Source organism: Hyperoodon ampullatus (assembly GCF_949752795.1).
Source record: "Hyperoodon ampullatus genome assembly, chromosome: 1".
Classification (NCBI taxonomy): Eukaryota; Metazoa; Chordata; class Mammalia; order Artiodactyla; family Ziphiidae; genus Hyperoodon; species Hyperoodon ampullatus.
In genome coordinates this window covers 128,988,722-129,055,949 of record NC_136914.1, presented here as the reverse complement: position 1 = coordinate 129,055,949, position 67,228 = coordinate 128,988,722, and the positions used below count along the sequence as shown (strand labels likewise).

General features: G+C 42.3%; 2 protein-coding genes across 2 annotated transcripts; both read left to right on the top strand.

Moving 5' to 3' along the window:
- Window positions 1-14,318: 14,318 nt before the first annotated feature.
- On the top strand, window positions 14,319-29,921 carry RAB33B (RAB33B, member RAS oncogene family; the record flags this gene model as incomplete). Its single annotated transcript, XM_079699023.1, has 2 exons — window positions 14,319-14,567; window positions 29,481-29,921. 2 exons carry the CDS (start codon window positions 14,319-14,321, stop codon window positions 29,919-29,921), a joined length of 690 nt encoding a protein of 229 aa, XP_079555149.1.
- Window positions 29,922-44,000: 14,079 nt separating this feature from the next.
- LOC307059378 (MORF4 family-associated protein 1) lies at window positions 44,001-46,005 on the top strand. Its single transcript, XM_079713304.1, has 2 exons — window positions 44,001-44,509; window positions 45,006-46,005. Exon 1 carries the CDS (start codon window positions 44,113-44,115, stop codon window positions 44,494-44,496), a length of 384 nt encoding a protein of 127 aa, XP_079569430.1. The 5' UTR covers window positions 44,001-44,112; the 3' UTR covers window positions 44,497-44,509; window positions 45,006-46,005.
- Window positions 46,006-67,228: the final 21,223 nt, after the last annotated feature.

Genomic DNA, 67,228 nt, shown 5'->3' with positions numbered 1-67,228 from the left:
CTTCTTAGATCTATATTATAGTTTTAATCTAATTTGGAAATATTGAGGCTTCCCTGGTGGCACAGTGGTTAAGAATCCACTTGCCAATGCAGGCAACATGGTTTCGAGCCCTGGTCCGGGAAGATTCCCACATGCCACGGAGCAACTAAGCCCGTGCGCCACAACTACTGAGCCTGTGCTCTAAAGCCCGTGAGCCACAACTACTGAGCCCATGTGCCACAACTACTGAAGCCAGCACGCCTAGAGCCCATGTTCGGCAGCAAGAGAAGCCACCGCAATGAGAAGCCTGTGCACTGCAATGAAAAGTAGCCCCCACTCGTTACAACTAGAGAAAGTCTGAGTGCATCAACAAAGACCCAACGCAGGGCTTCCCTGGTGGTGCAGTGGTTAAGAGTCCGCCTGCCAGTGCAGGGGACACGGGTTCATGCCCCGGTCCAGGAGGATCCCACATGCCACGGAGCGGCTAGGCCCGTGAGCCACAACTACTGAGCCTGCGCGTCTGGAGCCTGTGCTCCGCAACGGGAGAGGCCGCGACAGTGAGAGGCCCGTGGACCACAATGAAGAGTGGCCCCCGCTTGCCGCAACTGGAGAAAGCCCAGGCACAGAAACGAAGACCCAACACAGCCAAAAATAAATAAATTTTTAAAAAGACCAAACGCAGCCAAAAATAAATAAATAAATTTATTTTAAAAATAAATTGGGAGATATTTTGGCCATTATTTTTTCAAATACTGCCCTTTCTCAGTGGTATTCCAATTACATGTATATTAGAGCACTTCATATTTATTGTTCCCCAGGAAACTGAAACTATTCTCTTTTTTTCTGTGTGCTATAATTTGAATAGCTTCTATTGCTGCTTTCAAGTTCAGCAATTTTTTAAAAATAGGTCTTTATTGTAATATAATTGCTTCACCAAACCATGTTACTTTCTGTTGCACAGCAAAGGAAATCAGCCATATGCATACACATATCCCCATATCCCTTCCCTCTAGGTCATCGCAAAGCACAGAGCTGATCTCCCTGTGCTATGCTGCTACTTCCCACCAGTCAACTATTTTACATTCAGTAGTGTATGTATGCTGATGCTACTCTCACTTTGCCCCAGCTTCGCTCTTTCACCCCGTGTCATCAAGTCCACTCTCTATGTCTACCTCTTTATTCCTGCCCTGCAACTAGGTTCATTAGTACCTTTTTTTTTTTTAAGATTCCATATATATGCATTAGCATACAGTATCTGTTTTTCTCTTTCTGACTTACTTCACTTGGTATGACAGACTCTAGGTCCATCCACCTCACCACAAATAACTCAGTTTCATTTCTTTTTATGGCTGAGTAATATTCCATTGTATATATGTGCCACATCTTCTTTATCCATTCATCTGTCGATGGACACTTAGGTTGCTTCCATGTCCTGGCTATTGTAAACAGAGCTGCAATGAACATTGTGGTACATGACTCTTATTATTTTTTAAATTTATTTTATTTTATTTATTTTTGGCTGCATTGGGTCTTCGTTGCTGCACATGGGCTTTCTCTAGTTGCAGTGAGTGGGGGCTACTCTTCGTTGTGGTGCATGGACTTCTCATTGCAGTGGCTTCTGTTGTTGCAGAGCATGGGTTCTAGGCATGCAGGCTTCAGTAGTTGTGGGTAATGGGCTCTAGAGCACAGGTTCAGTAGTTGTGGCGCATGGGCTTAGCTGTTCTGTGGCATGTGGGATCTTCACGGACCAGGGCTCGAACCCATGTCCCCTGCACTGGCAGGCGGATTCTTAAACACTGCACCACCAGGGAAGTCCCTACATGTCTCTTTTTGAATTATGGTTTTCTCAGGGTATGCACCCAATAGTGGGATTGCTGGGTCATATGATAGTTCTATTTTTAGTTTAAGGAACCTCCCATTTACCATAGCAATAAAAAGAATAAAATACCTAGGAATAACCTGCCTAAGGAGGCAAAAGACTTAAAAACTAAAACTGGGGCTTCCCTGGCGGCGCAGTGGTTGAGAGTCCACCTGCCGATGCAGGGGACACGGGTTCGTGCCCCGGTCCGGGAAGATCCCACATGCCGTGGAGCAGCTGGGCCCCTGAGCCATGGCCACTGAGCCTGTGCGTCTGGAGTCTGTGCTCCGCAATGGGAGAGGCCACAACAGTGAGAGGCCCGCATACAGCAAAAAAACAAACAAACAAAAAAACTAAAACTTTTCCATAGTGGTTGTATCAATTTACATTCCCACCAACGGTGTAGGAGGGTTCCCTTTTCACCACTTGCTTTCCAGCATTTATTATTTCTAGCTTTTTTGATAATGGCCATTCTAATCGGAGTGAGGTGATACCTCACTGTAGTTTTGATTTGCATTTCTCTAATAATTAGTGATGTTGAGCATCTTTTCATGTGCCTCTTGGCCATCTGTATGTCTTCCTTGGTGAAATGTTTATTTAGGTCTTCCACCCATTTTTTAACTGGATTGTTTATTTCTTTGATATTGAGCTCCATGACCTGTTTGTATATTTTGGAGATTAATCCTTTGTCTGTTGTTTCATTTGCAAATATTTTCCCCCATTCTGAGGGTTGTCTTTTTGTCTTGTTTATGGTTTCCTTTGCTGTGCAAAAGCTTTTAAGTTTAATTAAGTCCCATTTGTTTATTTTTGTTTTTATTTCTGTTACTCTAGAAGGTGGGTCAAAAAAGATCTTGCTGTGGTTTATGTCAAGGAGTGTTTTTCCTATATTTTCCTCTAAAAGTTTTATAGTGTCTGGTCTTACATTTAAGTCTTTAATCATTTTGGAGTTTATTTTTGTGTATGGTGTTAGGAAGTGTTATTTCATTCTTTTACGTCTAGTTGTCCAGTTTTCCCAGCACCACTTATTGAAGAGGCTGACTCTTCTACATTGTATGTTCTTGCCTCCTTTTTTGTAAATTAGGTGCCCATATGTGCATGGGTTTATCTCTGGGCTTTCTGTCCTGTACCACTGATCTATATTTCTGTTTTTGTGCCAGTACCACACTGTCTTGATAACTGTAGCTTTGTGGTATAGTTTGAAGTAAGGGAGCCTGATTCCCCCAACTCAGTTTTTCCTTCTCAAGATTGCTTTGGTTATTCGGGATCTTTTGTGTTTCCATATAAATTGTAAAATTTTTTGTTCTAATTCTGTGAAGAATGCCATTAGTAGTTTGATAGGGATTGCACTGAATCTGTAGATTGCTTTGGGTAGTACAGTCATTTCCACAATATTGCTTCTTCCAATCCAAGAACATAGTATATTTCTCCATTTGTTTATGTCATCTTTGATTTCTTTCATCAGTGTTTTATAGTTTTCTGAGTACAAGTCTTCTGCCTCCTTAGGCAGGTTATTCCTAGGTATTTTATTCTTTTTATTGCTATGGTAAATGGGAGTGTTTCCTTAATTTCTCTGATTTTTTGTTGTTGGTGTATAGAAATGCCAGAGATTTCTCTGCATTAATTTTGTATCCTGAAACCTTGCCAAATTCATTGATTAGTTCTAGTAGTTTTCTGGTGGCATCTTTAGGATTTTCTACGTATACTATCATGTCATCGGCAAACAGTGACAGTTTTACTTCTTTTCCAATTTGTATTTCTTTTATTTCTTTTTCTTTTCTGATTGGACCACTCTGTGGCTAGGACTTCCAAAACTATGTTGAATAAGAGTGGTGAGAGTGGACATTCTTGTCTTATTCCTGATCTTAGTGGAAATGCTTCCAGTTTTTCACCATTGAGAATGATGTTTGCTGTGGGTCTGTCATATATGGCCTTTATTATGTTGAGGTAGGTTCCCTCTATGCCCATTTTCTGGAGACTTTTTATTATAAATGGGTGTTGAATTTTGTCAGAAGCTTTTTCTGCATCTATTGAGATGATCACGTGGGTTTTATTCCTTAATTTGTTAATGTGGTGTATCATATTGATTTGCATATATTGAAGAATCCTTGCATACCTGGGATAAATCCCACTTGATCATGGTGTATGATACTTTTAATGTGCCGTTGGATTCTGTTTGCTAGAATTTTGTTCAGGATTTTTGCATCTATGTTCATCAGTGATATTGGTCTATAATTTTCTTTTTTTGTGATATCTTTTTCTGGTTTTGGTATCAGGGTGATGGTGGCTTCGTAGAATGAATTTGGGAGTGTTTCACCCTCTGCAATTTTTTGGAAGGGTTTGGGAAGGATTGATGTTAGCTCTTCTCTAAATGTTTGATAGAATTCTCCTGTGAAGCCATCTGGTCCTGGCCATTTGTTTGTTGGAAGATTTTAAATTATGGTTTCAATTTCATTACTTGTGATAGGTCTGTTTATATTTTCTAATTCTTCCTGGTTCGGTCTTGGAAAATTGTACCTTTCCAAGAATTTGTCCATTTCTTCATGGTTGTCCATTTTATTGGCACATAGTTGTTTGTAGTAGTCTCTTATAATTCTTTGTATTTCTGCAGTATCAGTTGTGATTTCTCCTTTTTCATTTCTAATTTTATTGATTTGCATCCTCTCCCTTTTTTTCTTGATGAGTCTGGCTAAAGGTTTATCAATTTTGTTTATCTTCTCAAAGAACCAGCTTTCAGTTTTATTGATCTTTGCTATTGTTTTCTTCATTTCTATTTCATTTATTTCTGCTCTGATCTTTATGATTTCTTTCCTTCTACTGACTTTGGGTTTTCTTTGTTCTTCTTTCCTTAGTTGTTTTAAGTGTAGTGTTAGATTGTTTATTTGAGATTGTTTTTGTTTCTTGAGGTGAGATTGAATTGCTATAAACTACCCTCTTAGAACTGCTTTTGCTGCATCCCATAGGTTCTGGGTTGTTGTGTTTTTGTTGTCATTTGTTTCTATGTATTTTTTTATTTCTTCTTGGATTTCTTCAGTGATCTCTTGGTTATTTAGTAGCACACTGGTTAGCCTCCATGTATTTGTTTTTTTTCCTGTAATTGATTTCTAATCTCATAGCGTTGTGGTCAGAAAAGATGCTTGATACAATTTCAACTTCCTTAAATTTTCTGAGGCTTGATTTGTGACCCAAGATGTGATCTATTCTGGAGAATGTTCCATGTGTACTTGAGATGAAAGTGTATTCTGCCACTTTTGGGTGGAATGTTCTATAAATATCAATTAAATCTATCTGCTCTATTGTGTCATTTAAAGCTTGTGTTTCCTTATTTATTTTCTGTTTGGATGATCTGTCCATTGGTGTAAGTGGCATGTTAAAGTCCCCTACTATTATTGTGTTACTGTGGATTTCTCCTTTCATGGTTGTTAGCATTTGCCTTATGTATTGAGGTGTTTCTATGTTGGGTGCATAAACATTTATAATTGTTATATCTTCTGGTTGGATTGATCCTTTGATCATTATGTAGTGTCCCTCCTTATCTCTTGTAACAGTCTTTATTTTAAAGTCTATTTTATCTGATACGAGTATTGCTACTCCAGCTTTCTTTTGATTTCCATTTGCATGAAATATCTTTTTCCATACCTTCACTTTCAGTCTGTATGTGTCCCTAGGTCTGAAGTGGGTCTCTTGTAGACAGCATACATATAGGTCTTGTTTTTGTATCCACTCAGCCAGTCTGTGGCTTTTGGTTGGGGCATTTAATCCATTTACATTCAAGTTCATTATCGATATGTATGTTCCTATTACCATTTTCTTAATTGTCTTGGGTTTGTATTTGTGGGTCTTTTTCTTCTCTCGTGTTTCCTGCCTAGAGAAGTTTCTTTAGCATTTGTTGTAAAGCTGGTTTAGGGGTGCTGAATTCTCTTACCTTTTGCTTGTCTGAAAAGCTTTTGACTTCTCCATCGAATCTGAATGAGATCCTTGCTGGGTAGAGCAATCTTAGTTATAGGTTTTTCTCTTCCATCACTTTAAGTATATCCTGCCACTCCCTTCTGGCCTGCAGTTTCCACTAAAAAATCAGCTGATAACCTTATGGGGATTCCTTTGTATGTTATTTTTTGTTTTTCCCTTGCTGCTTTTAATATTTTTTCTTTGAATTTAATTTTTGTTAGTTTAATATGTGTCTTGGTGTGTTTTTCCTACGGTTTATCCTGTATAGGACTTTCTGTGTTTCCTGGACTTGGGTGACTATTTCTTTTCCCATGTTTGGGAAGTTTCCCACTATAATCTCTTCAAGTATTTTCTCAGACCCTTTGTCTCTTCTTCTTCTGGGACCCTTATAATTCGAATGTTGGTGCATTTAGTGTTGTCCCAGAGCCCTCTGAGATTGTCTTCAATTCTTTTCATTCTTTTTTCTTTATTCTGCTCCTTGGCACTTATTTCCACCATTTTGTCTTCCTACTCATTTATTCATTCTTCTGCCTCAGTTATTGTTATTGATTCCTCCTAGTGTATTTTTCATTTCAGTTATTGTGTTGTTCATCTGTTTGTTCTTCTAGATCTTTGTTAAACATTTCTTGTATTTTCTCAATCCGTGCTTCCATTCTATTTCCGAGATTCTGGATCATCTTTACTATCATTACTCTGAATTCTTTTTCAGGTAGATTGCCTATTTCCTCTTCATTTATTTGGTCTTGTAGGTTTTTACCTTGCTCCTTCATCTGTGACATATTTTTTTGCCATCTCATTTTTTTTTTTTATGAGTGGGATTATGTTCCTGTTTTACTGGTTGTTTGGCCTGAGGCTTCCAACACTGGAGTTTGTAGGCTGTTGGGTAGAGCTGGGTCTTGGTGCTGAGATGAGGACCTCTGTGAGACCTCACTATAATGAATATTCCTTGGGGTCTTAGGTTCTGTTAGTCCAGTGGTTTGGACTCAGAGCTCCCACCCCAGGAGCTTCCACTGACCCTGGGCTTGTGAACCAAGATCCCACAAGCTGCCTGGGGTGGCAAAAAAAAAAAAAAAAAAAGAGAGAACAATAACAAAATAAAAAAGGAAAACCAACAGATATGTTAGAAAGAATGTAAAAATAAAAATATAGATGAATCAATAACCAGGAGGTACATCAGTACCACAGTAGTATAAAAGAGGAGGAAGGAAAAAAAAGGGGGGGGCAGGAGAAAGGCCTTGGCTGTGGGGGGCAGGGCCTAAGCAAGGGTGAGGTTTAGGCAGTGGGCGGAGCCAATGCTCAGGGCCCACAGGGCTGGAAAAGGCCCTGGGGGCTGTAGGGGGTGGGGCTTAGGCTCAAGGAAAAGAAGTGGCCCAGGCATGCCCCACTCACCTGATCTCGACGGCAGGGGACCTCACCTGGGAGCCCAGCAGGCTTCCTGGGCTCGAGTGGGCGGGGCAAATGCCCTCCACACCTGCTCCTCCAGTCTGGGGTCTGGGAGGGCCCCTCCCACCTGCTTCTCCTGATCTCCTCGGTCTCCCTCCTATGCCCCAGGACCAATGCGGCTGGGGGGGAAGGGGGGGCCTTGGAGGGAAGGGGACTAGCCTGGGAGCTCAGCAGGTTCCCAGGGCCTGAGTGGGCGGGGCAAACACCCTCCGCTCCTCTCCTGCTCCTCCTACAGAGCCCCTCACACCTGCCTCTCCTGATCTCCCTGGCCTCCCTTCTATGCCCCCAGGACCCACGCAGCCTGGAGGGGGCTTTGGATTGCAGGGGACCAGACTGGGAGCTCAGCAGGCTCCCTGGGCCCCGTGGGCAAGGCAATCACCCTCCGCTCCTCTCCCACTCTTCCTGGAGGGTCCCTCCCACCTGCCTCTCCTGATCTCCCCAGCCTCAGGGGTGCCGATCTTGTCTGGCTTCCACTTCTCCTCTCCCCTCAGCCCCCCTATGTCCTATCAGTTCACTCTGGGGTTCCTCCCGTCTCCTTGGGCATCAGAGTCCCCCAAAAGCGGCTGGCAGGTGCCCTAGTTGTGGGGAGATGCTAACTCCAAGTCTTCCCACACCGCCATCTTGACTCATTCTCCCACCAATTTTCTAGTGTCTAATTTGCTGTTAAGCTTCTACAGTGATTTTTAAAATTTTCAGATGCTGTATTTTTCATCTCCAGAAGTTGTATTTCATTCATTTACATATCTTCCATTTTTATCATAATGTTCACATTTACTTGTCAGCCCTTTTTAAACGTCCTATTGCTAATTCTGTGATCTCTGTCATCTCTGGTCTGTTAACTGATTTTTCTCCCAGTTATGGATCAAATTTTTCTGAAGTTTCACATATCTAGTAATTTTTTATTGTATATTGGTCATTGTGAACATTATATTGCTGACTGTCTTGATTTTGTGTGTGTGTGTTTAAGTATTGAGTCTTGTTTTGGCAGGAAGTTAAGTTATTGTGGATCAGCTTTATCATTTCAAGGCTTGTTTTTAAATGTTGCTAGGTTAAACCTAGAGTAGCTTTTAATCTAGGGCTAGGGTAGCCCTATTACTAAAGGCATAAGCCTTCAGGTGTCTCTACTGAATTCCTCAGATGTTCAATGAGGTCTTTACTCCAGCTGGTAACTCTGAAGTTGTTCAGTCCGTTATGAGCTCTGGGAATTTTTCAATTTACAGCTCCCAGGTAATTGTTCTTTCCTTGGTAGTTGATCTTTGCTTGGCCTTGTGGAGTATTACTCTACACATGCTCAGATTAGCAGTCAGCCAAAGACTCAAGATTTCTGTAAATCTTCTTGGAGTAAATTCCTTCTTCTCTGGTATTCTGTCAAGCAAATTCCACAAATTGCATCTTTTTGCTAACCACCATACCCTTAGTGACATGTACAGGGCCTGCCTGTTATGTGGTAGGTGCTCAATAAAATATTTTTATGAATACATAGACTTATACATAGTATTCGCTCATATTTAAAATTCCCTTTGTATCTGAATATATCTCCTTTTAAATTTCTAACATCATCTCTCCTGTTTAAAAATCTTTGCTATTTTTATTTTGCCATATTTATTTTATTGATCATTTCAAACAACCAGCTCTTTCCTTTTTTGATCTGTATTTCTGGATTCTAATTCATTGCTTTATTAATTATTTTACCTGCTTTTCCTTAAAACTTTATGTGTTTTTCTCATTTAAGGTAAGAGGCAATATAGTGTAGTGGTTAAAAGATTGGGTTTGATTATTGACTTTATCACTTATTAGCTGAATAAACTTCAGAAAGACACTTAACCTCTCTGAGCTTTGGTTCTTTATCTGTAAAAGAGGGAGAATATTACTTGCTTCATGGGTATATTGTGAAGATTAAATGAGTAAATTTTTTCAGAGCACAACATTGTCTGACATAAGTGATAGGTAGACCATTTGGTATATTTTTATTCATTCTATATTGGTTAATATTAAAATATTGATCTGTGATTTTCCTTTATATACTACTTCAGCTGAATCCTTATGTTTCAATTTTATTGTTCTCATTGTCATTAATTTCTAAATACTTTGTAAATCAGCAACTGTGATTTTCTCCTTGAACGAGAATTATATAAGAGATTTTCCTCTTAGCTTCCATGTACAGTAGATGGATTTTCTTTCATCCTTTTACTTAAAAAAAAAAAAAAAAAGCTTATGTTTTCATTGCTCTGGTATCAGAGAGTATAACTTAAAATTGAGATTCTTCTGTGCATTTATTTTAAAAATAAATTTTTATAAACATGCACATTAAAAAAGTACCTTCTCTACCTGCAAGTTAGAAAGTTTAATATTTAAATCTCCTACTTTAGATCCTCTTCAAAATTACTGTCTGTAGCCTGCCTTTGATATGTCAAATACTGGGAATGCTATATAATCAAACATTCTAAAGGTGAGGAGGGAGAAGGAGAAAGAGAATGAGAAAGGAAACCACAGAGGCCACTGTGACTGCACTTTGCACATATATCAAATATTTGTAAGAAAGGAAACCACAGAGGCCACTGTGACTGCACTCTGCACATATATCAAATATTTGTAAGTCTTGCTTACTCATAATTTGAGTTTATTAATTTAGAATGCCACTACCAGAGGCACACTCATCTTTACTGTCCACTACAAGAAGGCCTTCCATCCTAGCTCCTAGTCTGCCTCCACACTTGAACACATCTAGAATTTTTGAAGTTTCTCCCCTGCCCCAATCACTAGCACAGTGCTATATACAGAATACATAGTTAACTTTCATAAATCCTCAATGACCCTACTTATGAAGATACGACTTGAAGAATTCTGAAACTCAGTAAACTTACCTATAAAATGTTGATGGTAGTTTGCTGTTTAGGTACTAAAATTAAAGTCCTTGTTATTTATAATGTAGTATCTCTCATAAGATATTTGGGGTTACCATTAACCAGTGATATGGTAACCTGGTGGAGGCCAACAAGACCAAAGCTGTTCTTCTCTGGGGAACTCGAGTTCTGTCTTTAAGGGAGAGATGATTCCTGCTGTCAAATGGGATGGACAGGAAACCAGAATTGTCAGAAGAGCCCTTTTATAGGCCAGTGATTCTCAATGAAAGCGGGGAGGGGACATAATTTTACCCCCCAGGGGCATTTGGCAATGTTTAGAGATGGTTTGGGTTGTTACAACTAGGGGTGGAGTACTGCTGGCAGGTTGTGGGTAGAAGCCAAGTATGCTACTAAACATCTTACAATGCACAGCACAGCTGCCCACAACAAAGAATTATGTGTCTGGCTTACAGAAAAAGACAAATACTGTATGATATCACTTATATGTGGAATCTAAAAATTAATACAAATGAATGTATATCCAAAACAGAAAGAGACTCACAGATATAGAAAACAAACCTGTGGATACCAAAAGGGAGAGAGAGAAATTAGAGGTATGGATTAACAAACTACTGTGTATAAAATAGATAAGCAAGAGGGATATACTATATAGCACAGGGAATTATAGCCATCACCTTGTAATAACCTATAATGGAGTTCAATCTGCAAAAATACTGAATCACTATGCTATACACCTGCAACTAACATAATAATGTAAATCAACAATACTTCAATTAAAAAAAAAAGAATTATCTGGCTCAAAATGTTAGTAGTGCCAAGGTTGAGAAACGCTTATATAGGCAAGCAAGTGAACTCTCTTGTCCTCTGTGCTCAGGCCAGAACTTAAAGAGTGAAGTTGTCTAGGAGCTAGTCCTTGGTAAGACCAGTTAAAAAATGGCCTTTGCCACAGGGAGGTGGCATCTCTGTAGTAAATAAAAGTTGAACATGAGTAGTTATATTTTGTACATAAGATTACCCTTATTTTATGTTTTTAATATCCATTGTTTTTTCTATTAGAAAAATACTTTTAAATACCCATCTTACCCTAAACTATGTATAATATTCCAGTTGTACTGCTAAAGGATCCAAATTCAGTCTCTCCTCAGCTTTGAAGTAAGTATTAAGGAAAGAAAGGGTTAACATGCTTATACTTTGAGGCCAAGCAGTAGTGGCAGCAAGCAGTGAAAAACTCCAAGAACAAAGTGAATTCTCAGAAAACAGGGCTGCATAATCTATCCACTCTTCCCAACAGTAGACTCTCCTTCAAGCATCAAACCTGGAGGTTCTGGAGTTATTCAATTAAGAAGAGTGGGGCTTCCCTGGTGGTGCAGTGGTTGAGAGTCTGCCTGGCGATGCAGGGGACTCAGGTTCGTGCCCCGGTCCAGGAAGATCCCACATGCCACGGAGTGGCTGGGCCCGTGAGCCATGGCCGCTGAGCCTGCGCGTCTGGAGTGTGTGCTCCACAACGGGAGAGGCCACAACAGTGAGAGGCCCGCGTACTGCAAAAAAAAAAAAAAAAAAAAAAAAAGAAGAGTGACATACACTTTAGTCACATATGTAGCCTCTCAAACTGCAGATTGAAAATATAAAACTCTTCATAACAATGTCAAGTGTCTACAATGATTTTTCCAACTAAGTGGTGCTGAACTGTGTATAACTGGCAAAGGGTTCAAATTGACAATGCTTACACAAGAAATTTCTCGCTCATTTATTCATCATTTGCTGAGTAACAATGAGCTCTCAGTCAGTAGTCAAGAGTTGACAATCTAGTTGGAAGGCACAGCACATAACCATGAAACTTAAACAGCAAACACAGTATCCCAAAGCCCAATGAGCAATACCCCAAAAAGCGTATTAGATTTAGAATAAATCAAGAACATTCTGAGCTGAAGTAAGCAGGAAAAGCTTCACAGAGATGAGACTTTTGAGCTAGGATGTGAAATATGAAAAGGATCGGATAAATAGACAAGAAAAAGAATTTCTAATGCAGTTTAGCACGAGCTAAACCAAAAAAGCCAGAATACAACAAAGAGAGAGCAAGGGTCTTGGGAGGCAGAGACACTGATGCTTTTATTCACCATCCTTAGAAATTACCTGATTATCCAGCTTGAAATGCTTCAACTGCTTTTTGTTATTAAATCTTCAGATGCTATCCTTTAAATGGGATAGGTAGAATAGGTCAGATGAATATATTCCAAGGCCCTCTAATAGCTTCTGGGATGATTACTCTTCACGGAAATAATGTCACAGGTAAACAATGAGGATTTTCCAGGCCATGTTCTGGTTTTGTAACAGGAAACTGAATAAATATAATTGGCAAACACATTCAACCAGATGTCTAAACTTTTTCCCCCTGGCTAACATAAGTTGGTATATCAGTAACTGTACAAAGTTTTTCTATCGTAGTGGAAATTACTGTATATTAAAGACTTTTGCAAATTCCTGGCAACTCGGCATGCTCAGGTTCTACCACAAATTCTCTCTGACCACATTTTCATTTTATCTATTGAAATAAGCAGCTTAGGGGCTTCCCTCGGGGCACAGTGGTTAAGAATCTGCCTGCCAATGCAGGGGACACGGGTTCGAGCCCTGGTCCGGGAAGATCCCACATGCCGCAGAGCAACTAAGCCCGTGCGCCACAGCTACTGAGCCCACATGCCACAACTACTGAAACCCGCGCGCCTAAAGCCCGTGCTCTGCAACAGAAGCCATCGCAATGAGAAGCCCGCGTACGGCAACGAAGACCCAACAACGAAGACCCAATGCAGCCAAAAATAAATAAATAAATAAATAAATTTAAGAAATAAGCAGTCTATCTCCTTCCCTAGTACTTTCAGTGCTCTACTGTTGCCCTCATTCTATTTAAGGCATGCCTGTCCTCCTCTCCACAGTCCCTGAATTTCCAAACGGCATAACTATGTGCTCAAACAGAAAAAACAAAACACCCCCAAACCCCAGTCTTGGCATTGCAAAACACCACTTCTCACAAAAAGCGATATGGTTGCACATTTTGGACCTTTTCTATGACTTAATGTATGGTACGTTTCCTCAGAAGAGTCTCAGTGATCCAGAGACTCTTTAATGCTGGGTGGTCTCGCCTATTACCATTTTCCTCGGATATATGGATCTAGAGAACTTCTGTGTGCGCTCTGTAATATTTAATGGCTCCGCTACCGTCACCCAGGCACGAAGACACAACTAGGGCACAGTGGGTTTTACTCTCACCAGAGAGGCCGTCTAGTACCAGCTCCCGGGTTCAACGCCACCGAAGGGTCCACCTGCTCTACCTCTTGGGCCGGTGCCCCGCGCCTAACGAAAGCCTCCGCGCGGAGGCGGCGGGCGGCCTCCAACTCCCGCCTGCTCACTGACAGCCATGCTCCTGCCAAGACTCAAGCTCCGCGCGGCCCGGCGCTCGCTTCTAACGGCTTCCCGCGCCCGGCGGGCCTCCGGCGGAGCCTCGCACCCCCCAGCCCTCCACCTCCCCAGCCCCTGTCACTGTCCCAACGCCCGCGGTCCCGAGAGCCCGGAGGAGGCAGGGAGAGAAGCCCGCCCACAGCTGCAAGCCAAGGGAACCCGCCTCCACCTCCAGCTCCGGGGAATCCCCACAGATATACGTCGGTGAGAGCGCCGAACGTGACGCCGAAGCTTCCGGAGACCTTACACGTCCTCAGCAGGCACACGCCCCCGCCGAAACGGCTCTTCGGCCCTCTCGCGAGAGAGTGCCTGGTGGCACCTCCTTCCCTTCAGCAGTCTTTCTCTCCCCGCCCCCAGAGTGCTCGCGCGGCTTCCTCCGGGGGGCGGGAGCCTTGGACGTGGCGGGGCCGGGCCAGCCAGGGTGCCGGGCTTGGGGCGCTCTGCTCGGCCTCTCGGCAGCTGGCCTTCCGCGCCACCGTCAAGCCCCCGACAGGCCCCGTTCCTTCCCAGGTAGACGGCGCAGGCCTGAGTGACGCCGGGGTAGAGCCGCGGGCTGGGCGGTAGGGTCGGCGAGGCTGGTCTGGGGGAACGCCACACCTGCGCGGGGCGGGGTGGGACGGGAAGGTGCGCATGCGCGCTGGCGGCCCGGAGGGCGGTGGCTCCCGGGACGTTGAGCTACGGAGCCCGCGGACTGGGCGAGCTCGCTGACGGTGGCGTAATCTCCCAGCCTCTCTGCGTCTCCTTTCCTCCGCCTCGGTTTGGGGCGGGGCAGGAGAATGGCTTCGGAGATGGAGTCGTCGCTCGAGGCGAGCTTCTCATCCAGCGGTGCGATGTCAGGGGCCTCAGGGTTTCTGCCTCCGGCTCGCTCCCGCATCTTCAAGATCATCGTGATTGGCGACTCCAATGTGGGCAAGACGTGCCTGACCTACCGCTTCTGCGCCGGCCGCTTCCCCGACCGCACCGAGGCTACTATCGGGGTGGATTTCCGAGAACGAGCGGTGGAGATTGATGGGGAGCGTATCAAGGTGAGCGGATGGTGAGTGGATGGCAGACTGTCAAGGAGGAAGGTTGTACCAGGGATGACAAGGGTCCCAACCGCTCCGTGGGTTAATTGCTGGCCCGGTGCGGGGCGTGCGCTCCATCTTTTCAAACGCTGGTGTGGAGATGGGAGTTGGGGATTGGAAGGATTTGTATATAGCAAACTTCTTAAGGCAGTGCTTCTCCAACTTTGATGTGCATGAGATTTGCCTGGGGATTTTTTTTTTAAGTAAATACAAATTCTAATTCGGTCATGTCTCAGGTGATGCAGATGCAGCTAGTCTGTGGACCATACATTGAGTAGCCAGAGTGTAGGGTGTATCCACTGACTCGTGGGCTGTGTCTCACGTGCTGGGAGTTAGTGAAGTAAGACCGAAGGAAAGACAGTGAAATTTCTCAAGCATGGGAATTTCATTTAGGAAATACTATTTGTTAAACATTCATTTTAGCACTGCCCTAGGTACTGTGGAAGTAAAGCCCCTTTGCCTTTGAGGAAGTACTTAGATCTTTTGCATACAGCTTTGTTACAGTAGTTTTGGTATGACACTGAGTTGTTGAGAAGAATCTTTTCCTGCAGAAACATTCTGTAATTTGTACTTGGTTCCTACTTGGGTTGCCAGAGCACATTCTCAGTGCCACCCGCTTTCAAGTCTTCTTCTTATTGGTTCCCGAGACTGGAGACACAGTAACAATGGAGAAGCTGGTAAGCCCAAGACCAAGCCTGGGGTTCTGAGGGGTTGCAATGGGGACATTGGAGAATAAGGATCAGTGACAGGGCTGAGGCCTCCTGATGATGTAATCCTTAGACACACTTCTTGAGTCTGAGCCACCACTAACCCCTCAGCTACCTGCTGATACCGTCGCTTAAAACACGTGGGCCCGAGGACCTGCTCTGCCTTCCTTATACTGCATTTATTTTTTCACTTTAAATTAGGATGTTCATCTTTACCTTAGTCCCCCATGGGGAAAAAATAGCCTCACTTCATTCCCATCCTCACATCCTTGAGGCACAAACAATTTATTTTTTAGTTGCCTAACCACTGCCTCACCTTCCCACCCCCAAAGGGGTTTTACTGCTAATGATAGTAAAGGAGAAATAGGGTTGAAAAGACATCAGTCTTCTGTAGGCCCTTTTGCTTTTTAATCTTCACTTTAATTTTTCATTGTCCCATGCAAGCTGTGAGTGCTGGTCCTTTGGGTGCACCGTGTTAGTGAGTTAAGAAAGATTTCTATACATTGCAAAGAAAGAGTAGAATAAGAGGCTCTTTTCCATCAGAATTAAGTTAGGCCAAGGAACCTTTCGGGGAGGAAAGTAGTGGGACTTCTTTCTGAGGTTTGAGAGGGAGTTTGTTAGAAGAAGGAGTTCTGAGAAAAAGTGCATGGGCTTTGGCGCCCAACTGACCTGGCTCAAATCCGAACCTATGAAAGGGCTGTGTGTCCTTAGTAGATGATCAGCTTTGCCCAAAACTGTCCCAATTTTAAAACTGAAGTCCCACATTCCCAGGAACCCCCTCAGTCTCAGGCAAACTGGGGTGGTTGGTTACTCCAGTCGTTAGGCAGTTTCCTTAATCTTTTGGAGACTATTTTCTCATCTGAAAAATTGGGATAATAGTACCACATCAGGCTAATATGAGGGATAGATGAGAACATATATAAGGCACCTGGCTCCATAGTTGGTAATCTTAAGAAGATTCTTCCTCCCTGGTGGTTTAACATCACTTTTTCTCTTTGGCACCATCAGTTCTCCAGCTGCACAACCAGAGAGTGAAACAGAGATAGAGTAGGGCATAGGCACACAGCTGAAGGGAAGAGAAATTCCCCTCACATGGAAGCAGGATAATAACAAAATAGAGGGGATGGAGGCAGGGGAGGAGTTGGGGTTCAGTGGCCCTTTATCTGCCTCCGGGTTGCCATTTATACTTTAAGATCACAGATGAATCAGGTGCAAATTTAAGAGATACTTACAGCATATTAAATATAAAATATGTCCAGTGCGTAACATCGAAGGCTTGGCTACTGGGATTAGTGCTGGCAGTGATAAGTAAACCAGAACCACAGATGTGATGAAGCTGGGAGCACAGAATTGATCCTTCTGGTTGAGAGGAGCAAGGAGAAAACATTTTTCTCTGGGATTGTTCTTCCTGAGCTTTAGCTTAACCTGATACGTTGATAGGGTCCCTTAGTTGATATCCTAGTTGATAGGGACACTGAGTTTCTTTCTTTCTTTCTTTCTTCCTTTTCTTTTCTTTTCTTTCTCCCTCCCCTCCCCTCCCCTCCCCGCCCCGCCCCGCTTACGGGGTTCCCTGACCAGGGGTTGAACCCGGGCCACAGCAGTGAAAGCACCGAGTCCTTCCTAACCACTGGACCGCCAGGGAACGCCCTCTTTTTATTCTTCCTAAGGCCTTATCCATTGACTTGTATCTCCAACTGTAAGACTTGAGAGAGATTTTTATTGAGGTTGAAAAGATTACAGAAATGTTCAGAGATTTCTGTAGTAGAAAAAGACATGGCTATTTTGGAAAAAAATTTTAAGGTTTTTTTTGGTGTCTTAAAAAAGAAAAAAACAAACCCTGAAGTGATATAGAAGAGCTTTATTCCATGTGTTGCTGCTACTTCTTTTTTGTTAACCTATAATATATCTTAAGTGCTGCTGAAATGTTCATATTATTTATTTGGAAAATTATAAGCTTAACCTGAAATGACATTTCTTCTAATTTTTCATCTTAAAGTGAAAGCCGGAAAGCTCTATGTTACTTTACTAATAAAATGATATTCTAGGCATTATTTTATTTGTTTGATAAAAGTGAGATATTGTGTTAAATGTTTTGTGGCCTGGAAATTTTTCAGAGAGCATGTCTTACAGCATTGCTATTTCAGAATCACTTAAAATGTTTTACGAAATGTAATTAACTCTATATTCGTTAGTCTGTCCTAAGTACTATATATGTATAATTGAAAGAGTAAAATCTTGTTTGTAGAATTTTGGAAGTTAAATAAAAAATTATAAAATTAATTCCTGAAATAAAAATACATTTGATTTTTAAATTGAGACTCTAATCCTTATGCTCCTTCCTTGTATGTGTATCCTCATAGCCATACTCCTTTAGTATCAGCGTGTGACGATGGCAGACACCAACAGAATCATTAAAGCCTAGTGTTGGATTTAATCTCTTTTTCAACTAGGGATCATCAGTTCCTATTTGAACTTTGAGATAGCTTACTTATTATTTGTAGTGATATGAAACTTTCCCATGTTAATATTAACTAAAGGAAAACAACCAGGACTTCTTGCCCCATTGGTCAGTCAAACACTTAATGAGTAATTGTTGGAAAGAAGACATTTTGTTAGGCAAAAAGAATTATGATTCAGTGCAGGAATCAGCAAACCATGCTTGAGGGCTAAACACGGTCTGCTGCCTGTTTTTTTAATTTGTTTTTCTGTTAGTTTTTTTAAGTTGAAATATGGTTGACGTACAATATTATGTTAGTTTCAGGTGTACTACATAGTGATTTGATATTTGCATACATTATGAAATGATCACCACAATAAGTCCAGTAACCATCTATGCACCGCTGCCTGTTTTTATATGGCCTGCAAGCTAAGAATGATTTTTACATTAAAAAAATATTTTTATTTATTTGGCTGCAGCAGGTCTTAGTTGCAGCACGTGGGATCTTCTAGTTGCGGCATGCGGGAGGAGCTTTTAGTTGCGGCCTGAGAACTCTTAGTTGTGGCATTCGGGATCTAGTTCCCTGACCAGGGATCGAACCCAGGCCCCCTGCATTGGGAGCACGGAGTCTTAGCCACTGGACCACCAGGGAAGTCCCGATTTTTACATTTTTTAAATGGTAGGGGGGAAAAAATCGAAGGAATAAGATTTCATGACAAGTGAAAATTTTATGAAACTTAAATTTCAGTGTCCCTAAATAAAGTTGTATTGAAACACAGCTAGGCTCATTTGTTTACATATTGTGCTTGCTTTTGCACAACAATGGCAGAGTTGAGCAGTGGTTGTGATAGAGACTGTTAGGCCTGCAAAGCCTAAGATACACAGAAAAAGTTTGCTGACCCTGATACACTTCGTAGATGATTTGCTGTCCTAGATAGGGTTAAGATTTATATACCTAAAAAGATGACTAGCAGAACCAGGCAGTAGGTGAGTGCCAAGTTATCGGTTTGGATGTTGGTGGAAGGATCGTTCTCACTTGGAGATTTTGATGGGGAACGTCAGCAGGATGCTCCTGCAGGATTAAAGGTTCCCGTGAGAAAGTGGCAAGTGAGAAGACTGCGAAGGTTTTGGTAGCAACGTTTCCGAAGAGTTTGGAAAACAGGATGTAGCTTGATTTTGTATGTGTGGCAAAGAGTCCAAGTGTTCTAGGAAGATAAATGTGGCAGCTATTGAGGATGAATCCTGAGAGAGACTCGATCTGCCCCGTGACCTGTTTTACTATCTACATCCTCTCCTTTAGAAGTCTCTTGACTTCGCCTGTCCCTTCTATGAGGATAACTTCCAAATCTTTGTTTGGCCCAGACCTCTCTCCTCATCTGTCATTCTGCGTTTCCTATTGTTTTGTAGACATGGCTATTTGGATAATCCCTCCCTCCCCTCAAAATTCCGATGTGAGTTCATCGTCCCTGTCAAATCTGCCTCTCCTGGGCTTCCCTGGTGGCGCAGTGGTTGGAAGTCCACCTGCCGATGCAGGGGACACGGGTTCGTGCCCCGGTCCGGGAAGATCCCACATGCCAAGGAGCGGCTGGGCCCGTGAGCCATGGCCGCTGAGCCTGTGCGTCCGGAGCCTGTGCTCCGCATCAGGAGAGGCCACAACAGTGGGAGGCCCGCGTACCACAAAAAAAACAAAAAAAAACTGCCTCTCCTGTTTCTCCTCGACGTGACCTAGGTGGTCCTGATGTTACCCTCATCCCGGAGGCCTCGCCTCTCTCCTTTGCTCCCTAAATCCACTTAGTTTTCTACCTGGATGATTTCTCTCATTCACCCTTCCTTTGGAATCCTAGTTCATCTTTTCTAGGCTCTGCTCTGTTGCAGCAGCTCAACTTCACCCAACCCCAATCCTCAATCTGTTTTGAACATTGTTGCCAAAATGCCAGCTGAGTGTATCACTTTGGGGAGAGTAATCTCCCCTGCCTCAGATGCTCTGAGTAATTCTCCATTATTTTGTAAAGTTCCAACTTTTTAAATTAACATAAGGCCTTCCTTCTCTTGCTCCAGACTTCTTTTCTAACTTAACATTTTTTCCCCATTAATTTCCTTCAAGTAGCCAATTATTTCCTGATCCCTATGTTTTCCTCTTACATTTCCCACTATTTGCCTGGAATATCCCCCCTTCCCATATTTCACCACATGTAATTCTTCCTTATTCAACTCAGTGTGTCTGTATTTGGAATCTCCCTGCCTCTCATTCTCAATTCTATTTCTTCCTTCTATCAGCTTCCTTTAGCACCTTACCTGCGCCTTTAAACTCTCTCTCTTTCCTCATTGTGCTATATATGCATCCACCTCTTTTTTTTGTTTGTTTGTTTTGTTTTGCAATACGCGGGCCTCTCACTGTTGCAGCCTCTCCCATTGCGGAGCACAGGCTCCGGACGCGCAGGCTCAGCGGCCATAGCTCACGGGCCCAGCCGCTCCTTGGCATGTGGGATCTTCCCGGACCGGGGCACAAACCCGTGCCCCCTGCATTGGCAGGTGGACTCTCAACCACTGCGCCACCAGGGAAGCCCCACCCACCTCTTTTATTAGGTCTTACGCAGTCTTGCTCAGGACAGGGCGCGTGTCTGATAACCCCGTAGACGTCTTCCAGTGTCTGGCTCAGTTTCTAAACTATGCAGGACATGGATAAGTGCTGCCTACTTGGTGGCAGCAGATCAGTTGGTAGGCTGCTCTGGAAATCCAACTCGGCGTGATAAGGGAAGCTAATGAAAAAAAGAGGCGGTAAGAGAGGCATTTTGATGATAAAGCCAAAAGGCTTCAGTAACTGGCTTTTGGTGATGAGAAGGAAGAGGACTCAGATGGCTGAGGGTGTGGGTCTGGTTGACTGGAGGTAGGTATGCCTTTAGTAGAGGTGAGAAGTACAATATAGAATATTGAATTTTGAGAGGCTCCGTAAAAAGTTTTTTCATAGTCATTTCTTTGTTGAGATGGTGGTATACTCAAATGGAAATGTCACATTCGCAGCTAGAAGTGTGGAATTGGAGGAGATAATCATGAATATGAAATTGAAGCTGGAGAGCATAGATAGATGAGAACAAAATGCCCGATTTAGTTAACATGCATAGGGAGTGGAGCTTTGTTTCATAGCGTGATGAAGATGATATGCAATGAATGCTGAAGCCAAATATAAATCAGATTATTTACGCTTCTCCATTGTTTTGTCTTGATCTTTATTAAAAGTAATCTAATGTTTATAAGTCAAAGCATATTTTATAAGACATCATCTCATACCTTACCTTACTAGAATTAAATTGATAATTCATCTTAAAACGTGGTGATGGTGGTTAGGGAGATACCAAATTGGTCCTCTTGATTTGATTTGCATTGGAATTCAGAGAATGAGAGTATTAACAGTTGGGGTACCCTAAAAAGAATCTTAATTTGTGACTCCTTAGCTCAGAAAACTTTAGGATATTTGGATCTAGTCTGACAGAGATTCTGTATTGCAGTGGTTTGGTGAGGCCTGTATGGTACAAGCAATATACATTTTCACAGACCCAAGCCATTCTACTACCTGAAGGATCCCTGGAACCAGGCCGGAGTCCCATTCTTCTTCCAGCCTGATTTCAGAAGCCTGTGATTCTTGTACCTCGTCTTTGAAGGTGGCAACATTGGTGTGTGTACTCAGGTGGTGAGATGTGATAGAATTATTTACTTTCCAGGAATCTTTAATCAGTAATCAAGATCTTTTGCTTTAGAGTCTGTGTCAGGACTCTGTACTCAAAGTAACAAAGCAAAATGAAATTTTTTAGTTTCACGTAACTGGAAACCCAGAAGTGAAGTTCTCTTTCTGCCAGTCCCAACACCAGTCCTGAAATGGAGACTCCATGGTTCTGATTGGGGACTGTGACACATGCCCATCCCTAAACTGTGGTGGTGATGTGGAGGTGGCAGTGCTGGAATTTACAACCCAGGGCTCCCAGCTCTTGCTTCCTTTCTCTCCCTGCTTACTCTCTTCCTATCCCTTTCATTAGGCTATAATTAAATTCTTCCTTTCAAGTATTCCTTTCAAATAGTCACACAAAATTTGTTACTTCTCTTTGTTAGGGAAGCTAAAAACCCCTAAAATTTAAAATAAATTAAAAAAAATTTTTTTTTTTTTAATTAAAAAATTTGCCATTTGGATCTATACATCAGATGTACATATTTCTACTCTGTATACCCAAAGCAGAAAGAGTTCTCTTGAAATGTTACTTACACTCCTTATGATGTTGATTTACATCATCAAGTTGTTAATAGAAGCTTTTATGTAATTACCAGATGATCTTTTATATAGGCTGCTTAGAAACAAAAAATAATAAAAACGTGTTCTTTGAAAGAACAGGGGAAGAGGAAATTTGATAGCTGATCAAACAAAGAAAGGTCATCTGGGCTAATACTTTATCCTTTTCAGTCAAGCAGAAAAAGCATTAAATCAGTTTAGCCAGGTCATTTCTCGTTTTGGTCAGAAAACTACTAAAAAGAGCTTTCATGAACAGTAAGAATCTGCTCTTTGGGACTTCCCTGGTGGCGCAGTGGTTAAGAATCTGCCTGCCAATGCAGGGGACACGGGTTCGAGCCCTGGTCTGGGAAGATCCCACATGCCGTGGAGCAACTAAGCCCCCGAGCCACACCTACTGAGACTGTGTGCCACAACTACTGAAGCCCGCACGCCTAGAGCCCGTGCTCCGCAACAAGAGAAGTTGCCGCAGTGAGAAGCCTGCACACTGCAACGAAGAGTAGCCGCCGCTCACCGCAACTAGAGAAAGCTTGCGCACAGCAACAAAGACCCAATGCAGCCAAAAATAAATAAATAAATTTATTTTTTTAAAAAAAGAAAATAAGAGGAAAACCTACAGAATGGGAGCAAATATTTACAAATCATATACCTGACAAGGGTCTATTGTCCAGAATCTATATGTGTACGTGCACACGCACACATATGCACTTTATCAATAATAAAAAGACAAATAATTAAAACTGGGCAAAGCATTGAACAGACATTTAAAAAAAAAAGAATCTGCCCATAGTATTTAGCAATTAGGTTGTCATTTTTGTTGGAACTTGATATTGGAATTTAAAGTAGAGATTCATGAAATATTATTAACGTATATTTTATGTTATCTTTATAATGTTTAAAATGGGAGTAGTATCTTGTAGAAGCACCTATGAGCCATTTTCTTTCTTAAGATATTAAGTTTAAATTGGGAAAAATTGCTTTGAAAATACTTCCTAACTTAACATTTCCTGGGACAAAAGCATGTCACTTCCTTAGGTTCCAGAGTGTCGTTTTTCTTTTTAAGCATTGTGAACCACTCCACTCATAGCTAAAGCTCAAGATTTTTCTAGGTTATCCTGAGGTTTGTTCCCCACTGGGTATCTATATGTGTCTCTCTCTTTCAGTCAAAGTTTTCTCTAGCCTTCTGTGGCTGACAGTTTTTATTAGTTGTCCTGTCCTTTGCCGGGTCTCTCACTGCTCCTTCCGAAGCCTGCTTGCCCTCACCTCAGTGTCCTGTGCAGACCTGAAAGGCAGCAGGCAGCATAACAGTGTGTCTGTGTCCTATGCCTTCACTGGTTCTAGCAATTTGGTGAGTGAAATTTTGAAGCTTCCTTTTAGATACACTCGGCCCTCCATATCCATGGGGAGATATTTGAGGAAAAAAAATTCCGGAAAGTTCCAGAAAGCAAACCTTGAATTTGCCCATTGCTGGCAAGTATTTACATAGCATTTACTTTGCATTAGGTATTATAAGTAATTTAGAGATGACTTAGAGTATACGGATGTGTGTAGGTTAAATGCCAGCACTACACCATTTTATATAAAGGACTTGAGCATCCGTGGATTTTGGTATTTGGGGGGTGCTGGAACCAATCCCCCATGGATACTGAGAGACAGCTGTACTTCTTTGTAAGTGCCTCACTTAACATAGTATTTTCTTTTATGGTTCTCCAATAAAGTGTGCAGAGTTATTATTTACGACTTCTTGTTTCCTGGAAGTCTTGATATGATTAATGTTTTGAGCAGGACTGATGGGAAGAGGGGTATCACTGAGTCAATCCTAGCCTAAAACAAGCAAGTGGTTTTCTTAGGGATAAACATCCTAATCATCACCACTTACATTTATTGAGGACTTCTACGGTTCTTTGAGGCAGGTCTAAATTCTGCATAATTTTTTTTAAAACTTTAGTTTGTTAAAACAAATAGAACAAATGTATGTTTGTTGTGGAAAACAGAAAAGTAGAAATAAAGGGGGAAATTGCCTTAAAGACAACCATTGTTAATGTTTTGGTATATTTCCTTTTTGTGTGCTTTTTATTATTATTTTAACTTAAAAATATACTCTGCTTAAAACATAAATCATTCTTCATTGATGAAATGATTTTTTAAAATTAATTTTTATTGGCGTATGGTTGATTTACAATGTTGTGTTAGTTTCTGCTGTACAGCAAAGTGAATCTATTATACATGTATCCACTCTTTTTTAGATTCTACTCCCATATAGGTCATTCCAGAGCACTGAGTAGAGTTCCCTGTGCTATACAGTAGGTTCTTATTAGTTATATTTTATATATAGTAGTGTGTCTGTTTCAGTCCATATCTCCCAATTTATCCCTCCCCCCTGCCCCCCGCTTTCCTCCTTAGTAACCAAAGTTTGTTTTCTATAATACATCTGTCATCTGTGACTCTATCTCTGTTTTGTATATAGGTTCATTTTGTATCCATCGATGAAATGATTTTTGAATACCTGAGCTGCAAGAATGTTACTAAAAGGGAAAAGATCAGTTCCAGTTTCTTTGGACAGCTTTTATGTAGGTCATCCAAATTATTCCCAAAATCTCCTTCTGAATGTTAAAGATACAGTTTGAAGTGGGTTTTGTTTTTTCATTCTAAAAAACTGAGATATTTAAGATTTGAAAATACACAATTCAGTGGTTTTTAGTATATTCACAAGCCTGTGTAACATCATCACTGTCTAACTCCAGAACGTTTCATCACCCCAGAAAGAAACCCTATACCCATGATCAATCACTCCCCATTCCTCCAGTTCCCTCAGACCCTGGCAACCACTAATCTACTTACTGTCTTGAGGGACTTGCCTTATAGTGGACATTTCATATACATGGAATCTTACAATGTATGGCCTTTTGTGTCCTGGCTTCTTTCGCTTAGCATAATGTTTTCAAGATTCATCCATGTTGTAGCATGTGTCAGTACTTCCTTCCTTATTATGGCTGAATAATGTTCCATTATATGGACATACATTTTATTTATCCATTCATAAGTTGGTGGATATTTGGGTTGTTTCCACCTCTTAACTATTATGAATAATGCTGCTATGAACATTTGTGTGCAAGTTTTTGTGTGAACATATCTTTTCGGTTCTCTTGGATATAGGAGTGGAATTGCTGGGTCATATGGCAACTGTCTCTCTCTCTTTTTTTTCCCTGATTTGTTGAAGTGAAATTCAAATAGCATCAAAGTAACTATTTTAAATTGAGCCATTCAGTGCACTCATAACGTTGTACAACCACCACCTTTATCTAGTTTCAAAATATTGCCATCACTCCAAGTAAGATCCCTCACCCATTAAAGTTTCTCCCCATTCCCCAGCCTCTGGCAACTACCAGTCTATATTTTGTCTTTATGGGTTTGTCTATTTTGGATATTTCATATAAGTGGAACCATAGAAATGTGACCTTTTGTATCTGGTTTCTTCTCAGCACATTTTGGAGGCTCATCCATGTTGTAGCATGTGTCAGTACTTCATTCCCTTTTTTTTTTTAAGGTCTTTATTGAATTTGTTACAATATTGCTTCTGTTTTACGTTTTTTGGTTTTTTGGTCACGAGGCATGTGGGATCTTAGCTCCCCAACCAGGGATCAAACCCGCACCCCCTGCATTGGAAGGCGAAGTCTCAGCCACTGGACCGCCAGGGAAGTCCCTTCATTCCTTTTTATGGCTAAATAAAATTCTGTTTAACTTTCTGAGGAACTGCCAAACTTTTCCAAAGTGGCTGCACTTACATCCCCATCAGCAACGTATGAGAGTTCCACTTTTCCATATTTCTGCAAACACTTGTTATCCATTTGCATTTGTTTGATGGCTAATGATGTTGAGCAGCTTTTCATGTACTTACTGAACATTTGTATATTTTCTTTGGAGAAACATCTATTCACATCCTTTGCCGATTTTTTAGTTGGGTCATGTGTCTTTTTATTATTGAGTTGTAAGAGGTCTTAAATATTTTGAATACTAGACCCCTAACACATGTATTATTTACAGATATTTTCTCCCATTCTTTGAGTTGTCTTTTCACTTTCATGATAATGTCCTTTGAAGCACAAACATTTTTAATTTAGATGAAGTCCAGTTTATCTATTTTTTTGTTGTTGTTGGTTCTGCTTTAGGTGTCATAGCTAAGAAACCGTTGCCTAATCCAAGGTCACAAATATTTACCCCTATGTTTTCTTCTAAGATTGTTATGGTTTTAACTTAAATTTAGATCTTTCATCCATTTTGAATAAATTTTTGTATATGGTGTGAGGTAGGGGGTCCAACTTCATTTTTTGCATATTGTCCCAGCACCATTCATTGAAATGTCTGTGCTTTCCCTCACTGAATTGTCCTGGCACTCTTGTAGAAAATCAATTGACCATAGATAATATGGATTTATTTCTGGACTCTAAGTTCTGTTCCACTGATCTGTATTTCTAATCTTATGCTGATAGTACACAGTGTAGCTTTGTAATAAATTCTGACATCTATAGCTTGAAACAGCTTTAGTTGTATGCTGTTTTTATTCTTAACATGTTAATTGGGATTAAAAAAAAGTATTTTTCTTAAAAAGGAAAGTTGTATTTTTAAAAAATTATAATTTACTTTATTAGTTCTTTGCATAGTTAGTGTAGCTAGACTATGAATGCTTATTTTATAGGGTCTGAAACTAAATTTTACTTTTACTGTTGAGGAAGCAAAGGCCTAGTGGTGTAAGTAACCTACGGGTGGATACACAGTAGGTATTTAATAAATTTTTGTTGATTTAAATAATTTAGTCTTAGATGTTATTAGTTCTTAGTTTGCTGACAACTGTTTGCTTCTACCTCTGATTTATATGATACTGAGTCTTTATGGCCCATCTGTCAACTGTGTTGCTTACATCACAAAGTGGGTATTTTTTAACAAAGTACTTTGTGAAGTGGTCTCTAGGAGCGCATCAAGGCAGAACCTGTACTTTCCTGAGTAAATGTGACTGTAAGCGGTAAAGGTTTTAAACAGTGTACATAGCAAATAATTTTAGGATAGCACTCAGCTACATGTAAGAGAAATTCAACTATGGTGATTTAACCGTGTAAGGTTTTATTTTTCTCATGTAATAAGGAGACCAGGGGCAGCAGTCTGTATGATAGTACGCTGTCAGCTGTATTCTATTTATGCTAGACTTCTGCTCTGTCATTCTTGTGTGTGGCTCTCTTCTTCATGCTTATAAAATGGCTGCTGAGCCTCCCAGCATGATATTCCATTCCAGGCAGAACGGGTGTGGCGAGAGAAGTGCAAAAGGCATGTGCCAAATGCTGTCATTTTTTTAAAAAATCACAAATCAGTTTATTTTTCTAGAAATCCCCACTGAAAAAACTATTTACAAATTATTAGCCAGAACTGTGTCACTTGTCCCCCTAGTTCCTAGGGAGCCTGAGAAATCAAGTTTCTACGGGCATATCTTGTTTTACTACACTTGCAGATGGTGCATTTTTTACAAATTGAAGTTTTGTGGCAACCCTGACTTGTCAGATGATGGTGAGCATTCTTTAGCAATAAATCATTTTTAAATTAAGGTGTGTACTCTGTTTTTTTTAGATAAATACCATTGCACACTTAATAAACTACCATATAGTGTAAACATAACTTTTATATGCAGTGGGAAACCAAAAAATTCATGTGACTCAATTTATTGTGATATTTGCTTTATTTCAATGGTCTGGAACCAAATCTGCAATATCTCCAGGATATGCCTGTATAGTATTTTATATTTCCACCTGGAACAAAGTTAGATTTATGTTAATTTGGAAGAAAGGGAGAATATTTCAAAGATGGAGAAATTTGGACTAAAAAGAGCTACCACCAAAAAAGATGAAAAAAATCAGAACTGCTAAAAACTAAGGTAGCATGAGAGAGTGGTGATCAATATCTCCATCTCTAATCACAGTTTTAAATATATTTATTCATTCATTACATCTTAATTGAGCACGTACCATATGCCGCCGTGTTCTCAGTGCTTCCTGTCTTACATCCTACTTACTCTGGGTGTCATCTACAGTCTCCCCTCAATTTCCCTCTCCTTCGGTATTGCTCTAGAGAAATCACCAGTTTAGGCTATCTAAGCAAATCTGCCTCTAGTCTTTTCCATTATGACCAGTACCCTCATCATTTAACTTTTTTTAGGAACCAAACAAAGGCAGGATAAATTCAGTGTTCTAAGCGAATCATAACACATGACTTGTATTTAGCTTTATTTATTTATCTATTAATAAATTAACTTATTTATTTATTTATTTTTGGCTGCGTTGGGTCTTCGTTGTTGCACGCGGGCTTTCTCTAGTTGCGGCGAGCGCGGGCTACTCTTCGTTGCAGTACACGGGCTTCTCATTGCGGTGGCTTCTCTCGTTGCAGAGCACGAGCTCTAGGCACACGGGCTTCAGTAGTTGTGGCTCCTGGGCTCTAGAGTTCAGGCTCAGTAGTTGTGGCACACGGGCTTAGTTGCTCCGCAGCATGTGGAATCTTCCCGGACAGGGGCTGGAACCCGTGTCCCCTGCATTGGCAGGTGGATTCTTTTTTTTTTTTTTTGCGGTACGCAGGCCTCTCACTGTTGTGGCTTCTCTCGTTGCGGAGCACAGGCTCCGGACGCACAGGCTCAGCGGCCATGGCTCACGGGTCCAGCCGCTCCTTGGCATGTGGGATCTTCCCGGACCGGGGAACGAACCCGTGTCGCCTGCATCGGCAGGCGGACTCTCAACCACTGCACCACCAGGGAAGTCCGGCAGGTGGATTCTTAACCACTTCGCCACCAGGGAAGTCCTGCATTTAGTTTCAGATATCATTTTCCCCAACTCCCCCATATTTCCATTAGGAGGTATTGGAATATTTTTATTGGTAGAGATGTTTAGGATAGATAAGTGATTTCATATATATTTTTTTTCAAAGGGGCCTGGATTTTATGGGATGTGTATATATATATAGATACATAGATAGATAGATTTGGGGGCTAGATCTCATGACTTTTCACATCTATCCTAAGTCTACTATTTTAAATTAGATGGGTGAAATGTAGGGAAGGACATATTGTAACCAAATTTGCAGGAATTAGATACTTTACATGTTTGTTAAAACCTGGTATCTGTTTCTCTTAGTGTTTTAAAATAAATTTTTGAGGTATAATTTTTCTAAACAAACTTGATTTACTGAAATTAAAGTGCTAAATTGAAGTCTTTGTTCTGACACTTGCATTAATGGTGAGGTAACTAGACTAGTATCATGACATTTGGATCACTTAAATAACACTGAAAAGGCATCATGGAAGGGAGCAAAGTAATATAAGTGAAGAAGTAGGAAAGACCATGCAAAGGTGGTTAAAATTTTCTGTATGTATAACTGGAATGCAACTTTCAGTTTTCCTCTTTTTTTCCCCCCACTTTCAGATCCAGTTATGGGACACAGCAGGACAAGAACGATTCAGAAAGAGCATGGTCCAGCACTACTACAGAAATGTACATGCTGTTGTCTTCGTGTATGATATGACCAACATGGCGAGTTTTCATAGCCTGCCGTCTTGGATAGAAGAATGCAAACAGCATTTGCTAGCCAACGATATACCACGGATTCTTGTTGGAAATAAATGTGACTTGAGGAGTGCCATTCAGGTACCCACAGACTTGGCACAAAAATTTGCTGACACGCACAGTATGCCTTTGTTTGAAACCTCTGCTAAAAACCCCAATGATAATGACCATGTGGAAGCTATATTTATGACCTTGGCTCATAAGCTGAAGAGTCATAAACCGTTAATGCTTAGTCAACCCCCTGATAACGGAATTACCCTGAAGCCTGAACCAAAGCCTGCAGTGACGTGCTGGTGCTAAATCACAGTCTTTATTGTACAATCTAATTTTGACTAAAGGAATACTTTTGAAGTATGACAGTGATAAGTCATAGAATTTAATCTCAAATATAATGGAGCATCCTGACACTTTACTGTTTATCATTGTCATGCTTATTTTTGTATTTTGTATCTACTTCATCAAGTTTGTCACTGCGACAACACAAGGAAAAAGTTAGTTTTCAGAGGTTGAAGTGAAGCAGAGTTAGGAAGAATCAGAACATCTTTCCATTGAGAGCCCCATGAGGAGGCTTCAAATAAGAGTATGATGGGACTTTAAGAGTCAGTGATTGTTTAATCCTGTGTTTCCGGGATTGAAAAAATATATTAAGGGTTTAGTATACTTACTCGTATGTGCTTTGAATGGGAAGTGTTCTTAATAGGATAAAAACTGGTATTTGCCTCTCCCTAGAGTTCTTTCTTTGTATTATTAATGTACTTAAATGCATTATTATTGGTACATTTTAGAGCCAAGACTTTAGTTCCAGTGGAAGGAGAGAGCCTGGAATGTTTTCTGGTTCTCAGTCCATAAAGAATGACCTTTCCAACAGTTCTAGATGCTTGATATTTCAAATCACTATCAATCAGGTCTACAAAAAAAAAATCATTGTTATTTTTAAAAGAGTAATTTGAATTGTTTTCTTACTAAATTCTACACAATATGCAAAAGTAAATCAGATAGTAAGGTGCTTTATACTTTATTTTGATACCTTTAAACATTGAAAAACCAATTGAAAGATTTGAGGAGGTGTAATTTGGGGGAAAATAGCTAAACATGGTTCCTGGCTAGACCTATTCCTGGCTTTTTGTCAAGCTGTGTGTCAGACATAGTATCTCTTGCTCTCGCCCAGCCCCCAATCAATTTAATGCCTAAAGGCTGAATAAGCAAATCATCTTCCATTTGGATTGTAACTCTGAGGGCATACCTGTAATTGCTATGAGTCTACATTTTATTTCTGTAATAGTACATTACAGTACTTCTGTTGTTTAAATCTTTAAATTTTTATGGTCACAACAAACTACTCCTCCTCAGTATAAAAAATAAATTAGATATTGAAAAATATCTAGTCTATCCCTTGGTGGTAGAAAGAATATTTCAAAAAGTTTTTTTACCCTAACTACTTTTATTTTGAATTTAAGACTTTGCACATAGGAAATAGTAAGCTTGCATGTGAAGCTATTACATGAATGGAATGTAAGCCATGAACTTTATCTGAAGTGTGCACATTTACTAATTCTGAAAGATTGCTGAACTTAATAATTTTAGAGGAAATTAAGCCAAAAGATGATTATACTTAAAATATTTTCAGAATGTGGGAAACCAATTAAATATGTGATGTAATCTAGTTTAGAATTTTTTTGTTTAATCATGATGGTGGTCCTAACTGGTTAATTTACTTATGAAAACAAGATAATTCTATTAAATGAACTAATGGAAAGTAATAATTACAGGAAATAATTATTCTGTTTTAAACATTAGAGCTTAAGGAAAAACAAATTGGCTTTGTTTGCTTTTAAGAAGATTAATCCATTTTTCTTATCATGGTAGAATTAAAAATGGTTTGACTTTGTCTAAATTAGTGTTGATTTTCACCTATTTTTATAGTAAAACAGTGACAGCTGTTATAATTGTCATGGGCATAACAGTTTTTTAAAGAAGGGAATCTGTTTATTGCTTATCAAAACATTTTCTAAAGTGGGGGAAGAAAGTTTACAGACTTTCCAAGCACATTTTCTTTTTAAGTGCTGTTATTACTCATGTTTTTTAAAAGGTAATTTAACTTTATTTCTTTTTGTAAGAAGTTAGTAGTAAGTATCCTTTAAAGTTCTGTAAAAGGACTTATTTTTTCACTTTAATATTTATTAATTTTAAAATATTTGTATCCCATTTGTAGTGATTTATTGTTTTAATTTTTTCTACATATGTTTTTATGTTTAAAAAGAACATACTTATCAGTTGAATGGGGTAAAGCTTTTAGATATTTTCCAAAATATTTATAAAACACGGACTATTGAGAAATCACTTACAAAATTATTACAAAATTATAATTATTAATTTTTAAAGCACAAATCACACATTTTGTAACTCCTGTATGAATTTATTTTAACTGTGACCTTTAGTTGAAAACCTCAGATATGTTTTGGAAAAGTCATAATTTGAGAACACCAAAGGAAACGAATCCAGATTCTAATGAAGTTAGCTATTAATGACAATGCTTTATTGACAGTATATTGCTAATACATTTCCTCATGAAATCTAAACTAGAGTTAAATAATTTTGTTATGGAATAGCGTCACTGTAACTTTGCCCTCGTGAAGTTCAATAAACCAGCTTTGGCATAAAGAAATTGTGGTTTATTTTCTTTGTTTGGTTACTAGGTTGAGCATAAAATAAAACAAAAAAAAATCTCTTGTTTTCCTCTGGCTTCCAGGTCGTATGTAATACATTAGAATCAAACAGACAAAAACTAACCCATTTGGAAATACATTCAAGGTTAAAGAACTTTTCAGGAAAAAACCCTAAGTATTAAAATTAGCTGATAGGGTAGCTTTTTTATTTGTAAGGCTGAGTAATCCAACTTGTTTAAGAACAAACACTTCAGTGCAAATGGCACATATCACAAGAGTGGTTGGCATCTGTATATTTAAAGGTAGAAGAATTTAGCAGGATGAATAACTATAAAAAGTGAGAGGGCTTCCCTGGTGGCGCAGTGGTTGAGAGTCCGCCTGCCGATGTAGGGGACACGGGTTCGTGCCCCAGTCCGGGAAGATCCCACATGCTGCGGAGCGGCCTGTGAGCTGTGGCCGCTGAGCCTGTGCGTCCGGAGCCTGTGCTCCGCGACGGGAGAGGCCACAGCAGTGAGAGACCTGTGTACCGCAAAAAAAAAAAAAAAAAAATGAGAAAGAAGAGAAGAGTAGGTGACAACTGTAAGACACAATTTCTGCATTCAGATTTCTGATTTAGTTAGACTCTTTCGGAGAATGTTTTGTTTTGTTTTTAGAGACTTTTTTTTTTTGGCTGCTTTGGGTCTTTGTTGCTGTGCGCGGGCGTTCTCTAGTTGCGGCGAGCGGGGGCTACTCTTCATTGCGATACGCAGGCATCTCACTGGGGTGACTTCTTTTGTTGCGGAGCACGGGCTCTAGGCTCGTAGGCTTCAGCAGTTGCAGCACACAGGCTCAGTAGTTGTGGCTCGCGGGCTCTAGAGTGCAGGCTCAGTATTTGTGGCACACGGGCTTAGTTGCTCCGTGGCATGTGGGATCTTCCCGGACCAGGGCTTGAACCCATGTCCCCTGCATTGGATTGGGGTTAGGGACTCTGAAGTTCGTGCTGCTTTCCCCGGTCAGTTTATTTCATATATGTTACTCTTCTGTTCAAACACAAAATTACATTATTCATGAAAGACTGCTTTTTAAATAATAAGACAATAGGTTGGTCAAATCTTTTGGGGGGCAAACTTGCTAGAGCCTGTGTGGCAAATACTAATTCACTTCATTTGTTGGAATAACCTGATTTATCAAACATTTGTGTTAAGCAGTGAGCTACGTAGATGAATGACTGTCCTTGAAGAACTTACAACATAATATATAAACAAATAGGAATTCTACAGTGTACTGTGGTAAATGTAACTAAAGAGGCAAATACAAAGGACGATGAGCACAGAGACTGGCGTGATCGTGTGGCTTCGATGCAGAGGAGGGAGTGTGCAATGAGATGAAGGGGTGGTCAGAACACTGGGTGATGAAGCCAGCAAGGCAGGTTGTGACTGAACCGCCAAGTCGCCATATACAGTGGAATTAGGACTGACTTAGGTGCAGGTATCAGGAACTCAGGTCACATTCGTCTACAAGGGGGGATTTATTGTCAGGAGTCTGACTTGTCTGACGTTAGACTCCAGGACAAGGATGCAACTAGACCCAAAGAAGAGCTGGGATTGAGGACTCGGTCTCCTACCTCTGGGCTCAGCTTTGCTGCCCACCTTCATTCTTTCTCTGTCTTATAATTGGATTTCTCCACTCTTCTGGTTCACTTGGCAGAAAACATGGCCAGTAACTGCTTCTGAGCTTTTGCATGCTGCAGGCATCCAAAGAGAAATTGACTGTCAGTCCCAAGTCAAAATGTCTAGGGTGGCCTGGCTAGAGTCAGGTGCCTGGCCCAAGATCAATAGACAAGAAAAGATCAATTACGGAATTTCCACATTTGGAGGAGAAGGAATTTTGGGGAAGGGAAAGAAAAATGAGAATAGCCACACAAAAACATTTGAGCTTTACTATTTAGGCAATGGGTAACTAATGAAAGCATTTAAGCAAGGTAGTGAGTGAGACCATCAGATTTATGCCTAAAATTCCAGTGGTGAGGGGAAGGCTATGTGGGAATGGAGCCATGGTGGCCGGTTTACTGTTATAGCCTAGAAGAAAGAACTTTCAGTGGGAAGTTGACAGAAGAATATACCATACAGCACTTTTCTTCTTCTGTCTGGCTTATTTCACTTAGTATGATGCCCTCCAGATTCATCCATGTTTTCACAGATGGCAGGATTTCCATCTTTTTAAGACAATAGGGACTTCCCTGGTGGTGCAGTGGATAAGACTCCAAGCTCCCAATGCAGGGGGGCCCGGGTTTGGTCCCTGGTCAGGGATCTAGATCCCACATGCATGCCGAAACGAAGAGTTTGCGTGCCACCACTAAGGAGCCCGCCTGCCACAACTAAGTGCAGCAAAATAATGAATAAATATTTTAAAATGAATGAATATAAAAAAAACAGTAATATTCCTCTGTGTGTGTGTGTGTGTGCATGCACACACATGTGTATCACATTTTCTTTATCCATTTATTTGTCATTGAGCACTTAGGTTGTTTCCATACCTTGGCTATTGTGAATAAAGGCTGCAATGAATATGGTAGTACAGATATCTCTTTGAGATAATGATTTTGTTTCCTTTGTACACCCAGAAGTGGGGTTGTTGGATCATATGATAATTCTATGTTTAATTTCTTGAGGTATCTCCATACTGTTTTCCATGGTAGCTGTACCAGTTTACATTCCCAGCAAGAGTGTACAAGTGTTCCCTTTTCTCCACATCCTTGCCAGCATTTGCTGTCTCTTGCCTTTTTGATAATAGCAATCCTAACAGGTGTGAGGAGATATCTCACTGTGGTTTTGATTTGCATTTCCCTGATGATTAGTGATGTTGAGCACCTTTTCATGTACCTGTTGGCCATTGGTATTTCTTCTTTGGAAAAGTGTCTATTCAGGCCCTTTTCCTATTTTTAAATTATTTATTTATTTACTTTTGCTATTGAGTTGCATGAATTCCCTGTATATTTTGGATATTAACTCCTTATTGGATGTGTGGTTTGCAACTTTTCTGTGATTCCATAGGTTGCCTTTTAATTTTGTTGATGGTTTCCTTTGCTGTGCAGAAGCTTTTTAGTTTCATGTGGTCCCACTTATTTATTTTTGCTTTTGTTGCCTTTGCTTTTGGTGTCATGTAATCATTTTCTTAAAGAAGGTCCACCATGTGAAAAAGATGTCAAGTCTCCCAAAACCCGGATATTCACCTGAAATGAATATATTCATTCTGTGGGATACTTGAGATCCACAAGTGGTTTATTAGTGTTCCCAGCATTTATTTCTGCCAGTCTCTGTGCCATCGCATCTGCTCTAGGTTTGGCTTATTGACAGAGAACATCCAGTTTCTCAAGGCAGCAATTCATAAACTTCTTATGCAAATGTAAGATTAGTAAATGTTGTCTGCTTTGTGGAATCTGTTATCTCATTCTATATCCACAGACGCTGTATAGCACGCATTTAAAAATTCTGAAAACTCTGGGAGCTTAATCACAAATGGTCATGTGTGTCATAAACTAAACAAGGAGGCACTCCCTAAGCCTTTGTCCTTCTTCCTCTTCTCTTCTGGCTGAACACCCTTTCCCTTTATGATCTCATCTTCAGAAGGCACTTGATTCCAGAACGCACTTCCAGGGCCTTGACTTTGCCCCCAAATTCCTGTGGGCCATCTTCCTTTGTAGGTACCAGTGACACACCCAACTAAACAATATCCAAATTCATAATCCTCCTCCCTAAACTTACTTTGTTTCCTGTGTTTCTTCAAAACCTCCAGGCTCTATTTGAGGCTTCCTTTCCTTCACCTCCCATATCTAGTCTTCCACCAGGATCTACTGTTTCCACTGCTTCTGGTCCTTGCATTTGCCCTCTTCTTTCCAAGAGGCCGCAGACACTGCACATAGACTCTGAGGTCCAGCTATGTGGGGACTGAATCCCAGATGTTCTAACAGAGTTGAAACCTCTCAAGGCTTCACTGTCCTCTCATTTTTAAAGGGGGCTGATGATAACTCATGGGGTTATCGTGAGAATTAAATGAATTACTATATGTGTAGTATCTAGTGTTGTGTAACAAATTTCTCCAAAGCTTAGTAGATAAAACCACACTTGTGTTATCTCTCACTGTTGCAGTGGGTCAGCAGTGGAGGTGCTGTCCAGCAAGGCAGTTCTGGCTTGGGTCTCTCATGAGGCTGCAGTCATCTAACAGCTGGGGTTGGAACAGCTGGCACTCCTCCAGATCTCCTGCTGTCTGGTATCTGCACATGGTGGCCTCAGGGTAGCCAGACTTCTCCTACGATGGTTGGAGGTGCCCAGAGCCCAAGATACACCTACAGAAGCCCCAGTGTCTTTTCTCACTTAGCTTATAAGTCCTGCTCTATTGGTCTTGAATGGTGATCACAAAAACCTGCTGGGGTTGAAGAGCAGGAGACAAACTCCAGCTGTGCATGGAGGCCTGTTAAAACATTTGTGGACCTTTTTTAAAACTATCACAGAGAGTGACCATGAAAATGTTTTGTACCATTCAGATGACTCACTGCTTATCTCATGGCAGAGTCGTTAAAAGATTTGAACTGAAAGATGTGCTACACATTTTTCTTTCACAAAAAGATATGATTCAAATTATTGACCATTTCTATAATGACAAGTGTCTAGAATATATTTCATGCTAAGGAATATGCTAACTTAATAGTTATTTTTAGGAAAACAAACACACTTGATCTCTTCCTGGTGGGTGTTGGAAATGTTTCCATGTGGTACGCTATTCTTTCTAAAGTCTGTGTCACCTATAAAAATTCTCCTGTCTGAAGAAATAGAAAACATGAACAGACCGATCACAAGTAATGAAATTGAAACTGTGATTAAAAATCTTCCAACAAACAAAAGTCCAGGACCAGATGTCCTCACGGGTGAATTCTATCAAGCATTTAGGGAAGAGCTAACACCCATCCTTCTCAAACTCTTCCCAAAAACTGCAGAGGAAGGAACACTCCCAAACTCATTCTATGAGCTCACCATCACCCTGATACCAAAACCAGACAAAGATACTACAAAAAAAGAGAATTACAGACCAATATCACTGATGAATATAGATTCAAAAATCCTCAACAAAATACTAGCAAACAGAATCCAACAACACATTAAAAGGATCATACACCATGATCAAGTGGGATTTATCCCAGGGATGCAAGGATTCTTCAATATATGCAAATCAATCAATGTGATACACCATATTAACAAATTGAAGAAGAAAAACCATATGATCATCTCAATAGATGCAGAGAAAGCTTTCGACAAAATTCAACACGCATTTGTGATAAAAACTCTAGAAAGTGGGCATAGAGGGAACCTGCCTCAAAATAATAAAGGCCATATACGACAAACCCACAGCAAACATCATTCTCAATGGTGAAAAACTGAAAACATTTCCTCTAAGATCAGGAACAAGACAAGGATGTCCACTCTCACCGCTCTTATTCAACACAGTTTTGGAAGTCCTAGCCACGGCAATCAGAGAAGAAAAAGAAATAAAAGGAACACAAATTGGAATAGAAGAAGTAAAACTGCCACTGTTTGCAGATGACATGATGCTATACATAGAGAATCCTAAAGATGCCACCAGAAAACTACTAGAGCTAATCAATGAATTTGGTAAAGTTGCAGGATACAAAATTAATGCACAGAAATCTCTTGCATTCCTATACACTAACAAAAAAAGATCAGAAAGAGAAATTAAGGAAACAATCCCATTCACCATTGCAGCAAAAAGAATAAAATACCTAGGAATAAACCTACTAAGGAGGTAAAAGACCTGTACTCAGAAAACTGTAAGACACTGATGAAAGAAATCAAAGATGACAGAAACAGATGGAGAAATATACCATGTTCTTGGATTGGAAGAATCAATATTGTGAAAATGTCTATACAACCCAAAGCAATATACAGATTCAATGCAATCCCTATCAAATTACCAGTGGCATTTTTTACATAACTAGAACAAAATATCTTAAAATTTGTGCGGGGACACAAAAGACCCTGAATAGCCAAAGCAGTCTTGAGAAATAAAAACAGACCTGGAGGAATCAGACTCCCTGAGTTCAGACTATACTACAAAGCTACAGTAATCAAGACAATATGGTACTGGCACAAAATCAGAAATATTGATCAATGGAACAGGATAGGAAGCTCAGAGATAAACCCACGCACCTATGGTCAACTAATCTATGACAAAGGTGACAAGGATATACAATGGAGAAAAGACAGCCTCTTCAATAAGTGGTGCTGGGAAAATTGGACAGCTACATGTAAAAGAATGAAATTAGGACACTCACTAACACCATACACAAAAATAAACTCAAAATGGATTAGAGACCTAAATGTAAGACTGGACAGTATAAAACTCTTAGAGGAAAACATAGGAAGAACACTCTTTGACATAAATCACAGCAAGATCTCTTTTGATCCACCTTCTAGAGTAATGGAAATAAAAACAAAAATAAACAAATGGGACCTAATGAAACTTAAAATCTTTTGCAAAACAAAGGAAAACATAAACAAGACAAGAAGGCAACCCTCAGAATGGGAGAAAATATTTGCAAACGAATCAATGGACAAAGGATTAATCTCCAAAATATATAAACAGCTCATTCAGCTCAATATTAAAAAAACAAACAACCCAATCCAAAAATGGGCAGAAGACCTAAATAGACATTTCTCCAAAGAAGACATACAGATGGCCAAGAAGCACATGAAAAGCACTCAACATCATTAATTATTAGAGAAATGCAAATGAAAACTACAATGTGGTATCACCCCACACCAGTTAGAATGGGCATCATCAGAAACTCTACAAACAACAAATGCTGGAGATGGTGTGGAGAAAAGGGAACCCTCTTGCACTGTTGGTGGGAATGTAAACTGATACAGCCAATATGGAGAACAGTATGGAGGTTCCTAAAAAAACTAAAAATACAATTACCATATGACCCAGCAATCCCACTACTGGGCATATACCCAGAGAAAACCATAATTCAAAAGACACATGCACCCCAGTGTTCATTGCAGCACTATTTACAATAGCCAGGTCATGGAAGCAACCTAGATGCCCATCAACAGATGAATGGATAAAGAAGTTGTGGTACACGCCTGGAGGGGTGGGATGGGGAGGGTGGGAGGGAGGGAGATGCATGAGGGAGGGGATGTGGGAACAGATGTATATGTATGACTGATTCACTTTGTTATAAAGCAGAAACTAATAAAAAAAGAAAAAAAAAGAAGTTGTGGTACATATATACAATGGAATATTACTTGGCCATAAAAAGGATCGAAATTGGTCATTTTTAGAGACATGGATGGATCTAGAGACTGTCATACAGAGTGAAGTAAGTCAGAAAGAGAAAAATATATATTAACGCATATATGTGGAACCTAGAAAAATGGTACAGATGAACCAGTTTGCAGGGCAGAAATAGAGACACAGATGTAGAGAACAAACATATGGACACCAAGGGGGGAAAGTGGCGGGGTGGTGGTGGTGGTGTGATGAATTGGGAGATTGGGATTGACATGTATACACTAATATGTATAAAATAGATAACTAATAAGAAAAAAATTATGTCTTTAATTAAACTGAAGTATAATTCTGACAAAAAAAAGAGACCATTATCCTCTAGCACAGGTTTCTAAATGACAGACATCTGTAATGTTCCCAAAATTATCTGTAAAACCCTTTGTTTCTTCACAAATTACATGCATGTAGAAGTTTCAAAATGTCATGATGAAAAAGTAAAACAGTTTTTAAAAGTTAAAAAAAAATTTCTCCTGTCTGAGCATTTTGAAGGTTAGAATTTTTCATTCTGTTTAAAATTCTTCCAAATTAAAACTTACACTAGACTTTGGATCCATTTGTTAAAATTCAGCAGTTAGTTTGCAAGAACGAATTGGGGAGATGGATTTCTAGCAAATGATTTCCAGTAAAAAACCTTTGCATATCTGGTGGGTGGAATTGAGAACTCAGCATCAGGGTTTAATAAGGCTGATGGATGATCTTCTTCTTCTATTTGGACCCAAGGATCTTTGTGGGGTTTGTTTTTTTTCTTCTTAACTTTGGTAGTCATTAAATGCAAGTATCAACATAAACTGGATTTATAAGTAGACCTTTGCCTTGCTCTATCATGAAGTGTTAAACCAAAGTTTTCAAAATAATGAAGCATATTTAATCCCAACACTTCCACTGAAAAATATTATCAGCTAACTAGGCCTATGTGTGTGTGAGAGAGAGAATAAAAGACTTTTTAGGACTATGTGAAAAGAAATAATTATTTAAAACTATTAAAACTATTTACTTCATCTCATCCCTTAAATTTCTATTTTGTGTATGTTAATCTACTTAGTGTTACCAGTACAGATTATGACTATAGTTTTAGATGAACCAATGAACATGTACTGGAAGTGTTACTGCACCAAACTTGGGTCCACTCACCTGTGTGCAGTAAAGCCAAGCTACTGACACCAGCTTGTGGTGAAGGAAAGTGCAGCGTTTATTGCAGACGCCAAGGAAGGAGTCCAGGGCAGCTAGTGTTTAAAAGACCTGAACTCCCCGAAGCCTTTCAGGGAAAGGTTTTTAATGACAGGGTGAGGGAGAGGGGTTGTGGGCTGTGTGGTCAGCTCGTGGACATTCTTCTGATTGGTTGATGGTGAGGTAATTGGGAGTCAACATCATCAACCTTCTGGTTCCAACCAGTCTGGGGTCTACAGTGCTTCTTCTGGGGTCAGCTAACTTCTTGCACCTGGTGGAGGTTTCAGGATCTGCAAAACAGCTCAAAGAACATGGCTCAGAATATTATCTATAGCCCTTGAGGAGGAACTAAAGGTCCTTGACTTTGTTGAATGGCTAAAGTATTATTATTTTGTCTGGCTTGACTGTTTTCCTTTTTTTCTGCATTTTCTCACTTCTCTTATTAAATTTGTTCTTTGACTAAAGTTTTTATACAAACAAAAGGCAGGTGGAGGACATGGGCGGGGATCTATTTTGGGAAGGCCTCATAGGGTCCTGCTCGGTCACAGGAGTGCTGGTCACACACTTTTTCTGATAAGGGAATCTGGTCTGAAGAGTTTGAAGACCACTGAGGTACACACTTCCGTCAGTGTCTGTGAAGTGGCCTGAGCCGATGGCACGCGTGTCCTCTTCAGCTTCGTGGCTTTGTGGCTATGTGTCTCTTTGCCACGTGGGAAGAGGCAGAGGCGGGATCTTGGGGGTTCATGCTAGGCATCCTCCCCTCGATTCATCCCCCCCTAGGATATTACAATGGGAAGGAGGAGGAACTACTTTCAGTAATTCCGCTGATGGTAGTCTTGATTACATATAATAATCTCCACATCTTCGCAGTCAGTATCTAGTCTTTGAATGTCATTTGTGTCTTCCACAGTTACCCTCTTTCCCAAAGTGTTCGCCATTTGAAAATCTCTCATATCCTTAAGTGATTCCTCTTGATTCGTTAATGATTTGGCTCCAAGGGCTTTCAAGAGGAAAAATATTCCTGATGTGATGTTTGAGTCATGCTTGGTGAAATGAGCAATTCATGCCCAGCACGATGCTAGAGCAATACCGCATTAAGACTTTGGTGAGAACATGTGTCTTCTGGGAATTTTGTTACATGAAAGTAAAAATGAAGTCACTCTTTTAACTCCTTTGCTAAGCTTAAAAAAAAAAAAAGCAGCCTTTCTTAATTTCAATGAACTTAAAATACCGAAGTCCTCATCTTTTTCTCTTGTATCTGATGGCAAGAAGCTTGGGTTCCACCAGCTGAACCTGGACAAGACCCCTACAAGCCATGTTACAACTCCCCCGGCCTCAGTTTCTCCATCTGCAAAATGGGGCCAATAATGGGTCTATAATAATACCTGCTCCCTTTTATGCCTTAACACAGTTATTATTAAATTGATTTATGCTAATAAAACCCTCTTAGAAGTGTGATACTTCTTTCTTTTTCCATTGACGAAATCGTTTCTAATACAAACTTCTCTGCTTTCTATTGTATTTTGTCTTGTGGGAACCATCATCCCTGCATTTCCCACAGCCAGAATCTTTTTTGGCCGTAACAATTGAATTCAGATCCGCTACTCCCGATGTCGGATATCCTCCACTGCAGAAACAAGACAAACAAAAATCCCTCAGACTCTTCCAAACTGGTTGTGTCAGTTTGGAGTTTCTGACCAGTGCAGAAGGCCTTGCTCAGGTTACATCTCGTTACTGTCTTAAAGGCTGTTTCCCTCGGAGGTTACCCATTAACACTGGGTTGCACAGGCAGGACACTCTCACCCTTGCTTCCCCTGGGGTCTCAGGACTTCTTACTTCAGCCCAGTTTTTGGAACTTGGGCAACAGCAGCTTCCTCTGGAAGGGGGAGGTCCCGGGCTTAAGTGGGTTTCTATTTTGGAGGCCCTTCTCTGGGTCACCCTCTCCTATGTCCTGCCCCTAGCAAGCTCTCTTTACCCTTTAGGCGGCTGCTACAGAGCCCAGGACGAAGGAGCTTTCTGAAGCCCCATGAAAATTTTTGAGACCTAACAAAAAAAAAGGGGGGGATTGACCCCAAAATATGAAAATAAAACAAAATTAAGAATCATTTAATTTGGACTTCCCTGGTGGCGCAGTGGTTAAGAATCCGCCTGCCAATGCAGGGGACACAGGCTCGAGCCCTGGTCCGGGGAGATCCCACATGCCGCGGCGCAACTAGGCCTGTGAGCCACAACTACTGAGCCTGCACTCTAGAGCCCATGAGCCACAACTACTGAGACCTGCGCACCCAGAGTCCATGCTCTGCAACGAGAAGCCACCGCAATGAGAAGCCCGCGCAACCGCAACAGTAACCCCCGCTCGCCTCAACTAGAGAAGAACCTGCACGCAGCAATGGAAACCCAACGCAGCCAAAAATGAAATAAAAATAATTTTTTAAAAAAAAAGTGAAAAGAAAATAAGCCAGTAAGACATTAGGGAGGGGTCCAGTCGTGGTAGTAAACAGGATGGGGCTATCAGCGATGGACCAGGATGTCACAGACTTTGAGTACACTATTACGTAGGGCTGTCCCCGTTTACTGTAGGAAGACAGCGCTAACATCTTCAAAAGATGGAAACCCTTTAAGAGCAACCCTTTAGGAGGAGGGAGCACCAGAAGGGCTCACCTCCAAAGCCAGGGTGGCGGACAGGATCAGCACGAGGGTGAAGCGGGAGGGGCAATATGAGAGGGCGCGCGTACGCGCGTGGGGTAGCCGTTAGGCGTACCACAGGGGTAAAAGGGGAGGGGGGATAAGGGAGCTCGTGCGTGCGCGTCCGCGCGTGCGTGGGTAGCGGAGGCGAGCAGAACGGGGTGAAGGGGGAGGAGGATAAAGGAGCTCGTGCATTCACGTCCGCGGGCGCGTGGGTAGCGGAGGGGCGCAGCATGGAAGAGAAGGAGGGGAGGAAAAGGGAGAGCGTGCGCGCGCGCGTGGGTGTGGGTGTGTGCGCGCGCGCGGCCGTGGTAGAGCGGATTGCGTCGCCCTCTATTGACGTGCGCGCGCCCGCACCTAGTTCTACCAGCGGCGTGACCGTAAAGAGGCACGGCCGTGTCGTGAAAGGGGCCGCAACACGCAGGGCGCTGGTTGACGGCCGCGACTCCATTTTGTCCTCCGGTTCTTTGCTCGTAAGTCGCTTGTTTCCGTGGCTTCTGTGAGGCGAAAAGTTTAAAAGGGGTAAAAGTTTTAAAGAATATTCTGGAAGTGTGTTGGTAAGCATAGCGAGTCTCCATTTTCTCTCTGCAGCCGACTTGCATCCTGCGGTTCCGGAATAGCGGGGAAAGATGCGGCCCTTGGACATCGTGGAGCTGGCAGAGCCGGAGGAGGTGGAGGTGCTGGAGCCTGAAGAGGACTTCGAGCAGTTCCTGCTCCCGGTCATCAACGAGATGCGCGAGGACATCGCGGCGCTCACCCGCGAGCACGGGAGAGCCTACCTGCGGAACCGGAGCAAGCTGTGGGAGATGGACAATATGCTCATCCAGATCAAGACGCAGGTGGAGGCCTCGGAGGAGAGCGCGCTCAACCATCTGCAGAATGCGGACGACGGAGTCGAGGGCAGAGGGACCAAACGGTGCGAGAAGGCTGAGGAGAAGGCCAAGGAGATCGCGAAGATGGCAGAGATGCTGGTGGAGCTGGTCCGGCGGATAGAGAAGAGCGAGTCGTCCTGAAGGAGGGTCGGCGGTAAGGTGGGGACCGGCGGGAGCCGCACGGAGGTCCCAGGCGTTGCCCGACGCTTGGGCCAGCTTCGGGGACATTTATTTACTAATGATCCACGGGGGATGGGAGTTGGGAGAAGAGAATAAAAGCGTGCTCAATTTTCATTTTAGGAGGTGTTAGTAGGTACCGTTTATTTTTGTTACGTCTCTGGTAATTTGGGGGAACAGATTGGTTGGTTGGTTGGTTGGTTGGTTTTGACTTGTATGTGTTTGGTTGAAACCAAAGGTCACGATCGATAGGATAACTGTAGGGTAATAAACAACAAAATCACAATACAGGCCATTGAGCAAAGGGGGGTAGAAATACAGAATTATCAGAGGGCCATTATTGGGCGATTCCAGATTTTGCTGGAAGACTGGAAGGGGTCAGATGGCATCCAGAAGAGGTGGTGTCCTGCGAGGCTGAATTTGTGAGCGTTTTCTCACTTCCTAATGATGAGTTTCTCCCAATTGCACTTTAGGTTTACAGCCAGTGGATTCTGGTCAACTGATGGAAATTGGCTGACACCCTGGAGAAGCTGAAACCAGAGAGCCTTTTGTTTTCTCTTTTTTTCTCTGTCTACACTCTGTCCTCACACTACGTTTCTGCTATGGTCTGTGGTTAATGACCTCAGTATGAGTTTTGACTGTTAAATGGTTTTGTTTGGGGAGGTAACTTTGATTTGGAAAATGCTCTCACAAGAATTAGGGCCTAGATTGTAAGCTCTCGCAGCAGTCACATTTGTTCCTGGGCTTTCGTTATTTCTAAATTTTTGAGGTGCTTTGCTCTTTCTTGTGTGACCTGATAGCTCCCTGGAACTTTGGGTCTGTGTGTAACAGATGAGACTCAGTTGGAGTTCTCCAGCTCTGAAGGTGTTGAAGGAACGGCATTATTTCTAGAAGACGACTCCATGCAGCGATTGCTAACGAAGCTGAAGAAGGGACCAGACTTCAATTGGGAATGAGAATGGGGCTGATCTGGCTAGGACTGATGAATCAAAAGAAGGGCTGCGGGATGGTATTGTGTTTGGGGACTTTAATTTCTATGTGAGACCAAAGGAGGAGAGATGTATTTCGTTCAAATTTTAAGTTTTATGCGTCACGCTGATGTAACTTGTCTGGTCAGATTGTTTGGACAACCTAACTCAGCTTTATGTGACATGGAACCTAGACTAGGAGAAGAGATAGGCCTTGGTATTCTGTGTAATCGATGTAATATCCTGATGCATTTCAGGGGATTCTGGACATAAAATGAAAGCGATATTTGCAAAGGCCCTTGAGGGTCTGGGGAAGAAAAGCAAGGGCTGTCTGTTTTGGACCCTAAACTGGACAGGGACTAGGTGTCTTCAAGATTCATAAGTTGTCTAGCTGTAAGTTCATTTCAGTAGCAGACCTGACAAGTATTTGAGGTCAAAACCCTACCGTGTGTTTAAAAAAAATTTTACCATGTTAATAAAAGTATTCATTTGCTTGAAAAGACAAGGCTTTAAAGGTTATTGACTGAGAAATATTGTTCTTTAAAAATGAAATTTTTCTCCTTGAATGTTATCTTTGCTAAATGGGGGGTGAATTTCTTATGGTTTTGGAGGCTCTCAGTAAGCCTTGATGATAGGGAAGGTTCATCTCTGCTTGCTGCTATGGAAACTGGCTGAGGACAGAGCATGCAGTTGTTCCTCCTATCAGCAGTGGGTTGGTTCCAGGACCCGCTCCTTCCCACAGATACCAAAATCCAGGGCTGCTCAAGTTCGTTATGTCAGATGACATAGTACAGTCGGCCCTCCAGTCCTCTGTATCTACAATTCTGCATCCTGCAGAACTTAACCTGTATGCTAATTTTCACCTTAAAGTCTGCTTCCTGGGAATCCAGCTGATAGCAAGTGTGAAACAATAGTAACCATGTGTCACAAGCTAGATACCATGTCTTAGAGCACTGAGGGGGGAAAGGCAAGGAAAGCATTTCAGAGCAAGTAACTGGTGAACTTGGCCTTGAAGGATGGGTACAGCTTCCAAGGAGGAGGAGAGAATGAGGGACATCCCACACATAGGGAACAGTAGGAGAAAAAGCCAGTAGTGGGGAGGCGTGGATATGATGAATAAAGAACCAGGAAAAACAACCACCAAGAAAGCTACATTTGCCAAAACTAGGACCTGTGCTAAGTAGACTACACTTTGTTCTTATTTCACTAGTTTTCCAGTAATTCTTTTTTTCTGTCTCAGGATACCACATTTCATTTGGTAATTTATTTTTAAAAGATGTAATACAAATGGCACAGAATTCAAAAGAAAAAAAGTGATCCCCTCCTCTCCCTAGCATCCCAGTTCCCCTTTAGGAAGACAGCCATTCACCAGTGTCTTGTATATCCTTGCAAATATTGTGTGTGTTTGCACATGTACATATATAACTCTCTCCAACCTTTTTTGTACATAAGTAGAAACACACCTGTGAATGTTCTTTTTGTTTTCCCACTTAAAACTAGTTTGCAAGTTAACCCTAGCCAAACATCCAGACCTGCATTCTTTTTTTATTGGCTGCATGTCCTTCATTGTACTACAAGTATTCAGAGGTGATTCTTACACACCCAAAAGTTTGAGAACTATCATCCTAGATTATTTTCACTCCTTAATTTCTCTTTCTTGCAATTTCAGTAACAATTGCAATGCAGCCAACAATGCCCAATTTCCCCAGCTTCTGAAATCAGTCTTGGCTTGCTAGCAGTTGGAGGAGCGATTGAATCTTGTGTTTTCTAAGCAAAGAATGTGGTAAGGCTCCATTCTGAGAGGCAGTCTTACAGGGCTGTATAATATTAAATTGAGTCTAGCTAGAGTTGCCAGAATTTTTATTACAGATCCGTATGTCCCTCAAGGGCCCCAGGCTCTCTCCGTGTCCTGGCTGTTCAGAGGTAGGTCATGGACAGCTGTGCAGAAAGGCCTGTTGCGGTTCTTGGACAGGTTCCTGACACAGCAGAGGCCCCATGAAGCTGAGATCTATCTTTGCTCCGATGTGACAAGTGTCCTCTTGTATCAAAGCGCTATTACAGAAAGAAGCATGGGGGCTCTGGGAGCGTGGAGGTCTGGAGAGGCATTCAGGCAGAGAGAAACGATATACTATGTAACAACCTCTGATGCGACACGGATGGAGGCAAAGTGTTCAGAATGCTCAAAATCTTCTCGTCCCCCACTTGATCAGAATCAGGCCCGGGAGATCACAAAGTAGTGCTAAAGAGGCTTCTGCATCTGGTTTCATCAGCTGAGATGACCCCTGGGAAGAAAGCCAATTTAACTCTAGCAGACACTACAGTAGGACTGGCAACAGCCAAGGACACATTCATCTCTGGGGCCGGGGGCGTGGGGAGCATTAGTGAAAGTCTGACTCCAGGTGAAGGGAGGTGAGTCTAAAGTGTTTTTAACCTTGCCAAAGATAAAACCTCGGGAGTCCAGGGGGCTGGGAAACAGGAGACCTGGCTTTCAGTCAGCCTGCTGCTCTCTGTGTGATCTTGGGCAGGTACTGGCTTGTCTCTGAGGTTCATTTCCAACCCTGGCATTCTGTATGACTTCTAGATAAAGCTCATCTGCGGTAAAAATGCCGTAGGTGTCATGAGTGCTGTTCACCAAATAAATTCCAATTCCTCATCTTTCACACGTTTAGTCAGATTGTACTCCGCCCCCCGGTGGTGGTGGTGGTGCTGTGTGTGTGTGTGTGTGTGTGTGTGAGTCATTCTAGCTGTGAATTGTGAGGGAAAGTAACATACAGTCACATCCAAGCCACAGCCTCTAACGTGAGACCCTCCAAGGTTCCCTTCTGGCACAGGGACCAACAGCCTTCAAGATGGTGGTTGATCATCAGCCTGTGTTCCTTGCCAACTAATGATGAACAGGTAGCACCAACAAGGAAAAACCTTCGTTGTTTTAAGTCACTGAGATCTGGGTATTTTTTGTTAGGATGACACAACCTAGACTGAGATGACATACTTTCATCCTTTTCCTATCCTGTGTTTTGATGAAAGGCTTGTCCTTCTCTCTGAGGCCTATATCCTCACTTTTCATCACATGTCCCACTAGCTCAGGGCATTGTCTGAAAAATGATCTTTCTTACTCATTCATTCGTAGCTGTTTGCTCTCCTCTGCCCTCTTTTTTTTTTTTTTTTTTTGTGGCCGCGCCGCATGGCAAGTGGGATCTTAGTTCCCCGACCAGGGATCAAACCCGAGCCTCTTGCATTGGAAGTGCGGAGGACCACCAGGGAAGCCCCTACTCTGCCCTCTAATGACTCCAAGGCAAAAGAAAGCCCAAATTCACCCTCCCCCTTCCAGGCAGCAGATAAACACAAGATTCCACCATCTTCCAGAGATAAGTGGGGATTTGTTATCTGCTTAACACCGTAGCCAGATAACTATAAATGCAAACAGGGCTTGCTTCAGTCGCTGCCCAAAGTAAGACCCTCACCTGGTCATTTCTATTTTCGCCTTCTCTGATCCCCGTAATGCTCTGTAGTTCCTTTCTCCTGATTTATATCCCTATTCCTCCTTCCTTCAAACTCTCTGTGATTCACAAATCCTCCCATTCTGTTATTCCCAAACTCACCTGTATTTTTTGCCTCTTCAAAGAACGTTTCTTTACCACCTGTAACAGTTGAGACTGGACTCCCCCAAGCCGTGGACTTTGCTGCAGCCTCACTGGTGATGGTCCCTAGCAACACCCAAATGATCAAGGGCTGCATTTTTTTTAACATCTCTTTATTGGAGTATAATTGCTTTACAGTGTTGTGTTAGTTTCTGCTTTATAACAAAGTGAATCAGCTATATGCATACGTATATCCCCATATCCCCTCCCTCTTGCGTCTCCCTCCCACCCTCCCTACCCCACCCCTCTAGGTGGTCACAAAGCACCGAGCTGATCTCCCTGTGCTATGCGGCTGCTTCCCACTAGCTATCTGTTTTACATTTGGTAGTGTGTATGTCAGTGCTACTCTCTCACTTCGTCCCAGCTTACCCTTCTCCCTCCCCGTGTCCTCAAGTCCATTCTCTGCCCCTAGTTTCTTCAGAACCACTTTTTTTTTTTTAGGTTCCATATATATGTGTTAGCATACGGTATTTGTTTTTCTCTTTCTGACTTACTTCACTCTGTATGACAGACTCTAGGTCCATCCACCTCACTACAAATAACTCAGTTTCGTTTCATATTATGGCTGAGTAATATTCCATTGTATATATGTACCACATCTTCTTTATCCATTCGTCTGTTGATGGACACTTAGGTTGCTTCCATGTCCTGGCTATTGTAAATAGAGCTGCAATGAACATTGTGGTACATGACTGTTCTTTTTTTTTTTTTTTTTTTTTTTTTTTGCGGTACGCAGGCCTCTCACTGTTGTGGCCTCTCCCGTTGTGGAGCACAGGCTCCGGACGCGCAAGCTCAGCGGCCATGGCTCACGGGCCCAGCCGCTCCGCGGCATGTGGGATCCTCCCAGACCGGGCCACGAACCCGTGTCCCCTGCATCGGCAGGCGGACTCTCAACCACTGCACCACCAGGGAAGCCCACATGACTGTTCTTGAATTATAGTTTTCTCAGGGTATAGGCCCAGTAGTGAGATTGCTGGGTCGTATGGTAGTTCTATTTTTAGTTTTTTAAGGAACCTCCATACTGTTCTCCATAGTGGCTGTATCAATTTACGTTCCCACCAACAGTGCAAGAGGGTTCCCTTTTCTCCACACCCTCTCCAGCATTTATTGTTTGTAGATTTTTTGATGATGGCCATTCTGACAGGTGTGAGGTGATTCCTCAATGTAGTTTTGATTTGCATTTCTCTAATGATTAGTGATGTTGAGCATCCTTTCATGTGTTTATTGGCAATCTGTATATCTTCTTTGGAGAAATGTTTACTTAGGTGTTCTGCCCATTTTTGGATTGGGTTGTTTGTTTTTTTGATATTGAGTTGCATGAGCTGCTTGTATATTTTGGAGATGAATCCTTTCTCAGTTGCTTTGTTTGCAAATATTTTCTCCTATTCTGAGTGTTGTCTTTTCATCTTGTTTATGGTCTCCTTTGCTGTGCAAAAGCTTTTAAGTTTCATTAGGTCCCGTTTGTTTATTTTTGTAAGGCCTGCATTTTTGACAGAGAGGAGTGGAGGGGGAAAAAAGGGAAACAGGAGTAAGAGGTTGGGGTTGTGTTGAGGGTGTTATTGCAGCCATGACCGTGCACAGTAAGTGGATGCTGGGGAAGTGCAGGGCAGGGGAGCTGCAGGAGAAAGCCGTTCAAGGGAGCTGAGGGCCCAGTGAGGTTTTAAAAAGGGTGCCGGGCTTCCCTGGTGGTGCAGTGGTTAAGAGTCCGCCTGCCAGTGCAGGGGACACGGGTTCGTGCCCCGGTCCGGGAGGATCCCACATGCCGCGGAGCAGCTGGGCCCATGAGCCATGGCCGCTGAGCCTGCGCGTCCGGAGCCTGTGCTCTGCAACGGGAAAGGCCTTGACAGTGAGAGGCCCGCGCACCGCGATGAAGAGTGGCCCCTGCTCGCCGCAACTGGAGAAAGCCCACACACAGAAACGAAGACCCAACACAGCCAAAAATAAATAAATAAATTTAAAAAGGGTGCCAGGGGCTACCCTGGTGGTGCAGTGGTTAAGAATCCACCTGCCAATGCAGGGGATACAGGTTCAAGCCCTGGTCTGGGAAGAACCCACATGCCGCGGAGCAACTAAGTCTGTGCACCACAACTACTGAACCTGCGCTCTAGAGCCCGCGAGCCACAACTACTGAGTCCACGTGCCACAACTACTGAAGCCCGTGCACCTGGAGCCCATGCTCCACAACAAGAGAAGCCACTGCAATGAGAAGCCCATGCACCACAACGAAGAGTGGCCCCGGCTCGCCGCAACTAGAGAAGGCCCGCATGCAGCAACGAAGACCCAACGCAGCCGTAAATAAATAAATAAATATACTTATTTAAAAAATAAAAATGGTGGTAGTGACTGTAGTGAAAGCGATGGAAGGATGGGGTCAGAAAAGAGGAGGGCCGAGCAGATTGGGGGCAGTAACAAGCCCTAAGTCACCCTTGGGAATGAGTGGCCAAGAGGCATGGAGTTGCTTATTGGATATGAAGAGGCCAAGGACCTGGGGGTCCAGGTATGGAATGGTGGCCATGTGAGCGTGGAACTCACCTAGGATGATGGCGGCAGGATATGGGGTGGGGGGGAGGGCCAGGAGCCAGGTGGGAAAGCCTGAAATGAATGAGGGGAATCCAGTGGGTTGGGGGAGGGGGGTGGAGGATGACAAAGGAAGAGGGCGTTCAGATGAACAGCAAGCGCTCCAAAGGCATGTCACATTAGACAAGAGGGAGGACAAGGGTAGTGTAGCCACTGCTAGGGGAGGAGGCTGGCCCCAACTCCTGAGCATACGTGAGGAACGCAGGGAAATGAGCAGCTTTCCCTCCACAGGCCTGAGTAGAAAGTTGGCCTAATTCTCTGTGGACAGTCCAGCAAGCAGCAAGGTGGGGTGGAGGGCGGGAAGCCAGGCACATGCTAGCAATGGCTCACTAGCTCCTACAGGCCCAGGAGAGGGTTTGGGGGTGGAGAGCATTATGGAAACTTGTCATAAGATTTAGCACCTTAGGCTGACTCTTACTTGCTTCATCCACGGGAGAAACAGGAGTGACAGGCAGTGTAAGTTTAGTCCTGAACTTAGTCTCTGAAGGAGGATGGGCATGGCCTTGGCGTGCCCGTGATTGAGCCAAAGAAGCAGCAGCTGAAGGTCGTCCCTCAACTATGCTGCTTGAGTAGCTTCTTTGAAGGAGGTCAAAGAGGCCACCACGACTGGTCATTTGAGGTTGAAAATGGCAAGGGTGTCTGCACCCCAACCTGAAACAGTTATAAGAGACGGCTCCAGAAGAAACCGTCCTCCAGATGAGATGAGACCGAGGCCCCAAGATCTTTTTCAAGCATCTCCTTTAAAGGTTCTTTCCCAGGCGGTGAATGCCAGCCAAGCAGCAAAGATCAGATGATAACTGTCACCTTCCTATCAAAGCCACTTGTTCACATGGACACCACTGAGCTGAAAGAACCAGGAAGGACAGGGCACAGAGACCACTGAACGAAAAACCAGAGTCTTCATGAGATTTTTGTCTGTGATTACCTGTGCATTGGAACTGACTGAAAGTACACAGACAGGAGGCATCGTAGGGTATTGAAGAAATTACATTGCCAAAGGAATTCCAGGCCAGGTGTGGCAAATCCTGCGGTTGTCCAATGTCTGGAGGAACTCCTGAGTCTGGCGCTTGCAGCAGCAGGAAGCAGGCTTCCAAAACTGCGTTTCCAGGACTTCCTTGGTGGTGCAGTGGTTAGGAATCCGCCTGCCAATGCAGAGGACACGGGTTCAACCCCTGGTCCAGGAAGGTCCCACATGCCATGGAGCAACTAAGCCCATGCGCCACAACTACTGAGCCCACGTGCTGCAACTACTGAACCCTGCGCACCTAGACCCCGTGCTCCGCAACAAGAGAAGCCACCACAATGAGAGGCCCGCGCACCACAATGAGAGGCCCATGGACCGCAATGAAGAGTAACTTCCCACTGGTTGCAACTAGAGAAAGCCCACGCGCAGCAACAAAGACCCAACGCAGCCCCAAAAATTAAATAAATAAAAAGGTCTTCTAAAAACAACAAAAAAAAGCTGTGTTACCCCCAAAAGGGTGCACATCCCAGGGCATATTTCATACATGGCCTGGGAAGATGAGAGACAAGGAAGAGCCTCCCTTAGATGAAGTATGGGAAGCAAAAGCCTTCTGAGGTTCTTAGTCTAGTTACGTTATAAAGTTGAGAGTGGCCGTGTGTGCTGGAACGCTTAAACAGGTCAGCTGCCATCACCCCATTTTTTCACACAGTGCCCAGGAGACAGGCTTCCAACAGGTCGCTCTGAGGCCAAGCTTATTTGGCAGAGAGGGAGTCTGTGAAGTCCCAGGCATTTAGGTCTGCGTGGGTGGGACTAGGACAAGGTGGTGGTTAAGGGTGGACAAGTGGACGAGGCTCAGGGCCCGGTCCGCCCACCCCCAACTTTAATCAGAGCAGTCCAGTATTATCTGTTTCTAGGTAGTAGCTGTGTGGCCTTGGGCCACAGCACGTTCCTGTGTGCCAGATACCACTCTAAGTTCTTGAGGTGTATTGGCCATTTAATCCTCACACAATCTAGGAGGTAGACAGATACTATCCCTGCTTTATAGATGAGCTCAGGTAATTTGCTCAAGATCACAGAGTAAGTGACAAAGCCAGGACACACACTGGGCAACTTGAGTCCGAGCCCAAGTCCTTAATCTCTACCTGTTTGTCTCCCAACTGACATGGGGTTGCTCACACCCTCTCATTTTCTCTTTTCCTTCTATTTATCTCCCATGTTGGCCTCTGCACTTCCCCTCTGGCCCTCTCCAGTTCATTCTCCACAGAGCAGCTGAGTGATCATGAAGTACACATCTTACTATGTCAGTCCCCTGCTTAAAAACCTCAGTGGCCCCCATTTCTCTTGGGATAAAGGCCAAGGTCCTTACCCTGCTCCCTTCTCATATCGGGCCACTCGCCTGTTTGTTCTCTGCTGTCAGCCACTCCGTTCTAGTTCAGGCCCTCAGGGGCTCTGTGCCCTGTCCCGCCCTGGGGTCTTTGCACACGCTGTTCCTCTGCTTGGACAGCTCCACACCATCCTTCCCCTACCCCTACCCCTGTCCTAGGTGACTCCTGTTCATCCTTCAGAACGTAAATGTCTCTTCATGGAGAAACCTCACCTACTACTGTCTGAGAACATCAAGCCCCCAGGGGATATCCTCTCACAGTTTGTCATGACTTTTTACGATAAACAGCATTTATCATGGTCTATGATGATTTACTTGTGGGATTATTTGATTAATATTTGCCTTTATGCTAGACTGTGAGCTCCTTGGGTTAAGGAGCTTCTTTGTCTTAACAGTGTACTTCAAGCACATTGTCTGGTTTATATTAGATGCTCAATAAATATTTGGAGAATGAAAAAAAAAAAAGGAAGAGCCTCCTTGAGTAGTTCCGCTTAGAGAGCAAAAGCAGGAGGTGCTGCATGGGCTGAGCTGGGGCTTTGCCCTCCCGCCTGTGGACTTTAAGGGCTCCTGTCAGCTAGAAGTGCTATGTGCCCCCCATTCTTCCCTTTTCTGAATGCAAGTTGTATACAGATGTTTTGTACCAACTCCTAGGCAGGTGGTTTCCCCTAAAGGGAGTGATCCAAGAGAGATAGAGAAAGCACAGGTGAAAGCTGCAGTCTTTTTTTTTTTTTAATTGCACCAAGCGGCTTGTGGGATCTTAGTTCCCCAACCAGGGATTGAACCCACGCCCTGGGCAGTGAGAGTGCAGAGTCTAACCACTGGGCCGCCAGGGAATTCCTGAAAAGCTGCAGTCTTTTGACAACTGGATATGACAAGTGAAATATACCATCACTTCTTCTGTACTCCTTCAGCAAGTCGGGCCCACGCTCCAAGGAAGGGGAATCAAGTTCCCCCTCCTGGGACTTCCCTGGCAGTCCACTGGTTAGGACTGGACGCTTCCACTGCAGGGGGTGTGGTTTCGATCCCTGGTCAGGGAACTAAGATCCCGCATGCTGCATGGCGCAGCCAAAAAAGAAAAAGTTCCACCTCTGGACAAGGGAAGTAGCAAAGAATTTGCGGACATATTTTTAAAACCACCACTGATATTACATTCCAATGAAATGTTTTTGAAACATCATAGATTTAAAAGAATCTAAAGATAAATTATCAGCATTACTAGTAGAGGTTAGCAAGTTTTCTAGAAACAAAATCAATATCTAAAAGTCAGTAGTGTTTCTATTCACCAGAGGAAGTATATTTTCTTTTTTTTTCTTTTTCTTTTTCTTTCTTTCTTTTTTTTTTTTTTGGCTGCACCGCGCAGGGATCTTAGTTCCCCTACCAGGGATTTAACCCGGGCCCTTGGCAGTGAAGCCTTAGAGTTCTAACCACTGGACCACCAGGGAATTCCCCAAAGAAATATATTTTCTAAAAGGTATCACTTGTAATACCCAAAAAGATTTTTTTATTTTTTCATTGAGGTATAGTTGATGTATAATACTGCGTTCGTTTCAGGTGTATAGCAAAGTGATTCAGTTATATATATATTTTTCAGATTCTTTTTCATTATAGGTTATTAAAACATATTAAATAGAGTTCCCTGTGCTATACGGTAAATCCTTGTTGCTTATCTATTTTATATAATATATAGTGGTGTGTATCTGTTAATCCCATACTCCTAATTTATCCCCCAACCCCGCTTTTCCCCTTTGGTAACCATAAGGTGGTTTTCTATGTCTGTGGGTCTATTTCTGTTTTGTAAATAAATTCACTTCTATTATTTTTTACATTCCACATATAAGTGATATCATTTGGTATTTGTCTTTCTCTGTCTGACTTACTTCTGAGTAAGTCTGGCTGAGTAGTATTCCATTGTACATATGTACCACATCTTCTCTATCCATTCTTCTGTTGATGGACGTTTAGGTTGCTTCCTCATCTTGGCTATTGTAAATAGTGCTGCTATGAACATTGGGGTGCATGTACCTTTTTTGTATTAGAGTTTTTCTCCTTATATATGCCCAGGAATGGGATTGCTGGGTCATATGGTAACTCTATTTTTAGTTTTTTAAGGAACCTCCATACTGTTTTCCATAGTGGCTATACCAATTTACATTCCCACTAACAGTGTAGGAGGGGTCCTTTTTCTCCACACCCTCTCCAGCATTTATTATTTGTAGACTTTTTGATGATGGCCATCCTGACTGGTGTGAAGTGATACCTCATTGTAGTTTTGATTTGCATTTCTCAAATAATTAGCAATGTTGAACATCTTTTCATGTGTGTGTTGGCCATCTGTATGCCTTCTTCAGAGAAATGTCTGTCTGTGTCTTCTACCCATTTTTTGATTGGGTTGTTTGGTTTTTTGATGTTGAGCTCTATGAGCTGTTTGTATATTTTGGAAATTAATACCTTGACGGTTGCTTCATTTGCAAATATTTTCTCCCATTCTGTAGGTTGTCTTTTAGTTTTGCTTATGGTTTCCTTTGCTGTGCAAAAGCTTCTAAGTTTGATAAGGTCCCATTTGTTTATTCAAAAAAAATTTTTAATGGTGGATTATTTTCCTATGGATACCATAATTGCCACAAACTAGGTGGCTTAAAATAATAGAAATTGATTGTCTCACAGTTCTGCAAGGTAGAAGTCAGAAATAAAGGTGTTGGCAGGACAATGTTCCCTCTGAAGTCTCTAGGAGAGAATCTTTTCTTGCCTCTTCCAGCTTCTGGTGATTGTTGGCAGTCCTTGGCCTTCCTTGACTTGTGGCTACATCAGTCCAATCTTTGTCTCTGTTGTCACACGACCAGCTTCCCTGTGTTTCTGCATCTTTGCTTGGCCTTCATGTAAGGACACCCATCATGGATTTAGAGCCCACCCTAATCCAGTATGATCTCATCTTAACTAATTACATCTGCAAAGACCTATTTTCAATAAGGTCACATTCTGAGGGTCAGAATGGACATGTATTTGGGGAAAGATCACTATTCAATCCAATACAAATGGTAACTATGAAATTTTAACAAAATGGATGTAAAATCTTTATGCATAAAATTATAAAATTCTATTAAAACACAATGAGGAACTAAGTAGACTGAATTAGTATTGTACTTCTTCTCGAAATTGGTCCAATGAATCAATTCAATCCCCAAAAAATCTCATCAGGTGAGTCTGTTTGATCATTTGGGTCAAAATTTAAAAATTGATTCAAATTTTAGATGAACAAGCAAAAGTCAGGACATTTCTGAAGAAGATCCAGGAAGGGAATCTGCCATACTTAACCAGATATCAATACTTACTATAAAGCTAATTTAGTAATTGTCAGTGTGATCATAGCCCAGAGATAAAGACCAATGGAACAAATACAGGCACAAGCAAAAATAGAGACTTGACACATGACAGATGTTACAATGCAGACCAGAGGGAATGGATAAAATATTCAGTAAACAGGGCTAGGCTAACTAGCTATACATGTGGAGAAAATTGCAATTAGATTCCTGCCTCAAACCTCATTTCCAGATGGATTATCCATAAATAAGAAAAACCAAACACTAAATATTTTAAAAGAAAATATAAAGGAACATTTTTATGACTTCAGGGTAGAGGAGGATTTCTTAAAATAAGACCCAAAGAAAGCATAAAAGGAAAGCTTTATATTTTGTCTTCATAAAAGTTAAAATATTAACTTCTACAAGAATGTTTAGAGCAGCATTATTAATAATAGCCAAAAGATGGAAACAACCCAAATGGCCATCAATGGGTGAATGGATAAACAAATCGTGGTACATCCATGAAATATTATTCAGCCATAAGAAGGAATGAAGTACTGATACATGTGATAACTTGGATGAAACTCGAAAATATTATCTTAACTGAAAGAAGACAGACACAAAAGGCCACATATTGTATTATTCCTTTTATATGAAATGACCAAAGTAGACTGAATTGTGTCCCCTAAAATTTATATGTTTATACATAAATCTGTTGCACTTCTTTACACTAACAATGAAATATCAGAAAGGGAAAGTAAAAAAAAAAATCCCTTTTAAAATTGCATCAAAAAAGTAAAATACTTAGGAATAAACCTGACCAAAGAGGGGAAAGATGCTGAGAACTTGATAAAGGATTGATCAACATTGATAAAGGAAATTGAAGATGATTGAAAGAAATGGAAAGATATCCCATGCTCTTGGATTGGAAGATTTAATATTGTTAAAATAGCCATACTACCCAAAACAATTTACAGATTTAATGTGATCCCTATCAAATTACCCATGACATATTTCACAGAACTAGAACAAATAATCCTAAAATTTATATGGAAACACAAAACACCCAGCAATAGTGAGGAGAAAGAACAAAGCTGGAGGTATAACCCTCCCAGACTTCAGACAATACTACAAAGCTACAGTAATCAAAACAGCATGGCATTGGCACCAGAACAGACATGTGGCTCAATGGAACAGAATAGAGAGACCAGAAATAAACCCACACACCTACAGTCAATTAATCTTAGACAAAGGTGGCAAGAATATACAATGGAGAAAAGACAGTCTCTTCAGCAAGTGGTGTTGAGAAAGCTGAATAGCCACATGTAAATCAATTAAGTTAGAACACTCCCTCACACCATACACAAAAGTAAACTCAAAATGGCTTAAAGGCTTAAATATGAGACATGACACCATAAAAATCCTAGAAGACAACATAGGAAAAACATTCTCTGACATAAATCATAGCAATGTTTTCTTAGGTCAGTCTCCCAAGGCAATAGAAATAAAAGCAAAAATAAACAAATGGGACCTTATCAAACTTAAAAGCTTATGCACAGCAAAGGAAACCATACACAAAACAAAAACAACTTACAGACTGGGAGAAAATATTTGCAAACACTGTGACTGACAAGGGGCTAACTTCCAAAATATACAAACAGCTTATACAACTCAATATCAAAACAAACAAACAAAAAAACCCAAATGAAAAATGGACAGAAGGAAGACCTAAATAGACATTTCTCCAAAGAAGACATACAGATGGCCAACAGGCACATGAAAAAATGCTTAACATCGCTAATTATTAGAGAAATGCAAATCAAAACTACAATGAGGTTATCACCTCACACTGGTCAGAATGGCATCATTAAAAAGTCTACAAATACGGGCCTCCCTGGTGGCGCAGTGGTTGAGAGTCCGCCTGCCGATGCAGGGGATACGGGTTCGTGCCCCGGTCTGGGAGGATCCCATATGCCGCGGAGCGGCTGGGCCCGTGAGCCATGGCTGCTGAGCCTGCGCATCCGGAGCCTGTGCTCCGCAACGGGAGAGGCCACAACAGTGAGAGGCCCGCATACCACAAAAAAAAAAAAAAAAAAAAAAAAAAAAAAAAAAAAAAAAGTCTACAAATAAAAAATGCTGAAGAGGCTGTGGAGAAAAAGGGACCTTCCTACACTGTTAGTGGGAATGTAAATTGGTTCAGCCACTATGGAAAATGGTATGGAGGTTTCTTAAAAAACAAAAAATAGAGCTACCATATGATCCAGCAATCCCACTCCTAGGCATATATCCAGAGAAAACTCTAATTCAAAAAATACATTCACCCCAATGTTCATAGCAGCACTATTTACAATAGCCAAGACATGGAAACAACCTAAATATCCATCAACAGAGGAATGGATAAAGAAGATGTGACATATATATATATATATATATATATATATATATATATATATACACACACATATATATGCAATGGAATATTACTCAGCCATAAAAAGAATGAAATAATGCCATTTGCAGCAACATGGAAGGACCTAGAGATTATCATACTGAGTGAAGTAAGTCAGACAGAGAAAGACAAATATCATGTGATATCACTTATATGTGGAATCTAAAAAAAATGATACAAATGAACATATTTACGAAACAGGGACTTCCCTGGTAGTCCAGTGGTTAAGACTCAGTGCTTCCACCTCAAGGGGCACAGGTTCGATCCCTGGAGGGGGAACTAAGATCCCACATGCCACATGGCATGGCCAAAAAAAAAAAACAGAAACAAACTCACAGACACAGAAAACCAATTTATGGTTACCTGAGGGGAAAAGGAGGGAGGGATAAATTAGGAGTTTGGGATTAACAAGTACAAACTGTTTTATATAAAATAGAAAAACAACAAGGTCCTACTGTATAGCACAGGGAAATATATTCAATATCTTGTAATAAACTATAATGGAAAAGAATCTGAAAAATAAATAAATAAAATTCATATGTTGAAACTGTAATCCCAAATGTGAGTAAGACTTTGTCTAACATTTGGGCTGTTATAACAAAATACCACAGACTGGGTAGCTTATAAACAGCAGAAGTTTATTTCTCACAGTTCATAGATTTGAAAGAATCTAAAGCTAAATCTTCAGCATTAGTAGCAGAGTTTATCTAGGGTTCTAGAAATAAAATTGGCTCAAAGTCCAAGATCAAGGTGCCAGCATGACCAAGTTCTGCTGAGAGCTCTCCTCCTAGTTTATAGCCAATGTCTTCTCACTGAGTCCTCACATGGTGGAAAGGGCTAGAGAGTTCTGAAGGGTCTCATTGATAATAGCATTAATCCCATTTATGGGGACTCCACCCTGCCAACTTTTTTTTTTTTTCCAGTACGCGGGCCTCTCACCGTTGTGGCCTCTCCCATTGCGGAGCACAGGCTCCGGACGCGCAGGCTTAGCGGCCATGGCTCACGGGCCCAGCCGCTCCGCGGCATGTGGGATCTTCCCGGACCGGGGCACGAACCCGTGTCCCCTGCATCGGCAGGCGGACTCTCAACCACTGCACCACCAAGGAAGCCCCACCCTGCCAACTTTAACAATATAATAGCCAGTTATTTTACGAGCAAAACTGAGTTTATTGAGGAATAGTCAGAGGAATTGCATTTGGCGTACCATAGGCAAATCCAGAGAACAAGGAAGAGGAACTTGCTTTTATAGGGAAAGAGGGATATTTGGGAGGGGCTATAATAACTAAAGAGTCCAGCGGAAGAGCTGGGGGTCAAATCCAAAGTATGGAGGCTTCTCATTGGTTGGGCTGCTATAGTCCCTGGTTGGCTGGGCTGTCATCTGGTGGAGAGAAGTTTTCTTCCTGCTGGATAGTAAAGTAGGCAACACCTTCCTGTCTGAGATGTAGGCATAGGTCTCTTCTGTTTGGAGTTGTTGACAATACATGGCCTGTCCTGACTCCAATTTCAGCTCAGGGTTCTTTAATTAATTCCACAACCCTCATTACCTCCCAAAGGCCCACCTCCTAACACCATCACGTTGGAAGTTAAGATTTCAACATATGAATTTTGAGGAAGACACAAACACTCAGACCATAGTAGCCTTTAAAGAGGTAACTGAGGGGCTTCCCTGGTGGCGCAGTGGTTGCGAGTCCGCCTGCCGAGGCAGGGGACACGGGTTCGTGCCCTGGTCCGGGAAGATCCCACATGCCGCGGAGCGGCTGGGCCCGTGAGCCATGGCCACTGGGCCTGCGCGTCCGGAGCCTGTGCTCTGCAACGGGAGAGGCCACAACAGTGAGAGGCCCGCGTACCGCAAAAAAAAAAAAAAAAAAAAAAAAAAGAGGTAACTGAGGTTAAATGAGGTTGCAAGGGTGGGATCCTAATCAAACATGACTGGTGTCCTCATAAGAAGAAGAGATACCAAGGATGCTCATGCACAGAGAAAGGCCATGTGAGGACACAGGGAGAAGATGGCCATCTACAAGCCAAGGAGAGAGGACCCAGAGAACCAACCTGTCCTCACCTTGATCTTGGACTGCCAGCTGCCAGAACTGTGAGAACATAAATTTCTGCCATTTAAACCGTCCATTCTGTACTATTCCATTGTGGCAGCCCCAGCAGACTAATACATACAATATATCCAGAATAGGTAAATCCATAGTGACAGAAAATAAATTAGTGATTTCCAGGGGATGAGGGAAAGGGGAGGAGTGTGGAGTGATTACTTAATGGGTAATGGGTGTTTTTCTGGGGTGATGAAAAAGCTTTAAAACTAGAGAGCTGTTGGTGACACAACATTGTGGATACACTAAACGTCACTGAATTCTACACTTTAAAGTGATTAATTGCATGTTACATGAATTTCACCTCAATTTTTTTAAAGCTAAAGCATTAAAATTCAAAGACACAGGGACTTTACTGGTGGCGCAGTGGTTAAGGATCCGCCTGCCAATGCAGGGGACACGGGTTCGAGCCCTGGTCCACTGCAATGAGAGGCCCGCACACCGCAACGAAGAGTAGCCCCCGCTCGCGGCAACTAGAGAAAGCCCGCGTGTAGCAACAAAGACCCAACGCAGCCAAAAATTAATTAATTAATTTTTAAAAAATTCACAGACACAGAAAGCAGAATGGTGGCTGCCAGTGATTGGGGGAGGTGAATGGGGAGTTATTGGTTGATAGGTACAGAGTTTCAATTTGGAAAGATGAAAAGTTCTGGAGATTGATGGTAGTAATGGTTGCACAACAATGTGAATATACTTAATGCCACTGAACTGCACACTTTTAAATGGTTAAAATGGTAGATTTTATGGTATCCATACTTTACCATAGTTGTTTTTTAATGTTAAACTACAATCTTGTGTTTATCAAAGAAACCTTCATCAAAGTGAAAAGTTGAACCACATACTCTCTACTATCTTCTCAACTTTTCTGTAAAACAAAGTGTTCTAAAAAATAAAGTCTATTTTGAAAAAATAGTCAAGTCTCAATTGGGAGAAGATACTTGCAACACACATCTTAGCAAAAAAAGAGAGAGGGACTTCCCTGGTGACGCAGTGGATAAGATCCCACACTCCCAATGCAGGGGGTCCGGGTTTAATACCTGGTCAGGGAACTAGATCCCCCATGCAAGCCTCAACTGAGAGTTCACACGCCATAACTAAGTAGCCTGTATCAATCCCTGGTCAGGGAACTAGATCCCACATGCAAGCCTCAACTGAGAGTTCACACGCCACAACTAAGGAGCCTGTATCAATCCCTGGTCAGGGAACTAGATCCCCCATGCAAGCCTCAACTGAGAGTTCACACGCCACAACTAAGGAGCCTGTATCAATCCCTGGTCAGGGAACTAGATCCCACATGCAAGCCTCAACTGAGAGTTCACACGCCACAACTAAGAAGCCTGCCTGCCACAACGAGGACCTGGTGCAAATAAATAAATAAATAAATAAATAAATAAATAAATAAATAGAGAGAGAGAGAGAGAGAAAGCGAGACACAGAGAGAGAGTCCAAAATGAATGAAAAGAGAGGTCAGAGGGGAATTCCCTGGTGGTCCAGTGGTTAGGACTAGGCACTTCCATTGCTGTGGGCCTGAGTTCAATCTCTGGTTGGGGAACTATGATCCCACAGGCCACTCAGTGCAGCCAACAAAAAAAAAAGAAGAAGAAAGAAAAAAGAGAGGCCAGAGGAGAATAAGGCATGGGGGTGGGTCTTTATTCACTTTCCCCCATCCGTAGGCTCATGATCAACTTTCTTCTAACTTTCTATAAATGTTCTGCAGACTAAACTTCAAGCCCCACTTCCAACCAGACCCCTCCTGCACTAGTTTTCTATTGCTACTGTAACAAACTACCACAAATTTAGCAGTTCAAAACAACAAAGTTTATTATCACAGTTCTGAAAGTCAGCTTAGCAGGTTTCTCTGCTTTGGGTCTGACAAGGTCAAAAGCAAAGTGTTAGCTGACTGGCATCTTATCAGGAGGCTCTGGGAAGATTCTGCTTCCAGGCTCATTCAAGGTGTTGGCAGAATCTAGTTCCTAGAGGGTGTAGGACTGAGGTCCCCATGTCTTTGCTGGCTGTCGGCTGGGGGTCACCCTCAGTTCCTAGAGGCCTCTCTCTTGTCCTTTTTAAACTCTCAGATTTTCAATAATGGGCATTTTGGGACTTCCCTGCTGGTGCAGTGGTTAAGAATCTGCCTACAAATGCAGGGGACACGGGTTCAATCCCTAGTCCTGGAAGATCCCACATGCCACGGAGCAATTAAGCCTGTGTGCCGCAACTACTGAGCCTGTGCTCTAGAACCCGAGAGCCACAACTACTGAGCCCACGTGCCACAGCTACTGAAGCCTGCGCGCCTAGAGCCGGTACTCCACAACAAGAGAAGCCACCGCAATGAGAAGCCCACGCACCACAACGAAGAGTAGCCCCGGCTTACCACACCTAGAGAAAGCCCGTGCACAGCAGCAAAGACCCAACACAGCCAAAAAAAAAAAAAAAAAGACACATGCACCCCAATGTTCACTGCAGCACTATTTACAATAGCCAGGTCATGGAGGCAACCTAAATGCCCTTTGGCAGACGAATGGATAAAGAAGATGTGGTACATATATACAATGGAATATTACTCAGCTATAAAAAAAAGAAACGGGTCATTTGTAGAGACGTAGATGGATCTATAGACTGTCATGCCAAGTAAAGTAAGTCAGCAAGAGAAAAACAAATATTGTATATTAACGCATATATGTGGAACCTAGATAAATGGTACAGATGAACCGGTTTCCAGGGCAGAAATAGAGACACAGATGTAGAGAACGAACGTATGGACACCAAGGGGGGGAAGTGGCGGGGGTGGTGGTGGTGGTGGGATGAATTGGGAGATTGGGATTGACATGTATACACTAATATGCATAAAATGGATAACTAATAAGAACCTGGTGTATAAAAAAAATAATTAAATAAAACTAAAAATTTCAAAAAAAAAAAAAGAGTTGTGAGTTCAGTTTTATTTGGGGACCTTACTGAGGACTATAGCCTGGGAAACAGTCTCTCAGATGGCTCTTGAGGATCTGCTCCAAAGAGGCAACAGAGGAGCCAGGCTATATACGAATTTTTTTTGCTGGAAAAAAACCATGTTTCAAATATCAAAAGATTACCGCTAATCACAAAGAAAGAGACATCTCAAGTTAATGACTTCAGTGCTTTTCTGTGCATGGAAAGATGCAAGAATCTGAGGTGAATGAAATTTTTCCTTAGATACGTATCTGAACTATCTCGGGGATGGTATGTCCAAAGCACAAAATCCTTTCTATTTTTCCATCCCGAATTCCTCTCAGGGCACACCACAGTGAGGTGAGGGGGCAACCACAGTGGCTAATGGCTTGATCCTTGTATTAACAGAACTGGAATGGCAGACAACATTTTTTTTGTTTACATGATCCACTGGAAAACTGAGGCCCAAGTCCACAGCACTTGTGCAAGCAGGGCCCCCCCAGACACACAATCTTTTTTTTTTTTTAAATACTCTTCTGTAATGTGATTATTTATTTATTTATGTATTTATTTATTTATGGCTGTGTTGGGTCTTCGTTTCCGTGCGAGGGCTTTCTCTAGTTGTGGCAAGCGGGGGCCACTCCTCATCGCGGTGCGCGGGCCTCTCACTGTCACGGCCTCTCTTGTTGTGGAGCACAGGCTCCAGACGCACAGGCTCAGTCGTTGTGGCTCACGGGCCTAGTTGCTCCGCGGCATGTGGGATCTTCCCGCACCGGGGCACGAACTCGTGTCCCCTGCATCGGCAGGCGGACTCTCAACCACTGCGCCACCAGGGAAGCCCCCAATCTTTTTTTTTAATGGATCATAAATTTTATTTCAAAATGTAAACATCGCTAAACACGCATATACGTTAAAACAATAAAATTTACAATTTAGTTTATATTTTTTCTTTTTGCACAGGACATCATTACAATTTAGAATCTATGCCTTACAAAATACATACAAAGTTTTATCCGAGCAAGCCAAGGCCAGACTGGGAACTGTACAACTGTAATACTTCACTGTAGCGATCCAGGATAGATGAAACATGGCCTTCTGAAGCATGGTGTGGTGCTGGTTAAAAAACAACAACAACAAAAAAGTTCCTACAGAAAAGGAAAACGTGCGCTGGATGCAAATGGTCTTGGACCCTTGGATTCTACCTTGGGATTTTGGCAAACAATTCCAGAGAAGCTCCATCAATGGCTTTGAGAGGAGGAGGGGCCCTTTGTGCAGAGTCCCGGGGCGGCCAAGACCCCGCGTGCACCCAGCCCACGCACACAGCCATCCCCGGCCCCCCAGGAGCCACAGCGGCCCGCGCCCGATAACCTCCATCTGCTCAGGACAGCGACGCCTTCAGCCCTCAGGGTCCTGGGCACTTGGCGCAAGGGACTCCCCAAGGTGAGGCGAGGCGAGGGAGCAAAGCCTCCCAACCACACACCCAGACAGGCACCCGGACCCAGGAATGGACGCCTGCCCCCGGGTGTCTGAGCCACACTGGGAAGTGGCCCCTGGAGGGCAGGCTAGGGAGGGAAGGGTACAGCCTGGGACAGGTGCCCCAGGGCTGAGTGGGAGAGACGGCCTCCACCCAGATCTGTGGTTGCCCGGCAGGCATTCAGCTTGGTTCCCAAACGAGCACATGTAGCAGCCTGTCGCCACGTCACTAGGAAGACGGCCCGAGCCCTGGGAGAAAGCTGCTCGTGCGGCCTCGCCGGCCCCCAGGCGTCCTGTGTCCCCGACAGGGAATGCGTGGGCACACGATCTTTAGTGTTACCGTGTCTAGGGGCCACGGGGCGAGAACACGAACTTATCACTCATCCCTGACACACAGGGTGGTTAGAGCTCTCCTCGCAGACATTAGTTTGGTAACGAGATTTCGCTTTAATAAACTCTCCCTGAGGACCCGCTCCGTGCCAGGTGGCTAGGGCTGAGGCGCCAAATCAACCTTTGCTTTGGGGAGTTCAGTGAGGTGGGGAAGGCAGGCAGCCGGCAGCTTCGCAGCCCTTGGTCACAGTGTCTGGTGTAACTCAGTACTTCTGGTGTGGAAAAATCACTATCACAACTCAAGAGTTAAAATCCATGCCCTCAAGACCCAAGGGAAAGGCCGTGACCGGGAAACGGGAAGAGCGGTGACAACGGCACAACCGCCCCCTCCCGCGGGCACGCGCCAGCTCAGTGTTTCCACCCGGGGCGTGGCCGTAAAAGGGTCCCGGCGTGTCGTGAAAGGGGTTGCAAAGCAACAGAGCGCCGGCCCACGGGGCGGGGGCCATTTTGGGTGTGGCTTTCGCGGCTTTCAGGCGAAAAGCAAAGCTTTATCAAAAACAAACAAAACTCAAAAACCTGTTGCCCGC

What these genes read in the sequence shown, in the direction of transcription:
- LOC307059378 (XM_079713304.1), top strand. Translation starts at nt 44,113, where the DNA reads ATGCGGCCCTTGGACATCGTGGAGCTGGCAGAGCCGGAGGAGGTGGAG.